Genomic DNA, 72,089 nt, shown 5'->3' on the forward strand with positions numbered 1-72,089 from the left:
CTTTGCCACCTATTCCCCACAGATTTGTCTCCTAGCAGGAGTAAGGTGGCACACATTTCCCTTTTCTCCTCTACGCTTGAACTGCACAGCCACACTACCAAGCTAGTGTCGTACCCTCAGAAGTGATGCGTGTTATCAGTTGAATATAACAAATGCTGTTCTTTCTGAAGAGGTACATTGTGTATCTACCATAACATGGTAGAAGTTATGTTCTGAGTGTCATGGGGTTGATTTTCAGTAACCGGGCAGGATTTGCTGTCATTATCCCAGACATCTGCTTGTCAGTGACAGTCTTAGGGAAACGCTTGTATAGATGAGTGCATCCAAAGGCATGAACATCCAGTAACTCACTGATGCCATGTGCAGCATGAGTTTTAGCATAACATCTTGTGCTTAACCTTCTTCACTCTAAGAAATACATATTAAAAAAAAAATATGTTTTTTACTCCCTATATTATTGGAGTAGCCTTACCCTTGTATTTCCAAGAAAACTGGTTATGCATCCAATAGCTGCACGAAAAGAGCTATACAATCTAGACATGGATCCACAGACCTCAACATAAAACAAACATCTCATGCAAAACATACTTTTGGCTTTCTTCATCACAGGCATCAGCGCAACAAACACCACACAAAAGCCACAACTGAGGCTAAAGTGCTGCTCCTTGTAGGATCTACCCAGTGGCTGTGGTATCTCCATCCGATCGGACTGGGCAGGAAATCCCAGAGTCCTGGAGGGAGGTATCTGCCCCATCTCATCCATGAGTCATCCAGGATGAAGGGGTCAAAATGGCAAAAGTTCATGCTTCCAACATTGTGTTCACGTACAAACATCTCTGAACGAAGGCCCCCACAGCACACAGCTCCCCGGCGCGGGCCAGCAGGCCCCGGCAGGATGCCCCCCAGCCCGTCAGCTCCTCGGCTGCATTTCACTTCCCCCTTCTCTGCTCCCAGCCCCAACCCAACTGGCGGCCTCACAGTTCCACCCTTTTCCGCCAAAACCCACAGCACTGCGGAAATCTGCCCGTGTTTGCTGGCTAAGGGCTGGGGGTTGCAGTGCCGATAACTGAGGTTAGGACAGCTTGCTTGCATGCACCGCTGTGCTGGGGGAGTTGGGGCCAGAGGCATTGCGAAATGGTGGCTGGGGGATGACCGCTCTTGGTGATGCTTTGGAGAAGCCGTGTGTGTATGAGCTGCTCCGAGAAGGGTTGTTCCACACGTGGGAGACGGCAGTGGGCAAAGTGGGCCGGGCAGAGATCCAGCTGCCTACACGTGGCCTAACGTGCTGATGGTTGAAAGTGATGCATCTAAGTCACCCTCTCTAAATATGGGCAAAAAAACAGGCGGCGGAAGGGAGGCAACCAAAGGCAAAGAAGGGAAGTGATGAGAGCAGGGGAGCGCATTGCTGAGTGACTTAATTAGTTTTTTCACTTCTTCTTTTGCAGTTTGCATTGGTGAGATGCGCAATCCAGCAACTGTGGCCTGCCAAAACTCCCTGCTCACAATGATGAAAGCTTGTAATGGTGGTTTTATGTATTACGGCCTGCTGATGTGTGTGGACTTTAATCCCGAAAGGATTAATGTGCGGGGGAGGGAGGGGGCTGGTAGTTTGGATTGTATGGCTCATTTATTTAATAAAAATAATATGTAAATAACACACTACACACACCATCACAGAGTTTTACTGAAAGAGTATCTAAGCTGAAGGAGAAATAGGAAAGCAACAGAAGAAGGAATTGAGGAATTGTGTGTGCTGAGTCCTTCTGGAAACAGCAGAAGAGAGAGACCCTGAGCATCAGCCCCTACGTGTCAGTTTTCTCTCCTGTGCAGTTTGGGTTATTTCTCCTCACTTCTCAGTGGTGTGGAAAGCCCCTGTTTAGCAATAGCAGTGAGGAGTTCAGGCAGCGTGCAGAATTGTTGAGTGCAGAAAAGCAGATTTTACATGGATAAAATCATGTGACATAAGCACACAGGCAGACACATGCATATGTAAATATGTAAATGAATTTTCAGTTCTGGAGATGTAAATTCAGCAGGCGATTGGTATCCTCTGTGCTATGGATATTCCAATAAAACATACCAAGCAGTAGAAGAAATAACCAGTATTACAGGAGAACAATGATAACATGTTCATTGTCTAAATTCTCAGTGAAAGCCACTGAAGCAAAGGCTTGAGGCTTGGAAATGGAATTTTAAAAGATGTTTTATAGACATGCGGCTCCTCTCCTATTGAAAGTTTTATACTCTTCTAAGGAAATCCACCTTACGTTTCAGAGTCCTCTCCTAACAGACATTACAAGTATTCCTCAGTTTCTTCATTGCCCACAGAGCTCTGAAATGGGTCCAGGATCCAGGTTCAGAGGGCTTACCCTCCATCTAAGTCTCTATATTTCCTGTTGCCTGGACATCCCAAGAGGCCTAGGGGCAATCAAATAACAAGAGGAGATACATGAATTTAGATAGAAGTTACACCCTCTGAATCTGGGCCTTGGATCCTGATCCAGGGTGTGGGTTTGGGCCAGGTTGTTGATTACTTGATTGAAGTATTGTTTTAATAGTGAACTGACATCTGTGTGATGCAAACGAGACACACCTCAACAGACCACTACTTGTCAAGGTAAAGTTTTTTATATGGCTCACTACAGAGAAAATCAGTGTTACATTCTTAATCCTGAACTTGCGTGACTCCTGTAATTTCCATAAAGCATGCAGTTTCGAGGATTGGATGTGATCTGCCACGGCAGATAATATGCAGATACCTGCTGCAGGAAACAGATGGATGCCAGCCATCTCTGCCAGCCGCCTCTTTCTACAGGATAATCCCTGTCATTGAGTGGAACACATTAACATGCTTTCACTCCATCCAGCCAAAAAGCTCTCTCTCAACATGTGCTTGCACAGAGGAGAAAGTTCAATTGAGAGAATGTGCCCCAGTTTCACCCACCAGTATCTTCCAAGTATCTGCAGTTACATCATCTTTAGATTTGCAGACTGGATGGCACGAAGCACTTCAGCTTGGTCCAGCAAATGCGTACGCCTATGTTTAGCCTGATCATCAAGGATGAGCAGCCAAAGCAACTCAATTGACTTTAAGATTGCAGTTACATGTTTCTCCACATACAGACCAGAGCTCAACAGAGAGGATGGAAACCTAAGAAAGCAGAACATTACTTTTAGAGACTACAGGTCCATTGTATCCAGGAATCCCTTTAATACACATTTCTCCTCTGGCCTCTATCTTACACTGTAGGGAACAGTCAAAGAAGGTATTTCATTTCTCCAACACCCCCCTGGAAGCCAACCTTCGTAAGGGTGGTAACAACACTGTTGAACACTTTACAAACACTGGAGAGTGCTTATGAGCCAGGAGTCTGTTTGTGTACCAATGATACCGTCTCACCAAGTCAAGCTGCAACATGCATAACTGTTGCACAGAAAGTACCTGGCCTCAATTTGTAAAATAAGTATTTGTAGCAAGTGTCTTCAAAATCCAGTGTTTATTTCTTTTATTTAGCTAAATACATGGAATGAATTAACATCAGCTCTACGAATCTTATGTTTCATTACAGGTGTTGCAGACTTTCTGAGGAGACCTAAACATTTGACTGAGAACTATTAAGCCAGTGGTTTTTTATCCTGAGTGTCTCTATGCCAGGTAAGAAATAAGTTGTGCCATTTTGAAAGTTTATGGCAAAAATTAATCCTAAAAATGTACTGAGTTTTATGACAAATTTATATTGCTAACATGTTGCAATCTTTTAAGATTGTTTTCCAACTCACACTGACTTCAGGAAGGCAAGCCTACTGAAACCAGTGGCTTTATTGTTGTTATTGTGATTATCTGTACAGTTCAGATTTGGTACAACATATCCTCCAATACTGTTTTGCAAATTAGAGCCTAATCCTATTTCCTTTGAAGCTGGCTAGCAGAAGTCTGCTGGTTTCAATGGGAGGATAAATCCTTTTTGTGAATAAGGAAAAGCATTTACATAAAATAATACTGTCAGAAATGAAGAATTCCCCAGTGGTGTCTATAAACTCAGAGAGCTGAAATTCTCACCAAGTGTTTATTTCAGAAAGAATGAAACGCTGCATGTTTTACACTGACATGAACAGCTAGAATGATGCAAATTGCCTACAAAAGTCATTATTTAAGATTTTCTATGCTCATTCTAACATTGTCTCGCCTTTTCTCTGTGATTTTTACTTCTCGGTATTCTTATACCTGTTGTAAAGGACGTTGGTTTACTATTTGCTTTAGTGATTTTTATTCTTGTAGTGACAAGTATAATACTGATTGCAAAGCTGACAATATGCTAAAAATTGAAAGGAAATATCTCTATATGTCAGTAATACACTCAATCATATGTGGACTTCTGTATTTATAATTATTTTCAATTCCCATTGCTATTACATATGAGCACAGAAAGTTTCCTGTGTCCAGTTTTAATTTACATATTTAATTTGCTTAATGCCCTCTGGCTTCACATTTAAGAGTGTGGAAATTTAAAAGGAAAAGTGGTATTTCTAATGCTACATAGTACTTATGCTTATTCCTTAACAAAATTGGCATTTTTCATTTTGGAGCTTCTGCTATTTTATTATGCCTTATATCTCTCCGATCACAATAGGTAGTGATGAATCATGACATATTTCCTTATGGAATGGATGATGTATGCTTCCGAGCAGCTAGAAGAGAATATGTTTGGGAATATTAACAATGCTCATGAGTATAACATAATTAAACTTATTTTCATCACTGGTATTCACGCTTTTCAGCTCTTCAAGAGGTATGAAAGGTATAAAGGACCTGGATATAGGCTATACTGAAGGCAGCTTCTAGACAGACAATCATAGCTGGACACTCTTCCTTGCTGCGTCTGCGGGGACTGAGCCATTTCTGAGCTGCTCATGTAGTGCAGCATGCTGGCACAGGCCAGAACAGGACCCAGGCTGCTCCTGACTTTGGTGGGACTAGGGCTTGCACTGGACAAGCAAAATCACTGGGCAGTTGTCACTGTCATCTTGACAGACTGCTGCACCCGTGGCACTCAGCAAGATCGAGGCTGATTTAATCCATTTAAGTGAAGCTGCACTGAGGTGAACACATGCCAAGACAATTTTTCACTTCTCCTCGCAGTCAAGGGCACCTCTGCTGTTCTTTGTGTTGCCAGGCCCTCTCCTAGCTCCCTCTTGGTGCTGCTGCATCCTCATCCCATTCCCACGCCAGTCCCTACTTGCAGCAGGTCTCCGTTCCATGTGGATGTTTCTTAGGGTATCCCCTAAGTTTGAGAAGATCTACATGAGTGGGTTTGAAACTGGGGGCATGGAAGGCAATCAATGCAGTAGCAGATCTCCCTCTCCTGGACGTTCAGGTAGCCCAGGCACCGCTCTATTCTGTGCCAGCTGGCAGGAATGCAATCATAAAATCCTAGAATCATAGAACATCAGGTTGGAAGGGACCTCAAGGATCATCTGGTCCAACCTTTCTTGGCAAAAGGTCCATCTAGACAAAAGCACCATCTAGACAAGATGGCCCAGCACCCCATCCAGCCGAATCTTAAAAGTGTCCAACGTCGGGGAATCCACCACTTCCCTGGGGAGATTATTCTGATGGCTGATTGGTCTCATTGTGAAAAATTTTTCTCTTGTGTCCAGTCAGAATCTCCCCAATAGTAACTTGCACCCATTACCCCTCGTCTTTTCCATGTGACTCCTTGTAAAAAGAGAGTCTCCATCTTCTTTGTAGCCACCCTTTAACTACTGGAACATGGCGATGAGGTCTCCCCTAAGCCTTCTTTTCTCAAGGTTGAACAAACGCGATTCTCTCAGCCTTCCTCATACGGCAGGCTTCCCAGACCTTTGATCATCCTGGTGGCCCTCCTCTGGACCGTCTCCAGCCTGTCCACATCTTTTTTGCATAGCGGGGACCAAAACTGAACAAAGTATTCCAGGTGTGGCCTGACAGGCGCTGAGTAGAGTAGGATAATGACTTCTTTATCTCTGCTGGTGATGTCCTTGTTGATGCCAACCAGCATCCTGGGCCTGGCTTTCTTGGCCGCTGCAGCACACTGTTCACTCATCTTGATCTTGCTGTCCACCGGGACCCCCAGGTCCCTCTCCTCAGAGCTGCTTTCCAGCCAGGTGGATCCCAGTCTGTGCTGCACTCCTGGATTATGTTTTCCAAGGTGCAAGACCCTACACTTGTCCTTGTTGAACTTCATAAGGTTCTCATTAGCCCACTCTTCCAGCCCATCTAGGTCTTCCTGCAGGGTAGCTCTCCCTTCCAAAGTGTCCACTTCCCATTCAGTTTGGTATCATCCACAAACTTCATCAGGCTGCACTTGATCCCATCATCCAGATAGCTTATGAAGATATTAAACAGCATTGGGCCCAGTATCAACCCCTGGGGGACCCCACTTGTGACAGGTTGCCAGTTTGAAAAAAACCTATTTACCACCACCTGGTAATGTCCTGTCAGCCAGTTCCCACCCATCGCATGGACCACTTGTCTAGACCATAACGCACCATTTTCTCTAGGAGGAGGCTGTGAGGAGCCGTATCGAAAGTGTTGGAGAAATCCAGGTAGACAATGTCCACTGCTCACCGCACATCAGCTGAGCAGGTTACTTTGTTGTACAAGACGATCAGGTTTCTCAAGCATGATTTGCCCTTGGTGAATCCATACTGGCTTTTCTCAATCATGTGCTTCACTTGACTTGTGACAGCCCCCAGGAGGATTCGTTCCATAACCTTCCCAGGGCCTATAATTTCCTGGATCGTCCTTTAAGCCCTTCTTGTAGATGGGGGTAACATTAGCCTTCTTCCAGTCTTCTGGGATGTCCCCTGATCTCCATGACTTCTCAAAGATTACAGAGAGTGGCCTCGCAACGACGTCAGCCAGCTCTCTTAGGACCCTTGGGTGGATACCGTCAGGGCCCATCAATTTGTAAGGGTCAAGCTCCTGTAATAGTTCACATACCAACTCTTCCTTCACTGATGGTGGGCCTGTGTTTGCATCAACCTGGATTTTTGTTCCAAAGGCCTGGGGCATTAGCACCTCAGCGCATTAAAATAAAACAAAAACCCCATGAAAACTACTGATGTAGTCTTATTTCTTACAAAGAGAAGGCCACAGTATTTTCACCCTTTCAACAACTAAAATAAAGGAAGGAGGACACGGCACTTTTTCTTTTTGTATAGTAACAGAGTGAGGCTTCCTTACCCTTTCTGCTTTGGAATAGCCAGTTTGTGGTGCACTCTGTGAAAGAGATGTTAAATTTTATGCTCCAGGGCTTAAGTCGTTATTAGGCTCCCAAAGAGCAAGCACCTAATGTGGGAGGTGTTACCCCTCTCTGGCCACTGTGGTATTCTGTCTTCTTCAACATGTGCAGTGTGGTGCTGGCTCCTGCCAGGAACAGGGTACTGCAATAGACAGACTTGCCTTGAGCCAGTCAGGCACTTCTGCTGATCCTAAAGTGAAGGTGCAGAGATGGTAATTACAGAGATACTTTCTTTTTTTCCCCCCAAGTTTGGCAAGTCAAAGGGGCTAAAGCTGCAACCTCAGAGCAGTGTGTTCACTATCTCAGGAAGAAACCTTGAGGAAGTCCTTACGTACTGTCCTGGAGAGCTAGAAGAACCGACTGAGAGTCCTCACTGAAGCTGGTGCCTGGATATCAGCCCATCACCTTGGCACTCCTGAGTTAGTTGCCTCTGACAAACTTGAGCTTTCACAGGAGGCAGACATTCAAATCAGCTGAGCACATGGACCAGCCCTTGCATTAACACTCCTCCAGCGAGACGGAGGGATGGGGTTACTGACTCCCTAAATTCTGTGCTTTGACATCACTGTGACCGTGAAGCTGAACCTTGAGTTTCAAAGTCTGTGTGCTATCCTTGCAGAGCAGCTGATCCCAGCTGTAACCCACACCTTAAGGACAGTCAGTGGGGAGGATACACTGAGCCAGGACTCTCACATGAAGGCCTTTGCATTGTTTCAGCAAATTGGCCATATTGGACCACGCCAAAGTAATTTCACCCCACACAAATTTCCCATTTCTGCTGCAACAGAGACCATCTGCCTTCTCTGGCCATGGGCTTGGGGATGGCTTCTTTTCTAACAGAAACATCTGATTCATCTCAACCCTGGCAACATTTATTTATATGTCTGCATTGGTTTAAGTTTTCAAGATGTCGTTGTGAAAGAAATAATCACCTTACTTTAAAATGAAGAGCAAAATTGATGCATTCATTTGTATTTTGAAGTTCCCGAAAGCATCTGTCAGCTCTAGACCTTGATGCTGATTTGCATGAATGCCAACCACAGCTGGACTGGGGCCCAGGAAGGTTTCCTACAGGCAAAAACCTCCTGGAGCTGGTGAACAGCGCCTGCCCATGCCAAGGCAGGCAGGGGCTGGGTGTGCCCATTTTTCTGCCAGTTCCAGTCCCATGGAAACCCTACAGGAAACCCTCACCCGCTTGGCATGGGGAAAATTAAGTGTTTTCTGGAAAATCTTTCCAGAGCTAAATTTGGTGCGGGATCACTGGGGGCCCCTGCCCACCATCTGCGCACCCACGCTCACACTGGGGCTCTGCAGGTGCACACGCCTCACGCGTGGGGCTGGGGCCTGCCCTCGGCACCGCCTCACCTCGGCTCCGGGCCGAAGCCCGGACCCCAGAGGCCGGGGCGGGGGCTGAGCCCCGGGGCGAAGCCAGCCTGCGGCCGTGCGGCGGGGGCAGGGGACAGGCTGCCCTCCCCGCCGCGCCGGGGATCAGCCCCGCTGGGGCACCGTGGAGCGCCGTCTCCTCCGCGCACAAAGGAGGGCCCGATCCGGCCCGGCCGCCCGCGAGGCAGCGCTCCCCACCGCCAGCGTCGTCCCCGGCGAGACCGCCCCCGCTCGGCCCGCGGCGGTGGGGGCGGCCCGACCCGGCCGGGTCGAGGCGGAGCGGGGCGGAGGGGCTGTCCCCCAGGCCTGTGCGGCCGCCGGGGCGGGCGGCAGGGAAGGGGAGGAGAGCGCGGGGCGCCACCGCCCCCCGCCCCGCCGCGCCGCGCCCCGCCCCGCCGCGCCCCATGGTGCCGGCGCGGGCACGGGGCCGAGGCAGAGGCTGCGAGGCCGGCAGGGCGCTAACACCCCGCGCCCGCCGCCGCCGGGCATGGAGGGCGCCGAGGCGGCCGCCCGCGGCAGTAGCAGCCCCGCTCAGCCCTGCTGCTCCTCCTGCGGTTCCGGGCCGGCCGGCAGCGGCGAGGCGGCAGCGGCAGCGGCAGCAGCAGCAGCAGCAGCGGCGGCGGCGGCGGCGGCCATGGAGGAGCCGCTCGGGGAGGCTCCGTCCCCGGAGGTAACGGCGGCGAGGAAGCAGCAGGGGGTGAAGCGGCATCACCATAAGCACAACCTGAAGCATCGCTACGAACTGCAGGAGACCTTGGGCAAAGGCACCTATGGCAAAGTCAAGCGGGCCATCGAGAGGTTTTCTGGCAGAGTGGTAAGGCAGGCGGGGTGGCTTCTCTTTGCCTTTTCATTTTATTTTTGTATATATGTATATATAGTTTTTTCTTTCCAACGCCTGCTTCGGAACGGAGCCGGCTGGGTGCGTCCCCTCAGGGACCCGTTAGGAGACCCGTCCGTGTGCGGGGCCGGCGTGTCTCGGTGAGGCAGGAGCTGGGGTCAGCATCCCACCCACCCAGCTGCGCCTGTGTCCAAGGCTTTGTGTGGGGTGCAAATCCTACAGAGAAACTTTTTTTTTTCTGCAGAGGGGCGGTGGCGGTGGTGGTGGTGTAGTAACACATCAGTACGTTTTAAAAGGATGTGTTATTACTGGAAAAATAGGGTGACTTATTGTTTTGTTTTTACACATGGGTATGCGGCGAATGGTTATTCTTTCCCCACTGGAAACTCACGCTTTAGTGAAACCTGTCACATCCCCCACCTGACCAAAGCTGCTCACAAAGTACTGTCAGGAGGGCAAACGTTGGTTCTCTGGTTAAAAATGCAGTGATTCAGTCATACTTTTGTGACCTGAACTTTGCTGACACCTAAAAAAATTGCATGGACTGCAACCCAGCCCCATTGGTTTTTACGATCCGTTTCACCACTCAGTGGTGCCGGCTGGCTCGAGACTTCAAGCAGCCCGGAGGTTGTCCAGCAATAACTCAGCTTCAGCATTTCCTCATTGGTACAGCACTCCAGCAGGGCGCAGAAATGCAATTGAAGAAATGTACACAGTCAGAGTTATTGTCATTTTTCTCTCCCCAAAATATGTAACTATTCACAGAGGGCAAGCGAATGGGAGGCAGGCATTGCATTAAAGACTGCCTGGAGAAATACATGCTTTTCTGAAGAGGTCTTAACGCTGCTTTTCATGTGAAGTAGACTAATTGAGTTTTCACTAGACTTCATCTAAAAGCAAGACATTTCCCTGGTGACGTTACAGGTTTCATCTCATTTATCTTTCCCTTTCGGTTGCCTGGAAGCTCAACGCGCACCCAGAGGCAGAAGCAACTGTAAAACAGAAAATGAAATTGCAGATGCCATAGCTTTAATATAAATATCTTTGTGTCGACAGTGAAAATGAGAGTTTCAGCCAAGTTGTAGAGTCATATCATGTATGCTTTCAGTTTATTAGCTCATTTGGAGGCAGGCTAAAGAGAAACCAGAGATGGACATCTCTGCACATGCTCACTCCCAGTCCATGATTTTTAAAGTTCGCTGTCTTGGCTGTTTTACAATTTCAGGCTAACAAAAGCTCCAGGCTATGTTATATACTAACTATTATTTTGTAAGTAGATTATTTCTGAGTTGCATTACAAAATGTAAGAAATAAGCAAATACATCAAAACCACCTTTTTTAAAAGATGTGATAAATTAAAAAAAAGTGATTGTATTGTAAATGAGATTTGAGTTTGGGAAGGGCCCTCACAGAGGAAAGGATGTAGCATAGATGTGTACCTCCTAAGTTAAAAACAGACCAGGTCTTTCTGTATTTTGCTAACTGTCAAGCACTTCAGCTACACAGCTGAGGATACTTAGATGATACAGTCTGAACTGAATTTATACGGCTAATGCCATCTTGAAATGGAGAGGGTGAAAATCAGAATATCTGTGCAATCTTAAATGCAATAAAAATGTTACACTCGCTCTTTCAGCTGGTATGTAGAAGCTAAACAAATCCTTACCAGGGTGTGAGTTTTATACTGTAGTAATACAAGCCTTGGCGTGTGGCACTTCGTAATTATTAACTAGTCTTCAGACAAGTTCTGGTGTAATGTGTCTGTTTGAACTTTAACATCTGTGAGTGTATGTAAAATATCCACATTTTGTCTGCTTACAGAATAAAAGCTAGTTGTCAGAAATCCAGCCAGACCTAAGTGAACGGAAAATGCTTCTTGTTTTCTGACAGTTCCCTTGTCTGGCTGTTGCAGTGAACACCGATTGCTTTCCGTGGGTGAGACAAGAACACCGACGGGACAACTGATCAGAGAGGAGCAGAGCTTTCCTTCATTTCCTCCCGCACACCCCTTTCTCTTCCCTGTCCTCTGTTGCGATTAGTGGGCAGTGTTTGCAGCGCCCATGAGCAGGGTGGGCTGGATGCTGCTGCGCGTCCAGCAGGGGATGCACAGAGCGAGCGATGCGGCCAGCGATGTCTCTCTCACCGCGTCCAATGCAAATCACCTCACAAACGGCAGCTCGGTAGCCAGAGTCCCAAGGTCGCTCTAATCCAGTCTGTTTGCTTCCTATTCTGCTACTGGTTTAGCTAATTTTTTTTTTCTTTACTCGGCAGTAAGCAGGTATTTGAAGTTGTCTGGTAACAGGTTGCGAAGCTGGACCTTGGCAGCAGCATTGTGTTCCCAGTCACCAGCCTTGTCCAAGCAATTCTCCTATTTGGCCTTTCTGCTTCTCTTGTCTGTTAACCATCTCTTTAGCTGTATGGCACTTCATAAAGATACTCACGCGATTAGCCAGGCTTTTAACGTGAAGCATGAACTTTGGATTTGTTGTCATCTGTATAAATAGAGAGCTCAGGAGTGAAATCGAAATTGGCAGATTTGAGTTAACGAAGTAAAACCAAGGTGAGAGGACAGTTCAATCCAAGGTATGGATGTGCTTTAGTCATGTGCAACGGGAAATCAATAGCAGGATTTCTGTTGACTTGAACAAAAGTAGTATTTGGCACTTATTAACGCGTTGCAGGTTTATTCGAATTGTTATAGTTTCTTTGTCTTTCCTCCTAACTCAATGGAACGTGATCGTAAAGCTTCCTGCTGTAAAGCTCTGGGGTAGATTGTATGATACATAAGTTGTTTCCAATAACAAACTAAATGTGAATTTGTGTATTAGTTACCACAGTGACTACAGACACTATTGCATGCTGCATGAACCAGTTAAAATATTGCCCACTACATGACGTATGAGGTGCCTAATTTTGCCAGCAAGATTTCCTTCATTAGTACTGGTTCTGTATACACTGTGTAACTTATGATATTTTAAATTAAGGCACCTGTTAGTAAGTGTAAGGATGAAGAGATGATATCGCAAGCCTGTGAAGTAACACTCATGTTGACATTTCTGTGGGTGTTTTCTCCACTTGCCATCTTGCACATGTTAAACCAAAGAACTGAGCTTTTGTTCATGTTAAGTATTCAATGTTTGTTAGCCAAGAAATCCACAGTTACACTTATGTCAGCCTTAGATGAGCTGTGTATTGACCACCTCTGGCTGATTCCGTGCCTGAAGATCGTAGATGCTGCTGGGTTCTTCCCTGAGCAAATGATTCCACTGGAGTAAATGCTCCTTATAGTGCAACTTTAAATTACAGATAGGTGTTTTTAGTCTTGTTATCTGCCTTTTCCTGACATTATACAGAAAGCAATGCCTGGATACAAAAATGCTTTAATAATAATTAAATTAATGTTATTAAAGGAGCACGTAGCTCTCTAAAACATGGAAGACACCAGGTAAACCCTGTTAGGCTGCTTGGAGCGCTCCCAGCAGCATTTAACCCAGGGGTTCAATACCCCAGCTGGTTTACAGTTGTCCGTGGGTGCCCTCCTGCAAGGTGCTCTGCTGCGAGTAATTTTCTCTCCCTGCCACTGCTGCTAATGTTGCTGGTTGGTTGTTAATAACCTCTCATGAAGCACCCTGTATTGTCTGTGCTTCCTTTCGGTTACCGTCTGTCTTTGGGAGAGATTTTGCCGTTTGCGAAAGCCAGGACCTTTTCTGCCTTTCTCTCCTTAGGCTGCACTTGGGAGGTGGTGGGGAGTAGCTGCAGGGGCCTCCCCTCTGCCTTCACCTCCCTCTCCCCGCCTGAGAGCCAGGACATCTTTTCTTCATCCTCACCAGCAGGTGGAGGAAGCACTATTCTCCTCCAGCCATCCCTCCAGAACGTTAATTATTTTGGGAACTGATGACAAGCTGCAGCCCAACATGAAAAACAGGCGTGCAGTTCCTATTTGTGCAGGCATGTTATGTGTGGTGGTGCGTGTTATTTATCTCTTCGGCATAGAAGTGCAAGTAGAAGGATGTTCCCAAATGAAATTGGTTTCTGAATTAAAATCTTGTAAAAAAACCCAAAACAAACAAAACCCAACCAACCAAAAAAAACCCCAACCAAACCACCCAACAAAACCAAACCCAAACTTTAGAGCAACAGGAATTTTAGTTGCAACTCCAGTGAAAATCTTCACTTTGAAACAGCTTTGCTTCATGATGCTTTTGGACAGTCATGCAGGGTTTTTGAAACCCTGAAACGGCACTAGATTACGTGAAAGGAGGACCTTTGCTTTACTGATTGTATTTCTCCATATCATAACAAAACCAAAACACGAATACCAACAACAAAAGCTCTGTCATGTCAGTAATTAAGGCCTTGTTGGCCACACAACCGTTTGTTTGTTTGCGGTTTGGTTTTTAAGGGTTCCAAATAACAAGATAAAAGCATGCTTGTGGGTCACTGAGGACAGTGAAAGCCAGGTGGGATGCCTGTCCTAATCTTGTCTGCTTTGCTGTTACAGAAAATGTTGGTATCCCTCTCTTCCCTCTTATGCATGTGAATTCTCTTTATCTTAAATGACATGTTGCATTTCCATTTTTTTCCTGAGAACTTCTGCTTCACTTGGCACCTGGGTCACTATTTAATACTGATTTTTATCTTGATCACTCAGTGTGCATCTTCTGTGGGATAATGTCCAAATGTGATGCAGAACTGTTTTGGTTTTGGGTTTTTTTTGAGATTCTTTGTTGTTCTTACTAAGATATCTTCCTTTATTGCAGACACTGGTGGAAGTAGCTACACAACAGTGCTGTGATGTGAAAGTGCTTGTACAGTACTTTGCACAGCAGGATCCTGGTTCGTGAATGTGGCTTCCACAGCTATGATAATACACTTGAATAATAGTAACAATGGCTTGTATCACTACCCCGTTTTATATGTGAGAAAGAAAAACTTGCCGATTAAAGCCAAAATCATCAGAACTATCAACTAGTTTTGAGTGCGCAACCTAATACCTGATTTTTCAGACATGTAGAGTACATAACATCAGGGTCCTACAGATGCCAGCCTTGTCCTGCAGCGCTTGGTCTCTCCTGCCTCCTGGGCTCTTTCTTTACCCTGGGCTTTTGTCCCTGTGTTCAGCTTTGGTCTCCATTCCCAGCCCTTTTGTACTCCACTTGTGCTGCTGCCTCTCGCTTTGTTCTGTGTGCCAGCGCTGTGACCTGCTTGGAGAGTGCTGCCTTGCTCCCTGCTTCCCAGCTGGTAGCAGCCAGCAGAATCTGTGCAGCCTGCGGTGGGTGCCGTACAGCTCTCCTGCTGTGCAATGCTTGTGTAGGGCCAGAGGTTCCTTATCTGAAAAGGAATTCTTGCAAAATGTATTGCCAAAAGCTAACTTATTTTTTTTAATGTGCAAATTGAGTTCTTTTAGGGACTCAAAATATGACTGAATCTGGACAATGTTTTCATGATGCTGAAGGCACGTTAGTGAAACTCAGGTCATCCTCAGTAAAAATTGTACCAAAGTATGGAAATTCTAGATCTGGAATGAACACAGGTTGGAAAGAGTATACGGGCTTGAAAATAGTTTTGCTGTTAATTTGTTATTTGCTCTGCCCTTAATTATTGGATGTATTCCAAGATTCTGTTTTGAAAAAGAAAAAAACCACAGGATTTAATCTAGTGAAAACTATAGGCTTATTACAATAGGAGTTACACCTGGTTGTATAAAATTACTATAGTCTTCACATAAACACTTGTGTAACTGAAATGCCAAAGAAGACTTCAGCATCAAGGGCTGCAGGCAGAAATAACTGATTACAGCATGCAGGTCATTAGGGGAAAGGCACTAGTACAAAATACTTGTTTTCTGCACTGAGAATTCTTGTTGGAGAAGCAGATTTGTTCAGGGGAGTACGGTTCAGTGGTATGAAAGTCTGAATTAGTGACAAGCCAGTAAGGGGTCATCTGAATAGGTTAGCTTGTCAAATCTTTTACCAAATTAAAGAACAGCATGTTCTTGCTGAACTTCCAATGGACATCAAGTGATAGTCTTTCAGTGATGTTGGACTCTCTTACAGGTGAAGAAATCAAAAGTTTCTCAGAGATTTTTGCTTCTTTTTTTTTCCTTTTCTTTTTTCTTCTTTCCCCCCATTGGACCGAACAATTTTGGGCAGGTTGATTAACTTCCCAGTGTCTCAGGGTATCCCTTTCTGAAGGGATAATACCTAATATATGGAAGTTAGACTAATTAATGGTGCGTATTTTGGCCTGATACGTACCTAGTGTGATCCCTTTAAATTTGAAATCCACAACAGAATTTGAGCCAATATCTATAATGCAGCCTTCGGCTAAAAACACTATAAAATGCCTAAGCGTTATTACAAATGGTTTCACAGCACCATATGCTAGAGAACGCAACAGAATGGAAATTACTTGTACAAAGTCTTTCATTAGATATGGCTAAAATACACTGCATTTTTTGGTGGCATGTGTTCTAAAAATTATTATTATTTTTTAAGAACCACAATGTGGATTTGCCATGTGGAGACAATTATCGTATATATTGTAGTTTGGGGTCATACATGTTGAATAAAACCGTGTGGAATGTGCAGTTCTTGTGAGCAATTGTTTATTCTTTACAGAACTGTAATTGTAGTTAGTCTGTGTTTTGTCTGGTAAATAAATAACTAGAGAGTCTTTGTTGGAGTGAGGAATTGGGAGGAGGCATGTGGTGGCCACGACAGTGCTGAGGAAGAATGCTGAATGTGGGCTGCAAACCAGTTCCAGGTATATCAGCCTTGAACAGTGGCAGGTCAATGTGTGCACAGCCATGGTAATCCAAATGCAGAGCATATGGGACATGTTTCCAAAGCCCACATACCAGGGATTCTGAAATTGGCTGCTGACCTCTGCTTTGATGTGGGCATCTCCCTGGCTCGGGTCTCTGCCTCCCGTACCACGCTTACGTACTACCCTCTATCTGTGTGAACCAGGATGCTGACGCCAAAGCATCTCCTCTTACTGTACAACCATGCTCCTCTCAGTAGGACACTGTTGTTCTTCATTGTAGTCTTGTATGCTCTTCCTTTGTAAAGTGGGACCAAACCATATGTTTTTCTGCCACAGCCTTGGATGATGCTCCGAAGCTGGAAGCACAGGTTTGCCTCTGGGCTTGGGGTGGGATAGGAGCTTGCAGCATGGATGGTGAGAAGTGGCACTGGCGGCTGCCAACTCCTTCTCTGCACAAGAGTGGCCAGAGCCTCAGCAGCTCCTAACCTGGGCAGGGGTGAAGGCTGCTGCCAGTGCCCAGCTCTGGTGTATAGTTTTGATGGTTTGCATGCCACCAGTGATGGGCATGTTGGTGTGGGAATCTCTGATCTACAGAGAATATTGATCTTGTCTCTTGCCTCCTATGTAAGTTAGGATTTGTCCATGAATCGCCCAGGTGTGCACCTGACGTTTTATAGAAAAAACTCTTGTCATTAGCCCTGATGGGTTGATGTACTTGGAATAGTTGGTATGTCAGAGGAAATGTTGCAGATGAAAAGGTCTCTGACTAAATATGCAAATGATATTTGTCAGTGTTTCCCTCAAACATCTTCCAGCAGATGTGGGTACCATGTGTGTCCATTTAATAAACCAAACTCAAAATAATTTCCACTTTGCTAGATATATGGGGAATAACTGGGGGGGGAGAGGGGCAGGGAGCAAACTACAAAGCAAGGTAAAAACTGCATATGTGTGTTGTTATATTTGATGACCAATTCATTAAAGCCATAAGTGTATCCAGGCTTTCAATAGTGTTCTCCTGCTGTTGCTTCCTGTATTCCCTGGCTACAAAATCAGTCTCTATGGCTCTCATTTGTCTTACCCACATGAAAGACTTTGAGCATCTGCAAGTTATGATTTGAGAAGTATCTGCTTTTAAACAGAATATATTTATCACTGTGTCTTCACAGGCAACATGGTACATTGTATAAATTAGGAGATCCTAGACCTTTGAACACTAGGGGGCTGGGTGAGATACTCTGTGAGCGTATGGTGTCTGGCCATACCCATCAAACATCCTGGACCCACACCAAAAATGCCAGATGTGCAATAGATGTGGAGGCCCTCCCGTAACCTTTGCTGCATGTTGCAAAAGGGGGAGGGTGGAGGGAGTGAGGTTGTAGCCGTCCCTTGTTCTTGCGCTGTTTTAGTACTCTCGTTTGAGCTCAGTATTTTTTATATTTTGAACTAAAGACCATGGACAAACCCTCAGTTCAATTTGTTAAACTAACACATGGTGTAAATGCTTAGTGTCCCCTAACTCTCCCAAGACAGGTGGAATTTGCTTCTAGCTCTAGTGGTTTACAAGACATCAGCCATTAAAGCTGCTAGTGGCCCATGATGGGTTGCAAGTCCTGGGTCTTGCTCTAGTGTGAGTTCTGTTCTTACTGATGGAGGAAAATAATAAAATACTTTAATAGGTGATTCCTTTCATTTAAAAAAACCCTGAGCCACACAGCAGCTATGGGTAAAGGTGTTGGCATAGCTGGTGTGTTCAAAACTGTCCTGTGTAGTTGTAGGTGAACGCAAAATCACAAAATAAATGCAGGTGTTGTGGTTTTTCAGTATTTAGATGACAGCTGTGGTTGCTCAGGTTAACGTGTGACCAATGTAACTATTAATTTTTGGGTGCCTCTTCAGCCTTCCTCTCTCCCAGCCAGCATGTCCCACCTCACCTCAGCCACACCTCCGGCATGATGCCTGAGGCCCTTTGCTGTTGGGTCCGCCAGGACGCCGGCCTGGTGAAGCGGAGGGGCTCCTGCGCCTTGCATGGTGCTGGCTGCCTCCGTGATGAAGCACTGGTGCTTGGCAGGCTGCTCTGTCCCTGTTGCCTTGCCTTCCCGGGGGATGTCGGCCTGTGGTAATCCCAGAGCCCCTTGGCTACCCCAGCCCACGTGTGGGACGTCTTAAGCAGAGAGGCTGGAGGAGCCGAGTGTCTTTGTTCTGAGGTCTGGCGGCTTGAGGGACTTGCAATTATCCTAATGTCTCGCTGTGCCGGGGAGCTGAGTCAGCAAATTTGGGCTTGAGCCCTAGCACCTTGGAATAAAGACACTAGTTAAAGGATATTAGGCTTAAAAAAGAGGAAGAAATAAGAAATTCATTGTTCCTGTGGAAAGATGCAATGCCAAGTTTGGAGACTAAATTTAGCAATTCATGGGTAGATCAGAAAGATTCAGGTCCTGCTGTCGATGGAGATCTCAAAGCGTATCATGTTTCCCGTACGCAAAAAGGCATTTAATCTCTGCTACAGTTTCTAAGCTCTGTGAAATGCCTGATGATGAATGATATCTCCCTTTATTTGAGGTACAAGTGTTATTTTAAAAGTGAGCGAGAATATTTTTTTTGATCACAAAAGGTAGCGATGAGGATTGGATAAAAATACCTGTTTGAGCTGTGTGGCAACTAAACAAATGTTCCTTTTTGTTAAAGGGTGTTTTGTTGTGGTTTTTTGTCATTGATGCAAAAACATTGTCTTTTGCACAGAAGTTTGACAGGGGAAGACAGTGAAGTATTTATTAAAAAAACAGCTCCTGAGGCACGTGTTTGGAGCTGTCATTTATTTGCATATTTTTGCCCTCGCGCCCCATACAAATCAAGCCTTGTAGCTTCCCCAGCAGAGTTTGCTGGGGAAGGAGAAGTGAAGGCCAGCCAGTCCCTCAGGTAGCCAGGGACGTCTGGGGACACCCGGCGCAGCCCTGTACTCGGCTGCGGTTCTGGCAGGGCCATGCTGCAGGTCATCATTTTAGCATGGGGCGGGGGGAAAAGTCCTTTGGGAAGGGAAGAGGGGAGGGAGAGTGCAACCTTCACAGCTGCTGCGTGCTCTAACACCATGCGGCCTGGAGCATGAGATATCTGCAAGATGAAAATGCGGGTGAAGTAGCTGCTGGAGGCTTAGCTGACCTGCGCAGGGATACAACTGAGAGGCATCCACATTGCCCTCTCAAAAAGACGTTTTTCACCAGACCTATACATAAGGCATAGTGTCCTTCATGCTCCTTTCCTTGTCATATTTGTTCTCTTTGGGGTGCCGAAACAGGGTGAAATAACAAAAGAGTCATCTGTGTGTTTAAGCTCTGTCTCCTGTAGGACCCTGTTGTCACAGCTGTGCTTTGGGCACCCAGGGGGTAAATTGTTTCCCTGAGGTTGACTCAGAAAGTCTGTGGCGGAGCCGTGGGGAGAGCCGAGGTCGACCACAGCTCCAGCACTGCACTGAGCCGAGCCATTCCCTGTCAGGTGTAACCATCTCAAGAAGGTCGCTTATAAAGCGAAGGTCCTCTTTCGTGGCTGTAGTCACACTGTGAGGGGATGGTGCCAATTTTTCAAAAGCCTACCAGCTGTTGTGTCTTGGAGCCTGGTCACTATGGTGTACTGCCGGTGATCACCAATTGGTACGAGTTAGTCACCGTTGTGTCCTCACAATCTGGAAGGAACAAGGACCTTCAGCTAGACTGTGCAGTGCATTTACATCCAGGCCAGAAACTAGCCATCTTTTTCAACAACAGAGGGTTTTTTTCTGTATACAGTTTGAGAGTTTTCTACCCGCCTCTCTGTTTCGGTAAAACAAATGTATTCTCCCATCCTGTCTGGCATTTCATGATGAAAACGTGGTCTAACGGGACCTGTGAAATGCCTCGTTGTGGGTTGCACATTGCTCACGAGGAATTCATCAGGGAGAAGGATTTCATGCTGTACTTTAACCTCCTTCCAGCCTTTCTTGGATGAAAGGAAAACTCTGCCGCCGTGAATGTAACTGGTTATCATTATTGGATGTCATTACTCACTCACTCCGAGCATAAAACAAAAAACTCGCATCCCCTGTGATGTCTGTGGGTAAAATGCTGCTCTCAGTTACATTAACGCTGCTGTAAACCGACCAGTAGAGTTCGGCCCTTTGTTTCAATTGAAATATTTGTTTAACACAGGCAAGGACTAAACAATACACTTGAAAGCGATTTGTGTTATTGTCTGTAGAGCAGAGCTTGTATTTTATGAACTGGCTGATCATAAAGACAGCATAAATCATGTAAAGCATTCTCATTTACTTTTTCTTTCTTTTTTTCTTTTTGCAGATGGGGCTTGTAGAGTAGAGTTGCAGTCAAATGCCTGCTCCAGGATATTTTAGTTGAACTGTGTGAGTCCATTAAACAAATGTAATGGCTTTTTGGAAAGAAGCGCTGCGTGTTTCAAACCAAATGTTTTACATAGAGAACATCTGGGTAGTTCTGGGTGTTTGTATGTAGAGCACATCAGACAGCAACCGTAGTGAGCTCAGCTGGGAGGTTGCCTGGGATGTAGTTGTAGGATATGACAGTTCAGTTGTTATGGGGAATAATTCCTATGAAGTATTGCCATAAACTGAATGTTTGGCACAAACACCTATGTCTTTGTTTTACTGTACACCCGAGTTATTCTTCTTATCTGCCCAGCAAAACTCTAAACGATGTTTAAACAACCCAGTAAACGTTGGCACCTCTGAGCTGCAGCATGCGCATTAAAGCAAACTTGAGGAAGACGTTACCATTAAGGGTAAACTAAGTTTGCTCTATTTTCAACAAAGCACTATTGATTTCTGCCACGGGCAAAGCAGTGCGAGTGAGCGATGAATGCAATACGTGCAAATAGTTTGTGGGGTTGAGTTGGCAATGATCGGTGTTACAGTGGTGTTGCGTACTGTTGCTTTGAGGAATGTGAAAATGCAAAACCGGTGAAATGCATGTAATTAGCCTGACATTAGAGTTTATTTGGGCTACTGGAAGAACTTTAACCTGGTTAAATTAATAAGCCTGCTTTTACTTCGCAGCATCAGAGGTAATATATTTCCAGGAAATGTAGGAAATGTTGAAAAATGTCTTATTTGGGAGTCAGTTCTTAAATTATTTCTGCAGTTTAACTGAGGAATGCATGGTTCAAATGAGATTAAAGTTGTAATTTCCAGAGTAGCAATGCAGCTTCCCCTTTCAGGATTGTTTAAGTAAAAAGTTAAACAAAGTGGGTTAGGCAGTCTCTTGCTCCAGTCCCTTGTGGACAGCAATTCACGTTGCACAGCACTGCTTTAATAGTCCTGCTCGGTCTGACATGATTTGTGGTATTTGCTGAGATGAATTTCTGGACCGAGCAGCGTGAGAGGGAATTGCTCCTCACTCTGAGGAAGGTGGTATGTCCAAGTCTGCGCGAAGGTCACTGGCAGGGTGAAGCGGGAAGCCTGCGCTGCTGCTGTTGCACTACCTAACAGCTTAGCTTTTGGCAAGGGGATCCCAGAAATCGGAGTGCTAATTCTCCCTTGTTCAACTGACCCCAGCCAAAACATGTGCCAGAAAAGGTGTTTGTGCGTGTTGAAGAAGGGGGCAACGGTCCTGGAGATCACAGGGTCTGGGGGAGTTCTTTGCCAAAAACTTTCCACCTAGAAAAAAAAATTCCTTTGCTGTTTCTCCCCTCCGAAGTTAACCCTCCCCATAACTACTTACAACTACTGCCTGCAGTTGTGAGCTCCTCGTCTAGCAGGGAAGGCTAGAATTATGCATTTAAGGCTGCAAAATTGCTTGATCGCCAGCCACTTAATTGTAGGAAAGCGTAATTCATTCCTCACCCTCTCACATCTATTCCAAGCCCAGCTGGCTGCGGGGAGCAAGAGTGTTCCTGTTCCTCTGTTACTCTCTCCACTGAGCCATTATGGTGGCCCTGGTAATTTACTTTTGATAAATAGAAGGAAACAACAGGAGGTTCCTCTACCTTCAGGGGTATAAATATTTCTCAGAAATCAGAGACGGATGGGGAAGATATGTTAGCAAACTCCTTTCCTCCCTCTGTAGCAATTCCACCATGTTCCACCATAAATTCTAGGATGGTCCCTTCCAAAAAGGGACCATTAAATAAGTAACATCCAGGCAGAACAATGTAATACTGAAGCAATGCTTTTACAAAAACAAATTTAATATTGCAAAGTGATCTGCAAGCCCTGGAGCAAAATAACCTGGGTGAGGCTTTGATACACATGGTTGCCAATCTTTTTGTTTTCCAAGAGTATTTTTCCAGATAGGATGTGGGTTTATGGTTCACTAAATTCCAACCAGGAAGTGGCGTTTATATTTTGATCTACCTTAGATCAATTTAGAAAAATATGCTAGATATAGGTGCTTCTGATAGTTCTGTGGCATTAACCCTTCCAACTGTGCTGTCTACGCACATCTGTGTGCCTTCCGTGATATAATCTCTGTGGCCCACCATCCTTGCGCAATGAATCCCTGCCCATCGATGTTAATCTAAAAGCCTAAACTCTATAAACTCAACTTTAAAATCTCTCGACACTTCAAAATTCCACTGGGTTAATTAGGAATTTGAGGTGGTCCAGCAATATGGTGTTGGGTTTTAATGAGCGTTGTGGTGCCTGAAGGTATGGACATTTCTTCTTCAGAAGAAGGACTCTTCCCAAGTTTTCCTTGTACTATTGTAATTCTCATGATAAAATAGCACTTCCTTTTTTTCTTCGAAGGACTGCAGAACCAGGAGAGCAAAACTAAAGGATCCAGACAGTACCAGGTGACTTCACGCTTGTGGCAGAAGAGGCATTGTGAAGATCTGCAAAGCTCTCAGTGGTTCTGAGGTTTTGCTGAACTCACGGAAACTTTAATGGAAGAGAGAGAATAAGCCGTGTTACAAATATTTGCCCACAACTTCCTCAAGCAGAATGTACCAATGAATGAAAATGTGCTGTCAGGTGGCTTCTTGGAAAAAACTAGTTCTAAGAAAGAGTTTAAACAATGTCCAACCCCCTTCCTTGTTTAATGTGAATTACAGCCTTGCACTGATACAGCACCTTTCACCTAAACATGTGCAAAATCACTTTAGAGACTCTGGTAACTTCTGAGGTTACCGTTATTTAGCAATTATTTAGCAGCACATTGCAATAATTTGCAGCAGTTTCTTAGAGGGTGTGAATAACCCCATTTGCAATTTAAATTATCGGGAGGAATGACAGGAGACTGTGTCATTTTCAAACTGGAACTAGATCCAGGCACCAGGGCTTTATATCCCTCTTCTCAAGAAAGTCATAAAGAGCTTTTTCTAACAAAGTAGCCAGGATCTTGGTTTTGCATTTCATCCTCAAATCAGTGCCTTGAACAGTGTGCAGTCCTGCTTCAGAGGATTACTTCAGTGTGGTTCACTGCTTATTCACAATGAAAAACCAACATTGAATTAAAGTCCCTCTCTGCTGCCCCAGGTTAGCATTTTGCATTACATCAGCAGCTGTGGTAGCTGTGAGATCAAGCCTCAAAATTAATGTGAAATCTATCTTCCAGTTTTTGGAGGGGGAATCTGTAATACCCATGTAACACCAAGAACAGTAAACTTGGGGCTTGTGAATTCTTTCACTCCTCTTTAACCTGACTTGCCAGTAATTTAATTAGTGCTAAAAGCCTGCGCACAGACTTGCAGAAGTTAAAAGACTGACTGACACAGGATTCGCTTCCAGTGACTTTTCCTCTTTTGCACATGTGCTGGACGGAACTGTGCTGTATTTGGAAGTTGATCAATAATGATTGCACAATTCTAACCTTATTTAAACTATGATATAAACAGACACAGTAGAAACGGATGCTACCAGGTTTTTTCCTACTTAAAAGTGAAGTCAGCTTTTTTTTTCACTGCTTTTTTTCACCACTCCTTTTTTGTCTTTTTGGTTCCAACAAAATTGTAACCTGGAAGAAAAGCAGTTAGACTTTGTGAAATCCCAATTCAGTGTAGCATTTGGCTTTAGTAAATGTGGAAGCCAAAAATAAACATCTGCTTTGGCAACTTCACCAAAAGTTAACTGTAAATACAGTTTTCATCTTTTCAGTGAATGTGGCATTCAGTGCTGGTTAACATCTATTAAGGAGGAACGATCCATAGTTGAGATTGTAAAGCATTTTTTTCTTTTAATTACAGTTATGAACCTCCATTGCCTCGGGGAAATCCCCTACCCCAGTTTCTTTCCAGATAGAATTTCTTTTGTGCCAAAACATGAACTTCCCTTGGAAGCTTGAACATAGTTGGATGGATACTTGTGAATCGTTAGACTTTGGAAAAGAGATGGTCTTCCACTGATCTGTGCATGACAGCCCCAAAACTTCAACTTGGCCATTTTATTCTCTTGTCTTTAGTCCTTCAGAATTAGATCATAAGCCTGGGGTTTTTTCAGCCGGAGTTAAGAATGTTTTAAAGCATTAGATACTGCATCTTTGGATATGCACAAGGATATGGCCAACAGTTACAGGTTCCTTTCCACCTAATTTAGAGGTGAATTAGGAAAAAAGTAGATCTCTGCTTTTCAGCAAATCCTTTGCAACCTCCGTCCCTACTGGGGCAAATTTGTTTCACCATGGATGAAGTGGATGCAGATTTGTGGTAGAGTGCTACTGGGACGGTGGGGAGGGGTGAGAAGGGGCAGCTTGAGGCAGCACTATGGGAAATGCTTAGTTATTGCTAGGGATGGTGATTACTTGTAGGATCTTTCTTTTAAAACTGAACAGTCCTATGACTTGGGACTTCAGTAATCCTGTATGAAAAACTTTTATTTTGGGAATGGGGAAGGTTTTTGGTAGATTTCTGAAATATACCAGTGGATTGTCCATTTCTGAATTCTGCAGCCCTCCCTTCTTCTCCCTGTTGTCAGGATTCACTGCCTCACTATAATCAATAACCAGGTTGCTAGCTTGTATTTTTAAATACTATTGGAAGTCAGATCTCTGCTAAACCAGATGAATGGGGTTTTTTAATTTCTAGTGGTAAATCAGTCCTGAAATGATTAATACAGAGCTGTAAGATCTGCCTGGCAGTAAGGATGTCTTGAGGCCAGGATTCTCAGCATTAAATGAAGAAAGGTCTGCCAGGTAAATTTGTCAGACGATGCATGGTGTAAATATGCCAGGCTTCATATACATAGCTGAACATCGCGGTACCAAACAATGAAGGGATGTAAATTTTCCAGAAGGCAGTAGTTAATCAGGAAATGCGCTCACAAATCCTGTTAACAGGCACCTTATGCGGGGGTGAGGAAAGAAGTGGAGGAAGGGTGTTGTACCTGTTCCTCCTGGCACCAACTTTGTATATGTACAGCAGAAATGTGTTCATCTGGTGCCTTCTACTGCTCATTAAAACTTGGTTCCACAGGCATTTTTCTCTGCGAATAAAGGGGGAACTAGAAAGAAGATATAACTACCTTGACCAGTGTTTGTGATTAGTTAATTCCTCTTCACTTGATGAATGATCATTTACAATATGATAACAGCAACTATGTCCAGCAGAACCAGAAAAGGAAAATTAAATCCGAGGTAACTGTACCTTGGTTTTCCAAGAGGCACTGGCACATTGTGCCTCAGCTTATGCAAATAGAATTTTGATTTAACGTTTATCACACTGACTTGGGACTTCTAGTGCCTTGGTGCAAGAGTGAGTTTCTCTGTAGGTAGTGAGTGGTAGCGTGGCAGTAAATCAGCTTTGGTTTTCAGAAATATAATCTTCTTTATGTGATACATTGGGAAGAGGGGAACGAAGCAGAGAGGTGCAGATGTTTGCTATATGCTTTTCCCATACAGAGCAAGGCAGCTGTAAAAAATACACTTGCCTCTTAAAAGCAAATGAACTTGAAAGGTGCATCACAGCATGTGTATCCTCACCCTTTATGTGTGCAGCTGTTGGCTCACAACACCAAAACAAACGGTTTGTCTTTGGTAACATCCATGACACAAAAAAACATGGAATAGAACAAAGTAATGGGCAGAAGCCCTGAGATTTAAATGAGCAGAGTCTCACTGGGTGCAGATGGCACTGCTTACCGCTTTGAGCAACTCCCCTGATTACTGCATAGTTTGCTAACATATCAAACAATAGAGTTGAGCTGTTGATAAATAATTAATAGGGATTTTGTTGCATGCTTGTCTCCCAGGCTGTATCACCATGGAGATGATCTGGCTTTTAGGATCTGAAAAGTAACAATGTCCTAAACAATGGCATTGTGTCGACCTTACTCTTTGAAGGAGAGAGATCTCGGAGGTGTGTTAGCAAAATGCACAACGCCAGGCACTAATTTTGCTTCAACTTTTCAGTGAGTGCATGAAGTGTTTTCTATGACCATGCAGAAGCTTGTTCTTAGAATTGCACGTCCTGCATGATGCTGTATATTACTGCATTTGGCCTGGAATTGGAGTCTCAAGATAGTTTTTTATCCAGCAAATGGACACAGCAAACAAATAATCATGTGGGAAGAAGCTTACAAGAAGTAGTCTGCATGAGACCTTTGCAGAACCCTCTGGAGGCTTGGCTTTCCTGTAGAGATATCCATCCATGGCTCCTTCTTCCCACCTGGAAGTTCCAGAGGCTGGACATACAGTTATTCAGCCCATCCCCTGTCTTTACTTTCTCTCCTTTGCACGACCTCTGGAAGTGCCATTTCAACGCAACTGCATTATCAGCATCCCCCTCCTTATCATTTGATTGCAGCAACCTTAGGGACCACCCAATTTCATAGCTTTGTTTCTCTTCCTCTTGTGTTGGTGAAGTCTGGGCCAAGAGCTGTAGCCAGAGACTCCCCTGGAAAAAACATCATGTGGTGCCAGACTTTATTCTTTCTTGCTCAGCTCCGTGGCGTTGGTGAAAGAACAATATGCCTTTTCTCTCCCCACCCCCAAACATCCTCTGCTTTCCCTTTCTCTTCCCCCCTGGTTGATCCATCTATTCTTTACCTCCCCACCCCTGTTGGCACTTGGCGCGTTGCACTTCCCACCTCGGAGTCTCAAAGAAAGGAAGCAGAGCTGTGAAACCGTCTGGGCTCACCCACTTCCCATTGCTGGGTGGGGATGGCTTCAGCTCATGGCGTTTGGAAAGGAGAGGTTTATGTGTGTTTAACCCTCCCCTCCTTCTTCACCCAAGAAAAATAATTTTTTAAATAAATTTGCTTTAAGCTACATTTCTGACATACCTCCTGGTGGCAGCAGGCTGGTTTATCTTCCTCGGGTGCCTGCACTCTCTGTCCTGATGTCATTTTTCTGACTCTCCACAATAGTATTGCAAGAGCCCATTGGAATTTGCTCGAGCACGGGTGGTATGCACAAGTGCTAGAACCAGCTTAAAAGTCACAGCCCCCATGGTGGAAAAAAGCAGTTTGTTCATATCTCACCACGGTCCTAAAAATAGCCTTCATAGATAATAAAGAGTGGAAGATTGTTTTCAATGGGACTGAATGTACTGCATGCAGAAATTGCTGGGGAGGGCTCAGTGGTTTGTGTCATTCAGGTGGTCAGCCTCAGTTACAGCGCTAGCTGACTTAAAAATCTGCGACTTTTGGCGCTGTGGCTAATTCTACCTTTGTTTATATTAACAAATCTTGGCTGAAAATGAGGCAAAGGTAGGTTCGTTAGGTTAAAACAAGCACATGAACCAGCTTCCTGAAATCAAGAGAAACAGCTTTACACTTTGATGAAAACACAGCTTTGCTCATCCTATAAATGATGATGCCAGCGGTGACTCAGCAGACACAGAGATTTGATATGGAAATGGGCATCTACTGCCTGCTCTGCCCTTTGCCAGATGTTTAAACTTTCAGATATTTTTCTGTACGCAATGGTCTTGATCTGCCTCTGTCAAAAGAAAATTCCATCCATTTTGCTCTGCCCAGCAGCCGAGAAGCTTGTAAAGGAGGAGAGACATTTCTCCTACAGATAGGACTGAATGTACAGAAACCTTTGCAACCGTCATCTTTTTGAAGTATTTATAGTTCAATTCAAGTTATTTGTACCAAACAAAAGCAAAGAAGCATGAAGTGTGTTGGAAAATACTTAATCATCTCTCTACACCAGTTCAGAGAGTGAGTATAAATCCTCTTTCCAGCAAATGGAGACAGGTAATTTATTGCAGCCTTGAAGACAGCAGCTTAGTTCTCCACGCTTCCTGCCCAGCAAACTCTGCAAGCTGACTCATGGAGGGATGGGAAGCCAGAAGCTGTGCTCCCTCTTTCCTATCTGCTTCTGGAAAGCAGAGCAGCGGTGGAGTGGGGGCTGCACTCGTGTAGAGCCATTTGGAAATGCCATATTAGAGGTTCCCAACCTCCTGCTTTCTCTCCCCTGTGCCGTATGTTTTGGAGAGGGTATTCTCTCTACCTGCTTCCGAGCAGAGGCTGGTACCACAACTGGCAGTTTCAGTCCGTGTCTGGTGCTCCTTTCTCCCCCTCTAACCCCATGTGTGGGACTGTGTTGCCATTAGAGCTGCAGAAGAGATACCGAGGATGTTACTGGTGCGTACAGCCAGTATTGATCCCCGGAGGGACTGTCACGTGGCCTAGTTTTGAGCTGTGACCTTGGTGCCTATGCATATATTTAACGTTACATGTGTGAGCTATCCCACGAAAGCCAATGGACTGCTCACGTGTGTGAAGTTAGGCATGTGCTAAAGTGTTTTGCCAGATTGGATACTGTGTCTGTAGGGGTTTTGGGTGAACTTGAACCTGTTTTGTTGGGGTGAGAAGCTTTAGATTTCATTATTAAGAATCTGATATGTTACTGTGTCTGAGTGCAAGGTCTTGGAGTTATCTGAAATTCTCATTAAGACAAGAAGCTAGGGAAAATACAAATTCCTCCACCAGTAAAGTTACTAAAAATACTATAATTAAATTATCTAAGTCCTAAACCCAGTAAAATATATTGAGAAAGTGTGGTGGAGGTACAAGTACAGTGTTCTGAGAGTACCGAAGGGACTAACAGCACTTTCTCTGCAGATCTTGAGCTGGAATATTTGGAGTAGTTAATGTAGCTGATGTAAAAAAGCATGTTGCGTTTGCCCTACTCTTGATTCATAGGCTGTGACCTTTAATAAATTTTGATGTTGCACACAGTGGAGCTGTTGCTTTCAGAGAAAGCAAGGAAAGTAAGCAGGCAGGCAAGAAAGAAAAGGACCTAAAGAATGAACAAACAAGTTCTTTCATAAGATATTTCTCAATTGAGATTATTTCTTATTAGGCTTAAGTTGTTCAGGTTCATCATATATCGTATCTGGCAGCAGTCCTGTAAGTGGGGTTTTGAAAAACGGAGCCAACTCTGTCTGGTGTTAAAATCATAAGAGCACTTTGAAAATGTATTTTCTGGAATATATTTCTGAGTAAAATATATTTTGTAAAAGAAATTCCATTATTGATATTTTAGAATACCTGGAAGAGAGACCTGTTTTACAGCCTGATACCATAACATAGAGCTCAGAATTTTGCTCAGAGAGATGAAAAAAAAAATATACCTAAAATGCAATCATGACTCATAACATTTCCATGAAATACTAAAAAAAATACTGGACTGCTCTCTTGTTTGTGTCGTTTTTTTCACATCAGTAGACTTAAGCCCACATACCCTTGTCAACGTGGTCTGAGCAGACTGACGCAGGTGAAAGACACTTGGCTGGCAGAAATCCCTTACTTAGAGGAGAAGAGCTGGAGCAAACGCTGTCCTGCTACTCTGCTAATCCTCCTTTGGGATGCCGCCTCTGACAGTGACTCTGCTGACAGCAATTGTTCCCCTTCTGGGTCTTTTGGACCAGGTCACTGGCAAGGCTGTGCGCTCTTGATAGCCTCTGAGGTGTGGAGCCTGTCCACTTGGGAATTGTGCAGGCCACCAGGCAGATGGTGCGGGGTAAAAAGTATTTATTGAGATGCATTTGAACCTTTCACTTCCCTGAGGCTCTTTCTGAGATGGAAAAATAGCAATTGGACATGGAGAAAGGTATCAGAAGTCAGCCTTTAGTAATGGGATGGTTTGTCGAGCATGGCACTCCTGTCATGTATTGCACAGTTAAGCAGGCAACAACTTCTCAGATGATACTGTCCTTGTTTCCTTCAGGAGACACGTTGGCTTTCCATTTCGATTTCCTCATCTCCTAGAAGTGGATGAATAGTGCTGTTTCACTACTTGCCTCCCAAGGTTTAATTACTAAATGGCTGCACTGTGCTTTGAGCGTGCTCGTTTGCTATGCAAATAGACAATGATATTATTTCGTTAGTATGCGCAAGTGTCTGAAGCCTTGCTCCAATATGGAGTGCTCGTACTGGTAAGGTGCTGTGCCCTGGCTAAGGGGCATCGCCTGCCCCACCGCGCTCTTGCTTTTTGTCAGGATTGCAGGGTACAGTCTGAGCGTGGGCAGGTGGATGCTTTGCAGAATCCATTGATGCCACTGGAGTTAAGATAGTTCACACCTGCCGAGTGTCTTTCCCTGTTTCTAACTGCTGATCGCTATGATCTGAAGGAGCTGAGGGAAGGAAGAGAAAGTCTCAAATACTAAAAGCAGAGAGTTGTGTTTGGCATGCATTCCTTATCTTGGGATGAGATCTTGCAACCTGGATGTCACTGACAAAATCCCAGGTACTTTGGCTGGGCTGCTGAATTCTACCCTTGCAACTGGTAGGTGATGTTTTCAGGAGAGCTTAAGTACCATCTTCAAAATTTGGTTAAACTTTTAGGAATGGTCTTTATAAATTAAGGCTCCTAGGTGCCTTAACCACTTTTCAGTGTGAGTTGTGAGACTGTAAACTCTCTGGTCCTGTTGAAAAATATGTTCCCAGGCAACACATCTGTTTGCATTTGAAGATTAATCCAAATATATATTTACAGAGTGCCGCCACGCTTTTCAATCACATTTGCATTTTTGTATCTAAAAATATATGTTTTCACATGCGCAATTATTCCATAGAGGCCATTTGCAGTAATTAACGTGTAGCCTTACAAAAGTCCTGTCTGTGAAGCACAGAGTCAATTTAGTAGGAGATTGGCATGCCCTCTGGGGTGCCGTTATTACTTTACCAGCCATGAATGGTGAAGAATTTGCTTCCCGTTGTATATTTGACAATGAAACCCTTCTTAAATTCTTCCTCAGAGCCAAGTACAAGACTGTCTTTTAATAAAAAATGTGTTTTTACCCATGTCTATATTTATTTCTTGCAGGAATGCACATGCTGCTCCAAGAGCCACCCACATCCTTCTTGTATACAGGGTGTATTTGCATTTGCAGCCTGTCTCAGTGCAAACATGGGAAGGGGGAAAAATCCAACCTCATTTTTACTGTTAGTTGCCTTCTCCATCCTTAGAATTACTTGGAGATTATCTTGATCACTCATTCAATTAAAATCTGTGGTATTACCTTTTCTAGAAATAAGTGCCACGTAGGTAAGACTATGATTAGGTTGTTATTTTTAAGATCTCTATACCAATTGTTTGGGTCAAGAGGAAGAAAAGAATTGTTTTGGTTTTGACATGCAAATCAGGTTGTCCCTTGAGTTCTACTTTTTGTTCTGCTGTCCCAAAGTAGGATAGCGCTTAAGCATGAGCTTACTTTTAAGCATGTGCTGAAATCTTTGGGAATTGGAGGGGATGGGGCATGTGCTTAATGCTTCTTTTGAACAATGTTGCTTTTCAGAGTTGAAGGCTTTGTAGGAAACCTGATCCTTTAAACTAGCTCCTGTTTATGTACATTTCAATTTTATAATATTGTAAGTTTTTTCCTTCTTTCTTCAATATCCTTGATGCTACATCATGTAATGAAAACAATACTGGTCATGCCACTTGCAATTACTGGAGTAGGCAGTGAAATTATTTTTTTGTGAAGGAACTAGGGAAATCACATAAATCACAGGTTTGCAAATGTTTTCCCAGGAGAGGTCCGCAGTAGTTGGCTGCACAGAATGACAAAAGTGTTGTTTACCCATGAAAGGGTGGTCATCTCAGCAGGTCAGTGATGTTTTTCAAAGACTTATTGTGGATTTTAAAGTAGCTGGTAATTTATTCCTTGAACTCTGGCTTAGAAAAATAAAGCAAGGTAAATATTGAGTATAATAAAGGCCATGCTGCCACTCAGTATGCACAATGCCTTCACCTGCCCTCTCCCACCAGCTTCTCTCCATTGTTGGCTTCTGCATTTCTTGTAGGCATGAGCTGCCCTCCACGATTACTTACGGCATCGCTCAGATAAGCCCTTTTTTCACAGGCAACACACTCACAAGGGCTGTTATAATTTGCAAGTTCAGCTATCACTTCCTCTGTTCCCACCCTGCCTTTTGGAAAGATACCCAGTCACACGATGTGCTTGAAAAAAGGTTGCTGATTGAGGAAGGATGCAGGAAGGATATGGTTTTGCAGTGATTGCATAAGTGCTGTGTAGGACCCGAAAGCCTTGGGTTTATATGAGGACGACTTTAGATGTGAATTTCAAAGATTTATTTCTTCCGATTTTTAAATAAGTCATAACTCCTGAGCAGTTTGCCTGCTTTAGAGAACCGTGGAGCAAGCTGTGTTAATGTGATCCTCCATGTATTAACATGGACAAATAGGCACCCTGGATTCCCTGCCTCCGTTTCATCAGAGATCTCAATCTTATTTCAGAGAAATTGTCTCCAAAGCTTCTGTTTGAAATTGTCAGATGCAATCGTGTCTAAGCAAATGTACTTCCTATCAAAATCTTTTGGGAGTTTTGCCATTTGTCTTGGATGGAGAGTACTAAGGCTAACACAGAGATCCTTCCAAAAGATGCTGTGTTCCCCTTCAGTGAAGTCCGAAGACCTGAAGACCCTAAAATTTCGTGTCACCCATTATTGTAATGAGAGTGTATTTATTGCTATAAAATGAAGCAGCTGGGGCATGGAAGTTTGTATTTTAAAGCTTTGTTTTGGTCATTCCACATTCTGCCAACATCTAACATCTGTATTTATTTTTTTAACTCTCCTTAATGGATTATATGCATCTGTTCAGTTCCAAGAATAATGCTTGATTTCCTGAATTTATAGGTTGCAATAAAATCCATTCGTAAGGACAAAATTAAGGATGAACAAGATATGGTTCACATCAGACGGGAGATTGAGATCATGTCATCCCTCAGCCACCCTCATATCATCACCATATATGAAGGTTAGTGACTGCAGTTCTCCTCCCTGACTGCTCTGGTATGTTCTTGCAGACCTGATATTCATGTTTCTTGAGATCATGCACCAAACAAACCCCTACTCCTAGTGTAACCTATCCCTTACTAAAGAGACTGTTTTAACCACTACCTTCCTTCTGAACCATTAGTGTTTCACCAATGCATAACCCTTTGCTTGGAGGAACTTCTTCGTGTGTGACTTAAGTGCTGTGTCCATAGCAGGTGGGAAATCGTTTGTGTGTATCACCTCATCTCCTTGCTCCCATTGGACAGTTTGGTTTAATTTCACCCTCACTCACGCCCAATGTCCACTTATGTCCTCGGCCTCTAAACCAGTCCTGGTATGCTTTATTTTCCCTGGACCACACAAGAGCAGTCTCATCTGCTCTAGGCCTTTGGTCCTCCCTTACCTGCTGGTTAGTCTTGCTGGTTCTGTCATTGCTCCTTATTTTCCCCTGAATCCCAGCATCCGCTTCCTATCCACCTCTGCATGCTTTCCTGTCAGTCTGGTTGCTGGCTTAGCGTTCCTGTTTCCTCATCCTGTCTTCCCCCTCTAACTCCTTTCTTCCTGGGACGCAGCCAGGAAATCTGTTAATTCCTGCCTCTGGGAGCTGCTCCCTGGTCCCACAGCCAGGAGCAGGAAGCCAGGGGCATTCCTCCCTGATTTGCCTGTTTGTTTGTTTATATATTTATGGAGTGTCACTCTGTAATAAAATCTCCTCCTCCTTCCTTCCTTCCTCCATCCTTCCCGCAGTAACATCCCAGCTCTAGCGGGGATGTTCAGGCTGGGTACGTGCTAAAAGACACTGCCTGAGAGGTCTGCTGTCCGTGAGGAGGGTGGTGCCATGGTGGACACGGGGATTCCAGAGGTTCGGAGGGACCCAGGTCGGGCAGTCTTGTCCCCACGGATCACCTCTTTCCCTATGTGCAGAACAAGCAGCCTGAGTATAGTCCTATGTATTTACATACCCGTGAAGTAAATGCACAAGGTGATGATATGTATATGGCAGCTCTGCTCTGAGAGTTGATACGACTGATTAAAACAAGGGCTGGCTTGGAGTACTGTTACAGTATCGCATATTGAGTTATTCAAAAGCATGTTCTTGTACTTGAAAAGAGATGAATATCTGTCTTTTTATTGAATAAACTCATAACAGGATCTGGGAACAGAAAAGGGGAGGGATGCTGTGTCAGCATGTGGGTTGCAAATGAAACAAAAGTTATTTCAAATGTGCACGGGAACTCAGAAATTAAAAAGATTAAGCATGCTGTGGTCCTTTGACCAACTGCCCTTCTCATCCTTACTTTAAATAGTTTCACTGAGTTAAAATATTTGTAAAAGTTAAAAAGATTACAGCATTTTTAAGCAGCAGACAATAAAGTCCCATGGGAGCAAAGCTTTCCCCTCTGGCCCCACGGAGGGAGGAGCAGTGCTTCTGCAGCAGGGCCAGTCAAGCTCCGCAACGGAGGGTTCATCCTGTCTGCGGGAGGGTGAGTGCCTACGGCAGGTGATGTTGCGGTCCTCTGGTTGTCTGTCAGCCAGCAGCAATGCTTTGCGGCAACAAACCTGGAGGCAGTTTTTTCTCTCATTTCTAGGAAGTTTTCCATTCTGTAACTGGTTTGTTTCCTTTTCTTTTTCTAGAAAGCAGAGCAGCCTTTCATGGCTTCTTAAGTTTAATTCCTGGGCTGAAGGGATGGGCAGTGGAAGTCAGGTTCTTGGTTGGACTATACTCCATTGGAAGGGAGTTACATAGAGCGGAGCTGTAGCAACTATACAGCTCGTCCAGCCTTTCCAAGCAGAGTCAGTATTTGGCCTTTAGCAGCCAACGCTGTAACTTAGATATTGTAGCACTGGGAAGACGTGTAGTTGGCACAGCTGAATCCAGGAGAGCAGTTACGTATTGCCCTGAGATGTGAGCTTAGGGATCCTTAAACGTGTGCTTCATTTTAAGCTGAAGTGTACTTGTAGTGAAGTTGAGGGACTACATCTAGGACTTAAGTATTTGTATCCTCTTGAAGTTGGATTTTAAACACATGGCTATTCCTCTTGAGCGATACATAAAGAGTGATAATATTGCTATCCTCAGACACGAAATGCTGAAGTTATTCAGTCCTCAGGAATGGTCTTAATCTCACCAAATTTAAGCCATCCAACATTTAGACAGTTGGTGTACACTAGAAGTCTAGTTTCCCTCTCTAGTCAAGAGAGATCAACACCTACATGGGGTGGTTTGCTCCCTCCTGGGAGGTATTTTTTCAGATAGGTGGGATAAATACTGGAGGCTCCTCTTGGCGATAGATGGAGTCTAGCTGACTAACTTCGATCAGATGAATAACTTTTAAACTGAAGCCACACCACAGATATTTTTCTTCTCTCTCACTAATTTTTACTGTAGATTTTCAGACTGCCACTGCACGTCTGACAGCGCTTTCTGTGGGTGCCAGGTTGCACAGATCTACCTAGCATGGACAATGCTGTATCTCCCCGTAATATCTTTGAAAGCTCTTTGTGTTGCATTTACAAATGTGTTTTCCTTAAGTAGGATCCTTTTGACCTGGCTCCTTAAAAGCAATTAACCTCTGAATTTGTCATCTTGATGTAAACACAAGCTTATCTTTTTTTTTTTTTTTTTTTGATACTGAGTAAATTCAGATGTGTGGAAACAAAGCTTTCCAGTTTAGAGATATTTTTTGTAACCTATTCAAAAGGCACGTACCTTGCCCGTTACATACAAGGGCAGACGTACATTTGTGACTCCAAAGAAATTCCATCCTCTCAGCAGGGCTGTAATTGGCAATCTGTCGAGCACGGCTGAGAGGAAAGTGCTCTTTCAAGTGACTTTAAACTCCTTGAAAGGGACTGGATAAATGAAGCTGGCTTTGCTAGCAGTGTTCTGATTTCAGGACATAAATTCTAATTTATAGAATAATGCCTCTGTCCATTCATCTGTCTGTCCCCTCTCCCTCTCCCTGCTCCCTGCCCTTCCTCTGCCCTATTTCTTTTTTGCCTTGAAAACTCCAGGATTTGATAATAAAGCCTTTGAGAGCTAATATATTTTTCCAGGGGTAGCCTGAGTGCAAAATCTATCCCATATGGCAATACTTTAGTTAAACCAGGGGAAGAGCATCGGGCCTGATTCTGCAAATATTTAAACATGTATTGGACCAATCATGAAAGTGAAGTTGCACTTGGTACATTCAGGAATGAGCTTTTGAGTCTTTGTAGTGTGAAATACAGCACCTACGTGAGTGTTTCTGTGCTGGAGGAGTTGTCCTTAGTCAGCATAACCATACAGAAAAGTCGGCCCATTTGCAAAACACACTTAAAAATGAACAGATGATTTGCTAACATCTTTGTAGAAATAGTTTAACAAAGATATTCCCTGAAGAATGAATAAATATTAGGATCACAATTCAGTGACTGTGGAACATGATGGCATTAATGTGAACAAGTAACCAAAGGAAAGCACGTGCCTAAGTGCCTTGCTGGATTGGGGCCAGGATGCTTAAAGCAGTGCTGGACCCTTCACAGCAGCAAGGCACAAAAAATGGATTTCCCATGTAAGAGGGACTTCTTACTTTTATTTTAAGTTGCATTTTTGGTACTATTAAGAAAAAGCACAATGACTCTCTTGCCATGTATCTACCAGTCCACAATGACTTGAGCTAGGTTGCGTGCTTTGGTTAATCAGGAAACTGGTTCAGCTCTTCTGTACTTTCAAATCCCAAGGGCAACAGAAGAAGATCTGACAGTGCGTAACATTGGTGGCATGGTATTTCACGATACTCATCTTACTTGTCAAATACATGTTCAATCTCACACTTTGTGCCAGGCTTCATGCAACAAAAAGCAAATGCATGCTTGGTGTTTCAGACACACATAGGCCTGTCTCCAATGCAGGGCTCCTTGAGTTGTGTCAGTCAAGTCACCACGTCGTCAGCGAAAGCAGCCGCCTTGCCAAAAACCTGGCTGGGTGGCAGCTGGCAAGGTGCGTGGACGCAAGCCATTGCTGACAAACCATGTCCCCCCAGTAGCGCCAGCTCAGGCAAGCGTCTCCCACCGTCGGCTACGGTGTGCATCCCTGGATGGGGCAGGCAGCCGGGGACTGTGGTGGCAGCTCACACCATCGACAGGTTTGTGCATGGGCCGAGCAGAGTTATGTGTCTCAGGCTGACAGCACTGGGGAGGCAGTCCCAGCCTCTGCTATCTCCCGGGTTTCAGATGTCATCAAAACAAACTTTGGTGTCAAATGACTTCATCCCTTCTGTGTGCAAAACACCTAAAAAAGTCAAAAGTCCCTTAAAACACCACATGGATGACTGGGCTTTTAACAAGAATGATGAAAGTTGGAAAGCAGGAATGATTCTTTTTTTTTTTATTTAGCCAAGAGAAAGTGCTTCATCAGTGACACTATTTAACCACATTTCTAATTGATTTCCTCTAATTATGTAGGCTTTTGACCTTTGAGTGCTTTATTCCCATTGTTTTCAGTTGATAACATCCAAGAACATAAAGTAATATTTCAAGAGACTGGCGATAGTAATGAAACAAGTATAAACAAACTTAACTCTTGAGTTACCGTACCCCACCTTTATGAATTTCCTGTCATTCAGGGTATCGCCTAAACAACATTTTGTCGGACATGACATGAACTCAAATGTGTGAAACCACTGACAGGTTCAATTCAGATGTCAAAATGATTGCAAGCAGTGATGAAATTTATTTCTATCTTTCCATTTACACATCCTCCCACTGCAATGTAAATGTTTGCTTGTGTGAAGTTCCTCAGCAGTTCATAATCATAATTAAAAAAAAAGGGGAATTAGCTCTTGTATTCTTTGCTGAAACAAAAGACAATTAGTGTAACATGTTATTGTGGCCAAATTAGCAACTCTTCCTTTTCCTTCCTTTTTAAAGAGTAGACCACTAAAATCTGCATATCCTCAGTCTCATTCTCTGAGAAACAACCTCGGCAAGGATAAAGATTCTCATTCTGATTTAATCTGTTCACTGGGGAGTAAATTCTAGCATGCTGTCTGATTTAAAATTATGATTGCAGGATCTTAACTACATTCCTTTAATTTAAGAAGAGATGCAATTTGGCTTAATAAGGCCATAATTCAGGAAAACAATTTAACACAAGCTTAGCTTTAAAACACATACTTTATATCTCGCTATTTTCAATTATAATTAAGCATATGCATAAATTTATGCATATGTATGCAAGTGGTTTTCTATGTTGGACTTTGGATATTTTCATGTCTGCTGTATGGTCTATTAAAAAAACAGTCATAAAATAATAATAATAAAAAAAAACTAAATAAAAAATACGCCAAGGGGCTGTAAAGCTTTCAAAGCAGTCAAGAACATGGAAGACTCATTGGGCTGAATTTCTAAGGTAAAAACCACTTTTCAGTACTCACATGTCTTTTTGAAGAATAATTCGTGCCTTATTACACGAGTGAGGTAATTGGGTCATACATGACTTTTCTGAATGAAAAGGTTATTCTAGTCTGCATCTCCAAAATTAAAAACAAACTCGTTTGTTCTTTTGATTTGGCTGACCTTTAATAAAAGAGCATTTTGTAGCAGTGGAAAGGTACTTCTGTCTGCGGCTGTTAGGAGAGTAATAAAAATACCGCTGAATGGAAAGACACCAGATGGAAGGAATGTCAACATACTGGAACTAATTTAGGAGATTGCTCTGATAGAGAGCAAAGGCATGAGGAGAATTCAAATGGTTCCAGTGCGAAGAGATTGGCCGCCCCTCTTAAACTAACAAACTAAAATCCTTACCCCAGGGTTACATGTAAACCAAATGGAATCAGCCCACAAGGAGATAGTCCATTAAGGGGGGAAAAAAATCCAACCCCCTTGGCACTCGCTCTGACTTTAGCATCCTGTAAGCTTGGAGGAAGGACAAAAGCATTTGGCTTTGTTTTGCTTTTTAAGTTTTATAGTAGTAAATAAGTCCAAAGCGAACTGTCCTAGTAGAGAGGTGTACAATGTACTATTAAATCTTTCTGACTGATGTTTGCAAAACCATGCCCGTGTGGGCTTTCGATGCTTTTAGGGTGAAGTCCTTCTTAGCATTTAAGAGGGATAGTGAGTGTGTTCATCCAGTGTTGAATTTGTTGCGTGGAGTTTCAGTGGAGGTGACTTCGGTGTAGCTAAGGGGAAGAATTTAACAGTAGGGTTGAAGAGTGCTAATCAGCAAGAGGTCCCTATGCAACCAGTGCTGTTTGGAAAATGGAAGACTGTAGATAGAAGCTGAGTGCATCATTTCATGGCCTCTAAATATAAATAAGTGGAGAGATTATATCCAAGAATTATGGCTATAGTAGAACAGCCTGTGAAAGAGACAGATTGTTGATGTTACAAAATGTACTTTGTCTCAGATATATCTTTGGTAGCAAGAAGAGAAGTTCTTTCCCAGTGTCACATTTATATTCTTCAATGAGCTCTGAAGCCAGCAGATTTGGTTTCAATTATCAGCCTAGAAGTATAGAACTTTCCTTCTGTCATTTAAAAAAAAATAATAAACACGTTAGAGTTAAGGGGGGAGTTTAAAGAAGAGCTGTAAAAAATCTTTCTTTGACCACTGCATCGTAGAGTGCTGCTCTTAGCCTCTGCTAAGGCCCTTGGGGTGAACAGACCAAGCCCAAGCAAGCTTGTAGCCCACTGGAAAATGCTGTTTCTCCACATTGCCACGACCCATGTCTTAGTACGTTAACACAGTGCTCTTGCTCATCTCCTGGGGATGCAATCATGTTGTTCCTCGCACCTTGTGGTACCTCCCATTCCTACTCCCTGGTTGCTGATGTGTTCTCACAGTGCCGTCCCTCCCTCCTTCCCCATGGAGGTGTAGCCATCTCAGAAGATAGTCCTTCGTCCTGCAGGCTCTGTCTGCAAAGGAGTGCTATCATTTTACAGGCACTACCGTGCACCACTTGACCATTATGGCCGAGATAGTGCAGCATCCCTCCCACCACGCTGATGTCTTGCTGCAGCTCTCAGGGTAACTCAGCTTGCAGAGTGGTGGAAATAAATAAAGTGGTTCAGAAATAAATGACATACAGCTTGTAGCAAGCATTTCTCCTGCTGCTGTCTTCTCTAATACATGGAGCTCGTGCCTCGTATCTAAGCAACCCTCATCTCTTGATTTGTCATTGACAGACCATCTCTTCTGCTACCACCCATCTGGGTGTTGATACTGACAGTTCTCCACTTATCTTATTTGCCCAGCTCTGTTTGCAGAGTATCGATGGTTTGAAAGAAGAAAGAGCAGCCCTGCCTTTCTTATACATAACCTCCCTCCTTTCCTTGACCTTGGTCAGGGTTGAGGAGCGGGCTTGTATGACACGGCCATGCCATCAGTAGCAAGCTGTAGGGCGTTCCTGGGGCGCAGCATCCTGCTGAAGCCGTGCTTCTCTGTCGGCAGTAGCTGCAGCCGGGGTTCAGGCACACTTCTAGGCAGGGGTGAGATTTAGAATGAATATGCAGTAGGATGGCAGGTAATAAATCATCTGCAATGAAAACAAAGAGCGAACCAAGCAGTCCCAGAAGCTATATGGAGGCAATCGGTCGGTCATCAGCCCGCGGGTTACGGCGAAGGTGTTAACAGGGCAGTATATTTATTGCCTCATTATTATTTGCAGTAAGTCAATCCAGCCTTTAATTAATGCGCTTTTTCTTCCCTCAGCTGTTGGCCACAATGCTTTCTTGGAGTGTATGTTTATGAAACTACATACTCTGCTCAGAAGGGAAGTTCAGAAATATCTGTATGAAGCCTGCCTGGCATCCTAGTGGCTGCTGTGAAAATTCGTGGTGTACGCGGCTGATAGTCGGACTTGCCAGAATACCGCCTTGTCATGTGCCTGATTGTTTTGACCACTAAATTCCTCTTTAAGATTGTGTGTGTATGTATAGACATCAATCCTACTGCCTTTCTACTCCCTACTCCTTCAGTGGCAGCTCCCATTTAAGACGTTTTTGTCAGCTGTTCAGTTCCCCCTCTGCAGGAAAGTAGCTGCATGCCCTCCCATGAGATTCAGCTGATACGATGGAGGTGCTCTGAACTGAAATGATGCAGTTGTAAAAAAAAAACCTCCCACCTCCCTGAAAAAAAGAAGATTCTCCATTCACCTCTATTCCTTGGGGAAGAGATGAATTGCTGTTCAATTCGGTAATCGTTCAGCTATGATGATGCTGAGGAGGCCTCTGTAATGTCATCCTTGTCCAAGGGTAGCATCCTTCTCATAACACTCCCTCATGGAAAAAAAGAAAGTGCCAATTTGTCCTGAGTGTGCTGGTAAACTGAAAGCTGAATACAAGTTACTGGGATGCTTCTGTTCTCATTGATTCTAGTGCAGTTTTGTGACAAAAATTCAAAATTTGGAACAGTGATTTATGCTTTCCCAAATTCAATTTTAAGGTATTATCTCAGTTTCCTGGAGGGCACAAGAGAAAATTTGAAATGGAAAGTACCTTTACATGCACATTCCTCCAAACCAAGTGCTTTCCGCTTCATTTCTGTAGAAATGCAGGAAAATATGTCTGGATCAGAACTTGTATTAATATGGCAAATTTTAGTCCAGAAAAATTAGATTTTGGAATTTAAAACTTCAGAACATCAAGGATGATTTGAGAAAGTTCTCATAACTGAGTGATGAAGGCAAAACTTTAATAAAAACGCAGGCTGGAAGAATGCTCCATTGTGGCAGGGCTGTTGTCGCTGTTATTGTCATCCTCAGCACTGAACACCTGGTAGGGCATCAGTGGTTGGGGGAGCGGGAAGAGCCGAGGGCCCCTTTGCCCCCATCGGTGCCCCTCTGGTGAGGTAAACGTCCCCCTGAGCTCAGGATGGTCCTTGGCTGGGGCTGCTTGGAGAGGGCACTCCCATGAGAGTCCACTGAGGTCAGTGGTGCCATGTGGCGACTTCACCTATGTGTGCATGACATAATAACTCCTAACTCATTGAATCAGCTGGTTGGGGTATTTTTTGGGGGGGAGAGGGATTGGAGTTGGTTTGTTTTGTTTTGTTTCAATCTAATCTCTTAAATAAGAGCATTTTTAGTGATTTGTCTTAACTGAAACTATTTCTTTTTGCCTTCCTAAACATCTCTGTATCTAACAAGCCTTTCCAAGCTTAGAGAAACGAATGTGTGTGTGTTACTGCTTTATTGGTAACACATCACAGCACTTCCCTATATGACACAGGGCATGTTCAGTTTTTCCCAGACAATATCAGTCTGTCATTCTTGGAGAGGATACTGTAAGTATAATCCATCCAGAGACGGCTGTTCCAGTTTCCGAAGTTTATTGCTAATGAGGATGCACATAGGATGTAATCACTGGCAGGAGCCTCTGCTTCGGGGTACAGTGAGGCCAGCAGACAAGTAAGCGGCCAATTTTATCTGGCTGTTCACTCTCCCTTTTATCAGAGCTGTTTGGCTGGAGTTCAGGGGTGCAAGAGGGAACTGCAGAGGCTTTGGCTTGTAGAGTTGAGTGACAAGGTGTGAGAGGACATGAGACAAAGCCTAAGAGCAGCAAATACCTGTGTGTTGAGAGAGGCAGCTTCGCATTTCACTGCAAAAGCTGAAGTGGTTTTTTGTGCTGTTTTTTTTTTTTTTTTTAAAAAACCACTAAGGACTACTGGCTGAGCTTTGCTAAAGAGATATAGGAAGGCATCATTCCAGTAGGGCTGGTCAAAACTAGCATCCGTTTATAATAACCCCTATAACTTTATTAGTTTGCAGACACTTTGCTGCCAGTGTGACCTGGCCTGAGCAGGCTGCTGCACAGGTAAAAAGAGAAGGAAAATCACCATGTTTTAATACTAGCAGTGGTCACTTATGGCAGGTGCAGGAAATTTCCAGTGGGTTGCAGACGATTTTCAGTGTCAGAAGGGGAAAAACTATGTAGTGGCCAGGATGTGATGGCAATTCGAGACTACTCACAGCCTGCTTTACTAGATTAAGTGTTCAGTTATCTGCAACTCCCAGTGAAGTCCTTGACAGCATGTGGCACAGAGTACCCTGAGCCCCAAAGAACAGTCAAGTTATGACGTGTATTAGATGAATATTCCTTGCACCGCTTACGTGAGAGTTGCGCATTGCTGCCAGCTCTACGCAAGTGAAAAGAATGTATCTACAGCATGCCATGGGACATGTGGCGGAGGCAGGAGATAAGTAAGCTTGAGGATGGGTTGGGTGCATGAGACGGGGTGCAGAGCCGTACTGACAAGAGCTGTACAGCTCCAGAGACATTGCAGCAACTGCTAGCTCAGGTGTCCATGCTTAGAGTTGGGCTGGAAGAGGACGCATACATCAATTGACTTGTTGGATTTGGATGGTAGGTGAAAGCCAACCAATAGTCATTATAAGCCAAATTACAATTCTGTATCAGCTAGTCATTGAAGACAGGGTTTATTGTGCCTTCTTTATTCTTTATTCACCCTTTCCAAATGATGTGATAGCTCCTGTTTCCTTCAGTCCTCTGACCTCAGGAGAACTACTGGTAAGAGGCAGTCCCTGTTGGAGCCAGGGTCAGTATTCAGGTGTCGCTGGCAGAAGTGTCCACCTCACCTCATTAGGACCAAATTGACTTTGCCATCCTGTGACCCCATATTATAGAGGCAAAGACCTTTCATGTAGCCATATGACAGTGAAGATTGCCTCAACTTCCTTCTCTTGGTTTGAAATGTCGTAATCTTCCTCTGGAAAAATTTAGCTTTGGAGCTTGCTTTTTGCAGTGCGGGTTGGTAGTGCATCTCTCCAGGCTGCAGCGATGACACAGGATGTGTTCAGTCATCTTAAATCTTCTTCACCCTTTAAAGTGTCAGTTTTCAAATGTATTGAATCAACTGCGGTGTTTTTTTTCCTTTTATCCTGTGCAGTGTTTGAAAATAAAGATAAGATTGTGATCATCATGGAGTATGCAAGTAAAGGAGAGTTGTATGATTACATCAGTGAGAGGCGGCGATTGAGCGAAAGAGAGACAAGACACTTCTTTCGACAAATAGTCTCTGCTGTACATTACTGCCACAAGGTGAGCAAAGGATTTGATACTAAAAAATGCTATTTGAAGGCTGAGTAGTGACTTATGTATTTCAAAGGATGTCTGAAGCAACAGCATTCATTATTAAGTATGACAGCATGTGATTTTATCAGTACAACAGATCTTCATTAAAAGTGCTACGGTAGCTCACTGCCTGTTTTTAAAGACTAAGGATGTTTTCCTGTGTTACGGCAGATACCAGCCACTCCCTTACATTAGCCCTACATTGCATTTTTGCCTTGGAAATAGTTCTCTTGACATTAAAAAAAATATAATTAACAACATAAACTAGAAAAGGCATCCCATAGAACTGCTACAACATTAATATTAATACATTCAAATGAAGTATAATTTTCAATTTGAATATGCAAGTGAACAACTTTAGAATAGGAGATAAAATATATGAAAGAAAAAAGCCAAGAGAAAGGTATGAGTGTTCGTGTATGAGCTTTAGCATGTACTCATTCTGGATAGGCAAAAGTAACTTTTCTTTTGTATGTAGAAGGAGCACTAGAAAGACACCCTTTGCTAATCACTTTATCCATCATGGTACCCACTAGAATGACAATTTAAGTAATTAAACCCAAGGTAGCTGGCTGTCATTGTGGACCTTTTATCCCTGCGTATGAACCAACTGCATAAAGCCTAAACTTGTATGAGGCTAAAGGCAACGAGCAGCTAACACAATTTTTTATTTGAATTCTTAAACACTTTAATCTCCACTTGAATTCTGATAAACAAGGGCGGTTTTCAAAGTCCTCACTGCGCAGCGCTGAAAAGCTTCAGTGCCCTACCCTGTGCAGTTATTTTTCCCAAATTTCTTAAAAGAAGGCTCTGACCTAAACTCAGCATGTTCGCTTCCATCTCGAACATTTACAGTCCTTTAGGATTATAACTCCCCTGATCCACGTGGCTGCACATTGGAGGAATGAGGGCTTTTGTAAGGACTAACGTCATTGACAGATACTCTTTTCTGGTGCCTGGGAAGAATATATTGCTTTCACGCAGTGGGTGCAGGATCCAGGCAGGAATTAAGTTCCGAAAAGACACCCCCCACCCCCCCTGCTGTTTTAGAGGCTTTGTGGGAGGACAGATTCCAGTCATTCTTCCCCTAACCACACACCAAGTGACTAATACATTGCCTGTCACTAGTCACTGGGCCATGAGTGTTATGACAGTGAAATCAGCCCTGAAATGTAGCTGCAAAGACCACCCTGCCAGCTCACCTTTCATTTTCCCAATATTTTCTCATGTTATCCCCCCTCATGTTTTTTTCCGCCTTGTTTCAGAATGGTGTTGTTCACAGGGACCTGAAATTGGAAAACATCCTTCTTGATGACAATTTTAATATTAAGGTAGGATTATTTTTCTCAGCTTCTCAGAATGGATTTGCATGTTTTGTAAATTTTTTATCCAAGGTATTAGAAGAGCCAGTGTTATGGCAACAGCTACTAAGCAACAGCATCTGGCAAGAGGTTTAGGGCTTTTGGAGTTGGGGAAAGAGCACCACTGGTGATGAGTCATACATGCTAAATGAAGCTTTGCATAATTTGGGGGAGAAGGCCCTGTCCTGCCACCCAAGGGCCATGATTCTAGTAGGAAACAGAAGAGCATTTCGTGCAGTCGGGTAGTCGTGCAGTCGGGTTTATTGTACAAATGATATTATTGCTGGCTGCTGCTGGGGCTAGGAAAAAACTCTCCTGGTCTACAGGGTTCAAGTGCCTCCTACAGAACACTCTGAATGTCCTTTTGATCATGGCTGGAAAATAAGCAAATAGAGTTTCAAAATAAACCTAGTAAAGCACATGTGCTTCATTAGGAAATGGCCTTGGAACTCCAGACATAAACGTATACTTTGGATAGTGATGTCAGTGATGTCATTTCCATGTCATTTTCCCCAGTGAAAGCATGGGAATGACCTCTTTTCCCTTCTTTTTTTTTTTTTCCCCCTCCTAATAGTTGTAGCACAAAGATAAATAATGCAGAGATGAGTGTAGTTTCCAGGTGGCTGAACCTGTTTCACGTGCACCTTTGTTCCTCCTTTGGGTAGCTGGATGTGAGGGTGGCTGGGTGCGCTCATCTATGGGCAAACAAACGGAGGGAGGGACACCAAAGAGTTTCTGCTGACTCCTGGGCATCCTTGCTTAATTAACAAAGTAATTGAGGAGCTCCCTGCATAGCTAAATATCTAACTAGCCTGGATCTCAGTTTTGTCTCCACTGAAAGCCACGGGGCTGCATGCACTGCCTTCTGCACTTCACGCTGGAGAGATTGTCTTCATTTTAAGCTGATGTGCAATGGCAATGGAAAGTAACATATGGTAGCTGCCATCTGTGTAACGCTGATGACAGAAGCTAACTTGGATCAACTAGTGGATTAAAGGCACATAAATATGCGGTTTCTAAAAATAGGCTTTTACAGAAGGCCCATCCAATGCAATACTTGGACGTTTGCAGTTAACATCCAGCGTTAGAGTGAACCTCCCCACTCCTGTTGCTACAGGGACACTGGCTGCAGTAGCCTGAGCTGTTCTCAGCAGCGCTGAAAACACAAAGTAGCCTTTCTAGGACCTTGTATACGAAACAGGCTTCCGCAGGCAGGATGACCTTTCTTTCCGCATTACGCGCCAAACTATCTTCCCAGCTAATCAGAGAATTCTTGAGAGAAAAGAGGAATTTGGGGAATTTGCTAGCTGTGGTGGCCTGGATCTCCGCACTGTGGTCCTCATATGCAAAACCAATTGCTTCCCCAAGCCTCCAGGGAGCTTTGCTTTGTCAGAAGGCTCCGCTCCCTCCCCTCTCTCCCTTACAGGAGTCTAATGGTCCTGCGGGGAGAGCAGGAAGATGGGGCAGGGATGGGTGGATTTGTGTTTGCATCCAGACCATGGAGGTGACCCAGGGGCTTCAGAACCACAGATTCATTTCAGCTGCCATAGTGTGCGGCACTGCTGTGGAAGAAATTCGGGTAGCCACAACTCCCCACATCCCTTCCAATCATTTGGACATCTTTTTCTTGGAGGCTTCCTTTTCCTGAACTGCGTTGTTTTTAAGCTGCTGTGTAGGTTTTTTGTATATTTCCAGCCTTTCCTCAGTTACTTCCCTGCAAACTGTAGGGCATGCCTCTGAGCGGGCAAGGCTGCCTCGGCGTGGGGAGGTGGCTGCAAGCTCCCTTCTTCTCCCCTGGTAACTATTTCCGCAAAGGGTCTTTATTTATGAGCAAGAGGCTATTTATTCCCAAGACCGAGCTTGGGAAGCAGTTGGTATTTCATACATCTTATTATCCGTAGTGTTTGAATTTGGGTCACTTCAAGAGATGACTTTTTGTATTGTTTTCCTTTTTTCCCCGCTTTCTTTTTTTTTTACACCTCATGACTAAGATCAGCTTTGAATACTTGATGTTAAGCATGCTGCCACTATTTCTCCGATACTGAGGCTTTGAATATGTTACTGTGGTTTCTATGCTACTTGCACAGAATTTTACTTCCTACTTTTTCTTTGTTTTGCTAAACAGTAACCGTTGGCAAGGAAACACATATGGAGCTGTAAATTATTTATTAGGAGTAAATGTATCAGGTCCTCATTCTGAGAGTACTTATATATGGTTTATTCAGGCAGAAAAAAAGAAATATGCAGTTTGGGGTTTGGTATTGACTGATGGCTTCAAATACTCAGTGGAAGGCATTTTCTAGCAATGGAGTGATAGTCTTATCTGTACTTTCCCAGTATTTATATTTCATTCAGTGGATTACAAAGCACTTCTTACAAAATTGGCAGTTTGATTTTAAGGATGAGAAAATGAAAGGAATCTCTTTGTTCTTGGGTGCAATGTGCAATTAAATACATGTTTCTGAAGAAGCCAGCGATCTATACATTATGATACACACAAACGTGTCATAGTAATGTGAAGAAAAAAATAAGATGTTGTAAAAATAGATCCATATATAGAAACTTAAGCAATACTTTTAGAACAGGAAATAAAGAGGACAAGTAATCCATTAGAAATTATTATCTGACCTAAAAGTGCCCCAAGCCATTTTACAGCATACTACACTAACTTGAAAACCATTCTTAAATTGTAGCTAATTAAATGAAGGTCATGAAGCAGTGTATGGAGACATAATCAGCTTTTTTTTTTAAGAGCTGTGATAGTGAGTAAAAGTCTCTGGAAACGGAGTCATGTGTTGGAGTACAGCAACTAGGAAACACCAGTGTCTGAAGGCTGACAAAAAGTTACACGTTTTGAAGAGTTTTTCAGGTCCACAGGCCAGAGGTGGAGGGTGATGAGGGGAAGAAAGTGATCTGATCTGATCTATAGTACATAATTATGTTTTTCAGGAACTTGGTGTATTTGGTAGTATTTCCTGCAAACTATTGCTTAAAACCCCTACATGCAGCAAACACAAGTGAATAAAATTACTTTTAAACACTTGTGAGACTGAACATGCACACGGATCTATGGGGTACAAGGAGTTCATCCAATCAATTAATCAAACAGTGCCTTGCCTTGCTCTCCAGATACACACCCAACTATCTAGCAGAAACCCCAGTGGGAATGTTTCTCCTGGGACCTTGCCTGTCTGTGGAGGTCAGCTGTGCGGCACAATCCTAGAGCTAAACCTCACCAAGGCACTGCAGCCTCCCAGGGCAGAAGAATGTTATTTGCTTTCTTACCTTGTTGATGGTGCCATATTCTTTCAAGAAACAACGCAGTGATGGAATTAGGGTTTCTGCACATGTACACACCTCTCCTTGCTCACATTCATGTGTGAACTGCTAACAGCATGGTTCACCTTAAAATTTACTGCGTTCTCCTTTCAGCTGCCCACAATTGCTGCCTCCCACCCTCCAGCTCTGGGTAACTCAGAGCTGCCCACTCTGCTTGCCCCAGGTTCCTGGGGGTGGGTACAGCTGCTCCCCCCCACGCAGTGGCAGAGCAGCCTCTCGCTGGCATTTTCATCCCACCGAGAGGATTTCATTGTTCATAATCCTAACAGAGCTGGAGGTGGGCAGGGTCAGGCAGGCAGCAGAGCTAAGACAGCCCCAAAGCACCAGAAGAGTTGGTGAGTTGGAAAGGGAAGAGATTGGCACCAGCTTTAGTGTGACCTTTGATGGTCTTCAAAAAAAGTCTTCTGGTGGTGTCATCTTTTCTTCATTAGTTTTAAAAGGACTGAGGATGCTAATTTTTTGTTCATTGTAAGAAATAGCAGCAGGCGAGGGTGTAGCTGCCTACGTTCGCCCATAGCTCCTGCAGTTTGGCCTGATGAGGACCACATGTCTTCAAGCACTGCAGCTCTCCTCAGTGCCTAAATCCCTAAAACTGCATGCAGGGAGTTGGAGAGAAACTGCTGCCCAGTGCGGCAGCCAGGGAATTAGTGCCTCTTGCTGGTCTGTCCAAATATTGTGTCCCTGTCCCGTGCCACTGCCTACCCCCAGGGACACCTCTGTCACACAGCCTGGCACGATGGAGGGGGGCTCCTTGTTCAGAGCGGGGCCGTGGTGGCTCCTGGGCTGGGAATTGCACCTGAAAGAGATGTCTAGGAGAAGTTGACGTAAACTGTATGATCAACCCCAAAGTGATAGAAGGAGAGAAAAATGCAAGTATAATAGTAACATAATCCTACTCACTGCACTTTCTCTTGGGCTGGTAAGGGAACACCAGTGAGACTAACCACTAAAAACCCATGAGGGTTTCATATATACGGAGTAAAGTATATGTAATTGGGATTTACCTTGCTGGAAGTCTGACCCACTGCACGTACGTTTAATTTGCTTTAAGAGACCTAATTATTTCTCTATCTACAGTACAAAGAGACAGATTTTTAAGTGGGTAAAACCGACAATTTCCCTGAGTGCGAACTTCATGGATTTTATAGTCCACACTTAATAAATTACATCTGGTTTATCATAGCTAACAGTAAATATGAAACATACACCTCCTGAAGCAAGGCGAATAAAAGTCCACTTCCCTGCTCCTCCCAATTTAGGAAGTTTTTTTGACTTGATGCCTTATTTCCATTTAAGTGCCAAAAACATGAAGTAATGTTGGCTTCTATTAATCTTGTTTTGGGGGGCATGACAGTTTTAATGGGAAAAGCTGATAAACATCAGTCTGTGAGTATGGGAGTGGACTGTAACATAAATACTCTTTTCCTGAATGGTCAAAATTAAAACATGAATGCCCAAGTCTGAGAGTTTCTTAGTGTGAACAATGGTATGTGTCCCTATATATATATTCATGCACATCCGCATGCATTTTATACATTCCATGGTGTTAAGGGAATGTATTTTCTTAAGGAATCATACTGTGCAGTGTTTGCCCTTGTCTTAGCTGCATCCTGAACTAGAATAAAACTCAATGACCAGCACAAAGTTTTAACACTGAAATGATCCCATTCTTCCCCTGATTGACAGGGCACACTTCATAAGGCTTAAAACCAACTTCCTGCGAGCCAGGCAGGGTGACTTGATAAGAAAGTGGAATTTAGGGCAATTAAGTGCAATCTGAGCCATGAGAATATGTTTGCAGACTGCAATTGTACACCAGCTGTTTTCAATGACATTCCAGCCATACAATGAAGATTTTACAAACCACATTTATGTAAGGCTTGAATTTTCTGCTGTGGGTTGATAATATGCTGTTTGGGGGACTGAGTGAATTCAAACGATGAATGGACATGGTGAGATGAATTAACATTAATGAACAGGAATCCGCTGCTCTTTGAGCAGGATATTATGAGTCCAAATTGTCAGTGGAACACCTGCACAAGCAGAACATCAAAATAGGAGAGAGTGAAGCATGAAATCTCATATTTGCGCTGTGATTTTAAAATTTTTGTGAAAATGATATTTTAAGAAATAAGTTTATATTTTTAACATAAAAGTATCTATATCTAGTCTATGTCTATTTATAGATTAAGTGTGTGTATATAGATTTCTATTTTGGGGTAAAGAAAGAAAATCGGGAACTTCTGTCCATACTTCACCAACTTTGTTCATTTTGGTCTCAACTGTGACATTTTTAGGAGTTTGGATAGCAGAGACAAAGACTTTATGTCTCCCAAGTGTTCACTAGACATTGCAATTAAACAGCTATTAGCAGCACTGCTGATACACGTTTTAGAAAGCGAGGAGTGAATGATGCTGCTGGTAAATCCTTTTCTTTTCCATTCATTGTGTGTTTTCTTGAATTTTCTCTTGTGAAAATTCCTGGGATTCAATTTCTTTCTGGTAGAAAAGACCTGAATAAGGTGAAGAAAACCCAGAGAAAACGCCTGTCTCTTATAGCTATGAATTGATAATACCTTTTTTATGCCTGTGCTTAATGTCTTTCGTGTACGCCTTATGTCGATAGTGGGCAGTAATAAAAGCATCTCTGGGAAACAGAAACACTTGGGTTTTAAACAAGATAAAAAATGAGATGTGTTGCCTTGTGCTAGAGAAACAAAGGAAATGCAAAGGTTGTGGGAGTATTTAGTGTTGCTATCCTCAGCCTTTGTTTTGTAAGAACAAGAACAGAGAATTGAAGTAAACAAAATATTTGGACCTGATCCTGCAATTCCTACATGGGCAAAATTCCCAACAGTCTCAAGGGAAGTTTTGTTTGTGTTGGGAAAGCCGGATTTGGGCCCATTGTTTCCAGTTAGGAACCAGACTTGTGTTTATTATCTCATGATAGACATCTTATGTACTTAACAGCTCGGATTCCTCAGCTGGAGTCCCTGAATCTGGAAGAGTTAGCAAGTGCCTCACTTTCCCCCTCCTTCAAGCGTATTTAAGTTCCAGATGATTTAAAAAATCACTTTCTTCTGTAATGCTTAGTTTCCTGTGACACTCCTGCCTCACTCCTCCTGTTGGATTTAAAGGTCTTGGCTTTCGTCTTGCATGTGCATGATAAGAACGGTAGTACTTTCTGCTTGCTTTCCTTTGGTATTAAAGATTATACAAGATGAAGAGCAATCAGTGGACAGCAGGCCCGGTGCCTCCCAGTATGAGATTGTCTTTGCAAGTATATGTAGTTCATCCAGGATAAAATTGCTGACTGACGGTTGTGCAGTCAGTGACCTCTCTGTGAATGGAACTTAATGGAAAGCATCCTAATCTGGAGGATTTAACCTGGGGAGCATTCTCCTTTTCTGGAGGGTCTTTACAGAGAAAAGTAAAAAAAAATCATAGAATAATGGGTTGGCAAGGTGTGTAATGGTTTTGGCTGGGATAGAGTTAATTTTCTTACTAGCAGCTGGTATAGTGCTGTGTTTTGGATTTAGGATGAGAACAATGTTGATAACACACTGATATTTTTAGTTGTTGCCAAGCAGTCAAGGACTTTGCAGCTTCTCATACTGCCCTGCCAACGAGAAGGCGGGGGGTGCCCAAGAAGCTGGGAGGGGACACAGCTAGGACAGATGACCCAAACCGGCCAAAGGGATATTCCATACCATATGATGTCATGCTCATATACTTTGAGGGTTGGCCGGGAGGCAGTGCAGCTCAGGAACTAGCTGAGCGCTGGTTCTGGGTGGTGAGCAATTGTGCTATGCATCACTTGTTTTGTATATTCTTCTTCTTCTTCGTTGTCTTCTTCTTCCTCCTTCTCCTCCTCCTCCTCTTCTTCTTCTTCTTCTTCTTCTTCGTCGTCGTCTTCTTCTTCTTCTTCTTCTTCTTCTTCTTCCGCTGTCATCATCATCATCATCTCCCTTTTCTGTCCTATTAAACTGTCTTTATCTCAACCTTTTATCTTTTTGATCCTCTCCCTCATCCCACTGTGGGGGGCAGTGAGCAAATGACTGTGTGGTTGTTTTAGCTGCCTGCCAGGTTAAACTGCGACACAAGGGAACTTGAGAGATTATCCACGTCAAGATCCCTGCCCTACAGCAAGATCAGATATAGCTAAATCTTCCCTGATTAAGGATTTTCTGTTGCATTAAGATATTGTTAATACTACAGATGCCTTGTGCAATTCTATTTGCAGATTGCTGATTTTGGACTCTCCAACCTTTATCACAAAGACAAGTTTCTGCAGACCTTTTGTGGAAGCCCACTGTATGCTTCCCCTGAAATAGTTAATGGACGACCTTACAGAGGCCCAGAGGTAAGAAGGGTCAGCTTTTCAGTGGCGGTATGGGGATGTCTTTGATGATAATGTTCTTGAGGGTTGGTCTTAATGCTAGTGTTATTGAACATGTGGGTTTGCTTGGGTCTCTCCCATATTGAAAGTTCTCAAGCTGCCTTCATTTGCTTTTGTTTGCTTTGCCTGTGGTTACTTAGATGTTAGATACTGGTTTTCCCATCAGTAGGCACAGCTGGATGTGATGCAGCTCTTGCAGTGCTAATGGCAGGGAGAATGGTGTGGATCAGCTTTCCTGGGCTTCTCATGCATTGTCTTTGTATTTCAGGTTGACAGCTGGGCCCTTGGTGTATTGCTTTATACTCTGGTTTATGGAACGATGCCCTTTGATGGCTTCGATCACAAAAATCTCATCAGGCAGATCAGCAGTGGAGAATATCGTGAGCCAACACAGACCTCAGGTATAAAAAAGGAGTGAGGGCAATGTATTGAGCTGACAGGAGTTCAGAATGGAGGGTTTGCCCGGCTCCTTACAACACGTTTTGGTGTCATATTAGAATGATGAAGAAAAAGAAAATATCTCATTCCCCTACTGACTTCATCTGCTCTCAGTTCCCAGCTGGGTACAGCATTTACCAAAAGCTCTTTTGAAATGAAAGTTTTATAGCAGATAGATTTTATTGCCTTGGGGAAGCTGTAACAGGCTCTTTTAACTACATCTATGACAGTGGAAGGTCTGTTAGCTATTGCAAGTGGAATTGTTCAGACAAGCTGTAAACTAATACAACATAGTGGTACAGATAAGTCCTCTAACTACACTGTGGTGTATCACGAGCAGAGAGATGAATGGTCAGAGCAACGCAGTTTCTTATTCAAGAAGGCAGGCCAAAATCTGAATTAATGCCACTATGTTCTCATTTACTTCTACTTAGAGGAGAACATGTTAAGCAGCCACCTGACAGAAAAGCATCAACTAAGTCCAAGTTGTTGATTATAATGACTCCTTCCAGCCTTAAACATCAATGTATATATTATATTTAAATGAATATTTATCTTGTATCATTTGTTTTCCATCTCTTTCAATTTTCTGCCTTCTTGCTCTCTTTATGAAAATATACCTTTAAAATATACAGAAGGCTACACTGTTAATGGAAAAAGTAAATACAAAACAATAATGTGTAGATCATTTAAAACATCCCAATTCCCCTTTGTTTTCCTCTAAATTTTGTAATTATTGGAGTTGATAGGTTGGTGACTTCCTTTAGTAACATGGAACTATTTACTGACTAATATGGTACAAATATTAATTTATTTGATAACCCAGTGTACATTTCCCAGGGTGAATCATATTCTTCTGATAAGAAGTAGTTCTGAAATGTATTTTCCAACATTGACTGATGGCCAAAGCATTGCCCCCTTTCACTTCTTCTGTACTAAGAAGCATTATTTTTGCTCATCTGATTAACTTCACACTTCCATTTTTAAACTAGGAAAACCAAGAGTGCCCATATTCTAAATACTTCATATTCCATTCTTTGTCTATAGATGCTCGTGGTCTTATCAGATGGATGCTGATGGTGAACCCTGAACGCCGAGCAACCATTGAAGACATTGCCAACCACTGGTGGGTTAACTGGGGCTACAAGAGTAGTGTTTGTGACTGTGACGCCATGAGGGACTCCGAGTCCCCATTGCTGGCAAGGTTCATTGATTGGCATCACCGATCTACTGGCCTCCAACCAGAGACTGATACCAAAATGAAGTGCCTTTCTAAGCCCAAAGGTCCTGAAGTCACACTAGAGAGACAAAGGTCTCTGAAAAAATCAAAAAAGGAAAATGACATTGCACAGTCCATCCAGGAAGGAGGAGCTGAAAATGCATCCAAACCCACCTCCAAGAGACCCAAAGGCATCCTGAAGAAAAGGAGCAACAGTGAACATCGATCTCACAGTGCAGGTTTCATTGAAGGAGTGGTCAGCCCAGTGTTACCCTCTGCTTTTAAGCTAGAGCAAGAGCTGTGTAGGACTGGCGTAGCCATTAAAAGTGTTGTGGAGGGAGAGGTAGCAGGCAAATATGGCACTAAGCAGTCTTCACTAATGCCAAAAAAAGGAATCCTAAAGAAGACTCAGCAGAGGGAGTCTGGCTATTACTCATCTCCAGAACGAAGTGAATCTTCTGAACTCTTGGACAATAATGATGAGACAGTAAACAGTGACACTTCTCCAGGGGTCACAGAGCCATCCAGAAATGGGTCTTACAGCCATTCCTGCAGGCGTAAGGGCATCTTGAAACATAACAGCAAGTATTCTACCAGCAGTACTGAATCTGCTTTGATTAGCCCTGACACACCAACGCTGGAGGCCATGGAAGAAGTGGTCCTGCCAGGGGATGCATTACCTCGAAGTTACAGTCGCCCTTCCAGCGTGATTAGTGATGACAGTATTTTGTCCAGTGACTCCTTTGATTTACTGGATTTGCAAGAGAACAGGCCAAACAGACAGACAATTCGGAGCTGTGTCTCTGCTGAAAATTTCCTCCAGATCCAAGACTTCGAAGGACTTCAGAACCGCCCACGGCCACAATATCTAAAACGTTATCGCAACCGTCTGGGGGACAGCAGTTTTTCCCTTCTCACAGACATGGATGATGTGACTCAGGTCTACAAGAAAGCCCTAGAGATCTGCAACAAGCTCAACTAGCAGAGGGAAGATGGAAAGGGAGGGAAGGGAGTTGTTCTGTGTACCTTTATGATGGAGTAAGCCAGGTCACTGATTTGCTGACAATGGTAGGTTTTGCTTCAAAGGACCAGATTATACCTACGTAGCTGAACTCCTAGTAAAGTAGCCCCAAAGCCATCTCACACTTCTCTAATTTTGTGTCCTCAAAATATTACCTACCTGACCAGAGAAAAACCTTTGGTCTTTGTATTCGTGATGAAAGCACATCAAGATCTAGCAGACAAAAGCATCAAGATTTAATGGCTGAGAGTCAAAGCTAGACAGAATTAAAACTGGAAGTGAGTGACACACATTTGAGAGGTTTGTAATTCATATTAGATTGGCTTTATCAAGAGATGAGCTGAATTCTTCAAGTCAATTTTGGATGTCTTTTAGAAAAAGAACCTTTATTTTTCCCTGAATTATTCATCTGGATACAGGCATTGCACACTGGGAATCTTTGGGTTGTATTGTACAGGAGGCCAGGCTAGGTGGTCACCATGGTCTCTTCCACTGAGGTCACCTGAGAGGTTCTGAACGCGTTCTGGGACAGATAATTTGAGGGACTCACCCCAGAATAACCTCACGTGGTGTTTGGGGACAAGTGGGTGGAGCAGGCATTCAGATCTGGTCCCTCTCACAGCCATTGCTCTTCAGTGAGCAGGAGGCCCTAAAATTGTTTCCAGCTACTGCTCATACCAGCAAAAACTGAGTCACAGAAACGATAAAGGGAACTGGAAGCAATGGATGTTAGCAGCAGCTGACCTTGTAAGGCCGTTTCAACCCGTGTGTTCAATTTGTGACTCTTTCAAAATGGCCAGCCAGATGAATGCCCAGACAAAGATGGATCTAAAAAAGGGTCTCAAGGGTTAACTGACCCTCCCATCTAGGGTTCTGTCGCTGTCAGCAAATGGTGCCACCTTGCTGTTAGCTTGTAGTATTTGAGGGTGACAGGTAGTTTGTGACCAGAATGTTAGGTAAGGAAAAGGTTGTAGCATGTAGGAAATGGGTAGAGGTCAGAAAGTTAGTGGGAAGATGCCTTTCTCCAAATGAAAATGTTTCTAGGTAGGTAGTAATGGAGCAGAAAGAATTGAGCGATGAAATGATAACAGTAGTTTTGATAACAGAGTTAGCATAAAATTGCAGGCCTCTCTCTATATAGTGTAGCTGGTACTGCGTGTGCAACTGATAACCAGTTTGAAAAAAAAAAAAACCGAGAAGGATGTGTGTTTGTGTTATCAGACATACCTAACTATCCAGACTGAAGGCTTTAACTCCCATAAAGGTACCACATGGGTCTACTGGATTACCTGAATGTAAGCCTATGTCAGAAAGGCACTGTGTGTTTGACAGGCCTGGGCAAACTGGAATCTTAAGGCCCATTTCAGTCTCATTTCCATGAGCACATAGCCCCTGGCTTTCTTGAGGTGCACTGGTGTGAATAAGCGGCAGGTTTCAGCCTATGATGTCAAATGATCCACAGCTGCAAAACTTGACTTCTACATGCATACCCAGAGCAGAAGAGCATGGGGCAAGCTCTGTTCTCACTCCTACCCTGAAACTGGAACTGAAAGCAGAATTTGGCCCACTGTGTCCCAAATCCTAGAGGTCATGTGGAAACGGATCCCTGGGAATCGGGGATAACCCCATAAATCATTGGCGTCTGGGGCAGGGAGCTATTTCACTTGCAGATTCCTTATTTGGTCTATCATGGTACTTAAGTCTGCTGGTTCCTCCTAAAAATCAACTGGGCTGCCTAGCATAAAGATGGATGAGCTTGAATTTCCTAAATCAGTTAATCTGCCTCTATGGAGAACCTTTACTTATTGTGAAACACTGGACCAAATTTGGCCCTGGAGTAAACGGCATCCGTACCATGAAATCAATGAGAGACGTGCTCTCAGGCAGTCAAGTGAAATTTGGCTCACTGGCCATTTGCTCAGGAAGGGCAACTGCACGTCATTCCTTTACAGACGTGTACCTCTCTGTATGATATTCAGACGTCCCATCTTCTCACAGGCCCTGCCAAATCAACACCCCATTTTGCAATGTGTTAACAAGTTTGCTGTGGTGCATTTTAGAACAACTCGACGTAGGCTCCATGGCCCTTCTGAAACAAGGATGAGCTTTGCAGCCACAGCTTTTAACTTGTGCCCCGTGGCCTAAGAGCCAGATCCTCAGCTGGTGTAAACCAGCGCTGCCCCGTTGGCATGATGGAGCATCACTTTGGTGGGGTTACGCTGATTGACACCTTCCCTGCAGATCTGGCACTGAACCTTGAGTGGATTTATAGAGGTTTCAGGACAAAGGGAGGGGAACTCAGCCGGCCGCGGCAGGGAAGTGAGGAGCACCCCGAAGGCTCATATCTCCCAAGGCTTTTGCCCAGGCCTGCTTCTTTGTGTACAAATGTGAATGAGTGAGTGACTGCTTGCTGCCAAACTGGAAATACTATGTAGGGATTTACTGGCATGTTACTGGCATGTTACATGTTTACCGGCATGTTATCATTCCTAGAAGAGAAGAAAAAAAAAAAAAACTTGACTGCACATTGTTATTACTAGTGTTGTGATTTTTATTTAATTTTTTTGTAATACAAAGTTGACTTTTTTATTTGAATTTGTCTTTTTTTTTTATTTATTGGTCTGAAAGCCATTTCAAAGGTATAATAATATATTTGGTGTAATTTAATTGGTGCAACATTATTTTACAGCTCCGGCCAAAATTGTTTGGTGTTATTTTTTGTTTTTTCTCCCAATCCTTGGTTGGTTTGAGCTCTACAAGGCACACAGGGGAAAACGCTGGATAATCACCCAAAGTGTTTGTATTTTTAATCTGATACTGTTTTTTATTAAATAAAATGGAATTAATGTAACTGTGAAGAGTCTCTCTCCCATTTCTTTTTCACTGTACATCAGCATTAGCCGAAGCCAAATGGTAATGAACTTGTCATGCAGAAATACAGCAGCATCTCAGCACATCGTACCAAGTTGTTTATGCAAAGCTTCTTGGCTCGTTTGTGCATTTGAATATAATGTGGGTGGCCACAGAGACTCCCGTGCTACGAAGCATTTGGCACTGCAAAACACCCAGAGCTTTCAGCTATAGAAATGTTTGGTGGAGAAGAACAGCTGACTGGGGTTTCTCTGCTGGAGGTGAGTGAGGTTTGTGGGCCAGGTGTGCTGCAGGTGAGACGGAGCAGGCTGGCTGACCAGACACAGCACAACTCATCTGTAGCCCAGAGAGAGACCGTCACAGTCCTTACCCCTCTCTGATGGGGAGAAGGACAGTTTATTAACAATTCTGATGTTCCTGTTGGTACAATTTAGGGGTTGTTTGGCCAAAAAAGACTGGTGGCCATCCGCTGCTGTTGAACGTGGGATGGTTTCAGTCAGATGGCTCTGAGCAGTCAGCGTAATCAGCTGGTGTGAGGGAAAAAGGGAGCCACTTTTCATTTATTGGAATCCATTTGATAACCAGAAGATTTTAGATTGTTTTTCTTGGAAAGCGGGTGCACATCATAAGGGAAACTGGGTGTTAGGTGTGCTGTGTGTGCTGGGCACTTGTTAAAATAAAGGAAATGGTTGGCAATGTCCTAACATTGGCACTGAGCAAGACACCATTAAACTTCCCTGTTGATGCAGCCAGCCAAGATACCTGTGGTGTATATTCTGCTTTTTAAATTACAGGCGGTTTGGATCAGGATCCAAGGTTTGGATATCATGCAAAAAAGGCTTTCATTTTTCTAATTCATTTTCTCTCTCTTGAGCTTTTTAAAGCAAGAAGCCATGGCTGTAGGTGCTAGATTTATTCATCATTACCACTTAACAACCGGTGGGAATAAAGGGAAGAAGCCAACGATGCAGAAAGGCAAACAGCCATTAATACATTACAAAGGGAACGATTAGCTGCTGTATGCTAATTGAGTCAGAAATTGTAAGGTATATATTCAAAGTCAGTACACATGTTCTTGTACCTGAGGTGAATAAGGTCTAACTGTGTGGGTGCTGAGTGGTGGAAAATGTAATGCAAGTCTCTTCTGCAATAGCAATTATGAAACTTCTTTTTTTTTTTTAAACACACTAGGAAAAAAGTGAAATTGAGGGCAAACTTTTGTTTTAAAAATAATGGCTTCTAGAAAGAAAGTTCTGGATGGCTGGGTATGGTGCACGTATGTGGCAAGCACTGAGAAGTAATTACGTACATGTTTGTACAGCTCTGAAAGCACGCACTCCTGGGGTGGGGAGGTGGGTGTCTAATTTTCCTATTTATTAAAGAAGATACATGTACAGTGAGATGCCTTAGCTGAACTTACATAGTAAGTCTGTAGCCAGACCTGGTCTTCTTTTATGCTTGCTCCACAGGGATACCAGTGTTTCTCAGGAATTGTTGAATTTTAATGGATCGGGAAAGACAGGAGTAAGGAAGCAAGACAGGAGCCTTGGGAGCTACGCAGTTGAGTGACAAATAGTCTTGTCCATTATAACCCTTTCTTTCACAGATTCACAGATTGGTAGGGGTTGGAAAGGACCTCTGGAGATCATCTAGTCCAACCCCCCTGCTAAGGCAGGATCACCTAGAGCAGGTTGCACAGGATCGCGTCCAGGTGGGTTTTGAATATCTCCAGAGAAGGAGACTCCACAACCTCTCTGGGCAGCCTCTTCCAGTGCTTGGTCACCCTCACAGTGAAGAAGTTTTTCCACATGTTCAGATGGAACTTCCTGTGTTCCAGTTTGTGCCCATTGCCCCTTGTCCTGTCGCTGGGCACCACTGAAAAAACTCTGGCCCTTTCCTCTTGACACCTGCCCTTTAAATATTTATAAGTGTTGATGAGATCCCCTCTCAGTCTTCTCTTCTCCAGGCTAAAGAGACCCAGCTCTCTCAGCCTTTCCTCATAAAAGTTCATACCTTTACCTCTAAAAGTTGATAATCTCAGTTCCTGATCCTGCAAAGCCTGTGCACGTGCATAATGTGATCGTGTTGGGGATCCCACTCACTTCTGTGGTAGGCTTGCCGAAGTCCAGAGGGCCAGCTCACGTGAGCAGCACTGCCTGATAATGAGCGACACTTCCATGCCTCAGCAGAGCACCTGGAGGCCAGCACAAAAACTTGTAGGAGACCCTGACTCTGCTCCTCAAAGTTCACCAGCCCTGAGTCACTGATGCAGAGGGAGAGGACTTGTGCTGACACAGCAGGAGGCAGCTCTCTTCAGTGCTGTCACAACCTCCAAGGTGGTGCCCACAGCCAGCCCACACTGCTGGCAAGACAAGCAAAATTCAGAGCAAAGTGACACAGCACAATTTCTGGCCATAGGAGTTTGCATTTGATTTGTAGTTGTGTCTCTCCCGCAGCTCTGCCTGGTCTCCATTTAGAGACTTCACTTACTGTGAAAGTAAGGTACTAAATTGAGGTGAAGAAGTGGCATTTTTAGTTATTGCAGACAAATGTATTTACAGATAAATTTGCTAATGACTCCAGAAGCATGTGTAATAATACACTTTGCAACACCAGAGCCTCAGTTGTAGCTACAGGGTAAGTCATAACCAGTCCAATGAAGGGAGAAGTACAATACTCATGTAAATTCGGTGTATATGAGAAGCTTATCAGTTTAGTTAAACATTTATCTCGGTGATTCACATCTCATTTAATGAGATGCTTCTGGAGACAAATCTGCAGGAATGCTTTTGTTGGGCCAATAGAAACTCCAGTGTTTGCTAGCATCAGGCCAGGCTCTCCGGTACCTGTCCCAGGGTTACTGGTTTCAGGGTTTTAACTGAAAGTTTTACCATGGAAGAGAACATGTTGTGTTTTCCCTGGATTAATGGTATTTAGTATTCAACTGGTTTTTTTTTTTATTTTATTATTATTGTCTGGTGGAACTGTCTTTTCCTCCTTGCCAAACCAAGGCATCTTTCTCATAAAAGACTGAGTAATTTGGCTGGAGAAGCAACTTTTTTGGATAGACGATCTGAGCATTTTGTTTCTGGCTACCTCTCTCTAGCCCTTACCCCCCCCCGCCCCCCACCCTGTATTTCCTGGAATTTCATCAGTGCAGAAAACCATTTGATTTGCGTATCATCTGGTCATACAGAACCCTGTACTTTGAGGACATTCTATGTATTTGCACTGATGCTTAATTGTTCCTTGGAAAAGCATTTTGCAAGACAATATTTTATGCATCGCCAGAAGGCTCCTCGTCCCAACTCATGTACTGGGCTTAGAGCTCACGCTGAGAAGTGCACCAGACCCAGGGCCACAAAGGGATTAGATAGGTGACTGCCATCAAAATAAAGAAATTGGCTGTGGGTGTTGGCCATAGGTGCACTTGCAAGTCAGGACAACATCCTATTTCTTCATTCAGCAAAGCATCTCTATGGCTGTCGCAAACGCAGGGGGTTTTGACACCGAGCTTTCTCACAATGCTCACCCAGCACTGAAGCCTCTCCTGTCAGGGACTGTCTGGAAATATTGGCGTCAACCAGCCTTGACGTTTTCTTTTTGCCCTTTCCCCTTTCACTTTATCCTATTTATTTAACACAAATAATGTCCCTCACTCTCTCACGTAGTCCAAATCTTGTTTGCTGCCCTGTTTAGTTTTGCTCTGTAGACTGCGTAATACCTTGGCAGGATGGTGGGTTGGACTTTGCTCACGAGGTGTTTTTGCAGTGCTGACCCTGGCTGTGGCATCGCCTCTGCTTTGGAAGATGTTTGGATCGCCGGTCTTGTTCTGCAGCAGCGTCTCCAGCTCTGGTGCCTTGCAGCAGGTAACTTTTCTTCCTGGATGCAGACACTGTGGACAGGACCTTGAGCTAATAGCAGGGCGTGCTCTGGAAGAGACACCATGCTGAAGAACAATTAAAAAACTGGGCTGCGAGGACAAATGGGTTAGACGAACCAAATATAAATCCCTGAAGTTGGTGGTGAGACTATACCCTACCCAGCAGGAATCCACTTAGAAAACTGTGCTCCTTTCATAGGCTGGGGAGATACTATTGCACATACTTAGAAATACAAGCAAGGAACAGCTGTAGAGGAACTGGCTGAGAAGCCAGGGAGGAGGGAGAGTTTGTCTTGTGGCTCTGCAGTGATTGAGTTTATTAACAGACCCCTCCAAATTTCAGCCTCAGAGATAATAGGACAAGACATACTTTAAATAGAACCAAAGGGAAAACAAATTCAAAGCAGATGTTAGGAAATATGTAAATATATGTTTATATTTACATATAAAATCCTAGCTGCCTGCCAGGCGAGTTTGCTAGGACCAGAGTGTGTGTCATCATCCTGGTTGCACTGGGAATTATCAAAAATATTTCTTTAAATGTTCCTTCAAACTCTGTTGTTCTCTTTAGCTGCACGTCCCAGAGCTTGACAGTTTAATCGGAAGATTTCTTGGGACGAGGGATCTGCTGCTTGAGAAGAGAGGTTTGCTAAATTCCCATACAACTCAGTGCCATGAGGAATGTTCAGTCAGCTCTGGCCCTCAGAAACCCCAAGGTAATTAATCCCCTTGTGCTCCCAGGAAAAATTTGTGTCAGAGTGGAAAAAGGCAATGGGTAATGGTCGAGTACTAGATCCCCAGATAGTGCAAACTGATGTTGACCCAACTCGGATGAGCATCCAGCCTTAAAAAAGAAATTTATGCCATTGTGAAATTCTGGTTGGATTCAGTGGGGATGGCTTCAGGTCGCACACACTCACCATTCAGTTCCCTCGTACGAAGAGTTCTGAATTTTCAAAAGTGGTTTTAGAAATATCTGTTTCTGAGAAGCCAGTTTGAGCTGCCTACACTTGAATTTTTGAAACCGATGGCCACCTTCTGCTCCCTGTGGCCTCAGCCTGAGCCATGGTTACTTGGTGCTTACAAGGATAAGGCTTACTGGGCCTTCATTTCAAAATGGAAATACTCGAAGCGAGTAACTGAAATTTTTAGCCTTGCCTTAGCTGGCAGGGGTCTTTCAAATCATTGACACACTGAGACGTTGTATAAGTAAATCCCTGCTTCCAAGATTTTGGGGAAATTGCACAATTCTTCAGCTGAAATGGGATTTATCGTTTCTGGCCTTTTTTAGGAAATCAAAATGTTTTTCATTTCTTGGGATTGGATGACTTGGACTACTGCATAGAGGACAGGGAGTCTCAGCCCCTTGCAAACAAAACACTTGCAAAGCTCCCAACAGCCCAGAGCTTGTGTTATAGTTCAATAAATCTGCCATTTCCTAATGGAAGTGGTGCCATTGGTCAAGTTTCTAAGGTGGGCTTAACCCAGGGTGTCACACCAGATCTGTGGCAGTAGCATGCAGATCAATCCATGTCTGGATGGGCATGGAAATTGCCCTCTTTTGACATTAGTGGAGAAGGCATAAACAGTTCAGATATAGATAGTACATGAATGAAATCACTTGGTCTATGAAGAAATAACTGCAGTGTCCAGATCTGCCATCATAGTTCTTTTTTACCAGAGCTAAATGCTATTTTCTGAAAAGTTCCAAATTAAGGCCCTGATCTGGCAATGACCTAGTTAGGTACCTCTGGAAGAAACATAGCTATTGACAATGACAGAAAATGAGGCAGAGGAAGGGCTACATTTCAGCTTGATGAAAGAGCAGAGAGACAGTCTTTTCTTGCACTGGAGATAAGTGAATCAATGTCCCTCCCGCTGGTGTTCCATTCTAAAATTGGGGTGGATGTGCTGGAGCCTCCCTCATTACTTTCACATGGCAAGTACAAGCTTAGGTTTGCTCACAAGAGTTGCAAGTTTGTGCATTGTCACCATTTGCAGCAGAACTGCAATATTGCATGGAGGATAGGATCCTGCTTGGCAACAGGCAGAGGGAGAGCTCTTAGAGCCCCTCTGGGGAGCCCTGGTACAAAGACAACTGTTGCATGAGAGAGGGATCAGATCCCATAATGTGCTTGAATGGGGCTCTCAGGGACAGCTTTTGTTAAAGTTCTGCCATGCAAAGAAAGGAAGATTTGCATATTTTCCCCTCTGACATATGCATGTCCCCCTAACACCTGCAAGATCATCCTTGCCACAGAGGCCACCTCTAAAAATACTTCTAAAAATGCATGTGTTGTGAGAGAACCTGATTGCTTCAAACAGCAGAAAAGCCATTTTTGTCAGCACACTCACTAAATCTTAATTAAAACTGTACCCATTCCACCATAAAGTTATCTGGCTTTTCTTTTGCAAAGCTGATACTGCTGAGACAGGAATTCCCACATCTAGTTCCTATGTCTTGCCCCCCTAAACCATTTCTTCCGGTCAAAAGCTGAAGCAAGGTCCTCCAGTTATAGAAATTATACTCAAGTTATTTTGAGAAATGAAACAAAAATTGCATGATTTTTGACCAGTCACATCTTGTCCACACAGCCTGCATTGACCACTGCGTATCTAGTGGCAATTTCCCAGAAATACTGTGAGGCCTTAGCGACTAACTGCTCACTGGTAGGAAATGTGTTGGAAGCATCAGAAGACTCTAGATTAATTTAGTCCTCTGCTGTGGTATATATACTCTTCGCTCCCGGTAAACACTCCAAACAAACATTTAGTTGGCTGCTTTCTGAAAGGACCGTGAAAGCCTCAGAGATGCTACAATTAACCTATCCACTGCAAAGTTCAAAAGAGAGATTTGATCTTTCACCACAAAAATATCCACACTCTCTGTCACATACATGTGAATAGAAAGCCTTTGTTCAGATCAAGCCAAGAAGAAATAAACTATTGTTGGGAGGTCATTTCAGCTTGCTTCAAGGGGTGGGGAAGAATTAAAAAAAATAACCAAATGTGGTCTTCTTACCAGTGATTACAGATATTGTCTTTCAGCGGAACAGGCAAGGTTTTGTTAGATACCTATTCTTCTGTTGGACTAATTCATCGTAGGTTCAGGCCAGGGTTTTATAAAATGTCTAGTGGTTTTAGGTACTGCGGTTCCTGAGTGTCCCACTTGAGACACCCTAGCAAGGTTTGCTTTTTAGAGAATGAGTGGTTCCTATGAGGAAACAACAAACGTAGGCACTCGATCTCCCTTGCAGATCTTGGTGGTTGCTTCTTTGACTGGTACTTGTCAGCATTCAGGAAATTATGACTCCAACTTGCTATTTAGAATAGGAAAGACTTCCAGTAATCTGTTCTGTATTGATATTTGCAGGCTTTGCTTGGATTTCATAGTCCACCTTAACATAAGTCTACCACCAGGTTAGCAGCAAACACATTAAGTCCATCTTCCAGCAAACCACCACCACTTTTATAAAGAAGATTTTTGCTACAACTAATAAATTCATTTTAAAGAGAAGGTGGGGAGGGGGGCATATGTGACATTTCAAATATAACCCTGCCAGGATTTCCTGTAGTTTAGTCTTTTTATGAAACCTTCCCCCTTATCTCTCACATATGAGGTCTGATTCAGTAAATGACTCCTATAAATAACTTTCACATGTTTAAAGGTAGGCCTGCCCGTTCCTTGCTGACTCAGGGGTATGACTTTCTATCTGACAGTGAAACACTATCCAGGAAAATCCCCAAAGGTCAGTTTTCAGTATTATTTTTTGACATGAACTCAAAGAAGCTGGCAAAAACTCTTCAGTAGTGGTTTTCAAGAAAAAAACTAAGGAATATTATATATCTGTCTTTCAGCAAATCTGAAGCTTTGGTACAAACCACAGCTTGCCTGGCTATGTCCTGTTTTCTTCTATTTTGAGTATTTATTTCTGCAGATAAATGGCTTGCAGTAGTCCATCATACAAATGGTCATTAACAAATCAAAGCTGAGATTTTCAAAAACATTCAGCATAAGCCTAGCTCTGTTCTTGTTCAAGTTACTGGCAAAACCCCAGTGATTTTTTTTTTCTTTCTTTTTCTTCAGATAGCCCCTCAAAAGCCTATCCTATGCCTTTGCCCCAGAAGAAAATTTTCCCATTTCTGGTAGGATCATTATAGGAGTTACTGCATAAGAAATGAACACTGGCAAGATTATAAAAGCAGCCCTGATCTTCTTTTATATAATTATGAATTCAGAAGGAATTCAATCAGCAAGTTTAGTGACGGAGAGAAAAGCTGAAGAGGTTGTTTCAGTCCACCCAGGGTCCTTGTCATTTTTTAATTTTGTAGCCCATAAAATCTTCCCTGCTGTAGTGGACAGGTCATCCTCACCTACAGCTAAAATGACTGGTTTTATATGCAGATTTTTCTTTCCCAAATGGCATAGGTAATCTCCTTAGGCTATGGTTTAAACATCTTAAAAAAACCCCCCAAAATAATAAAGCTGACCTTTAACCTGCTTGATCTCTTTTTAAGTGCCAAAGTAAAGTAAACAGTCTCTGAATGAAAGAAAAGAGGCAAAGCCAGAGCTCAAAGCAAATGGATGTTGCAGGGAGCCTCTCCTCAGCAGTTTTCCATCTCAACTTTCCTTGTCACCCCATGGGCCACGTAGCACGTCCCAGCACAGGCACACACCGGGCATGTCAGCAGCAGCCCCCACCACAAGCCCAGACCTTCTTGCTCCGGAAGTGCCATCACGCCCAGGAAATCTCCTGGAGCCCCGCTGCGTTGCCATCCCTCTTGAATATCCTCTGCTCCACGTGCACCTTGAGCTGAATGACTTTGGGGATCCCCTTGGGTTTTTTTGGTACCCCACTTCCACCACTGTTTGGGATTTTTTTCTTGGAGCTTGGCCTGCTGCTGCTCATTGCTAATCGAGGGCCAGGTCACCAGGATCACATGTTTTCTTCCAGTTTTTCCAACCTAATTTGATTTGTGGGTTTGCACAGGGAACAATAGAGTCTGAATCTTAGCTGGACATCACGTCCCATAGTTCGTTTTCACTGGCTCCCCTAAGGGCTAATTTACACCTTCTGCTGGGGCAGGCAATTTACTTTAAAAGTAGATCAGCAAGTACAGGAAGGAAGGAGGTGCTGGGGAGGACAGAGCAGTTGGTTTCTGTGCTGGGAATCCCCGTTAGGCTGAATGAAGGCTATCTTGTTCGCTGAGCTGCAGAGCTAGAACGGAGAGTCACGCCGGGACGCCTCAGACCTGCAATAACCTGCCGAGCTAGCAGCCTCTGCTCTGCTGGCTAAAGCAGGTGGCGAGGCCAGCTTGCCTGCACCCAGATGCATTTCTTTCAGTTGAGCGTCTGATCCCGGCCGCTCATGCAGCTTTCTTCCGGTTCGTAAAAACGAGTAATGTTATAATATTATTTTTATTAAAAAAAGATGAACTAAGAAATAAAATTGTAGGCTGCATCTTCTGTACACCCTCCTATATTTTTTGATCATTGCTGTCTGTGTGGAGCACATCGCAGGTTGTGAACTTCTTGTGGGGGTGCAATAACGTGTACAGCTATGCAGTGTTTATGTACATCTATACCACTGTCATTAGCTGAGCACAACTCCAACTGATGTCATGATCACTGACGCCAGATGTCTCATGGTGGTGTTCAGGCTTTAGTTCCACCTTCATAATGACAACGGGGAGTGGTGTTGGGCAGATTTCGCAGAAGAAGTACCATTGTCAGGGAAAGAAATGAAAATCAGCTAGGATTTTGCTTCCATCAGTGAGTGAAATCTGCTGTTCAGGGCATTTTAAGCTGTTGTAATAACAAAAGTAGCTCCCTCTCTCTTCACTTTCGTCTGCTTGGACTTTGATCTTTCTCTCAGCTTTTCCACACTTGTATTCCTTATGAACTTACTGTGAGCTAAACCAAAGAAACTGGAGATCTGCATAGCACAATTGCTGTCTAAGTGATTTTGGGTGCAGACACATTCTCATAGGAAGAGCTGTGAAAACAATATAAAATGCTGGAAAAAATGTCTCATTTTTTCAGCCTTCCTTAAAATTGTAATTAAAGCATTTTGTCTAAATCCCCAAATTTCAAAAACTTCAAGCAGCCACACTGATCAGTCATTCTGCAGCTGTATTTAGAGGAGACTTGGGAATTTGTAAATAAGAGGCCTGAAGAACAAAGACTTCTGCCCTCAGGAAGGATATTAAAATTGAAGGAGGCCTATACTTGAGCATGCTTCTACCCCTGCTTCAGGGGATTTTCTTGCAGCAGGGATTTTCCTGCTTTATTTGCTACTTTCCCTGAAGGCATTTTGACTAGTCGGATTCCTCTTTACACTTTTTGCCATAGCTATGGTATTTGAGGGAGACAAAGTGAAAATCTATGAATCTGTACGCATACAACGAAGGCAGGAGCTGTTAGTATATGCTTAAGGGCAAACAAAGGATTAGCTTCTAATCTGCCCCTTTTGCTAAACAGAAGTTATAGAGATTTACCAGACATGACTTGCATCTGTTTAAATTATAGCTTATCATTCAGAAAATAACCAACCTTGGTACAAGCATTCCAGTGGATGAAGAATCAATTGCATTCCTTAGGAAATTGTTTCAGTCATTTATTACTAATACACGAAACTGAGATTTTCAGAGTCACCTTGAGAACTGAGCAGCCCAAGTCCTGAAGGCAGTTCATCTTTAAAATCTCCATATGGATAAATTTCTTTAGCATTTCAATAGTGTCCCTCTGGAACATGTCTGAAATGGAAAGTGTTATTAAGTCCCTGAAGTCTTTTGATCTCAAGGAGAAATTTAAAAATGGTTGGAGAATATGAATACTCAATGCATGTCCACCGCGTGCACTTAACCCCCTGCCCCTTTCTCCCGAAAGATCTGGCTATATAGTAAATAATGACTGAATGTGTAAATAGATATTGCCTGTGGCCAGAATCAATAGGTGTGCAAAACATTGCTCCGGTTAAGCTTCCATCTACTCCTGTGGGAGGCATATGCTGGGAAATGCTTCCCTCTCATTTATATAGACCTGAAAAATGGAGTTTTGGCATCATGTAGCCAATGCTCAGAGAGCGAGTGCTGCAACATAGGAGCTTCACTCATGCCAAACAAAAAACCCCAAAAAAACCCAACCAGTCCTGGGTAACATTTTCTGAATTGCTTTTGAAATAAATGTCATTTTCCCCCATCAGTTAACAAATTTTCATGACAGGTAACTTAATCTTCCTGTAGTGTTCTGCTGTTGCACAGTCTACCCATAAAATGTGCACAAAATTCCTAATTAATCGCTTACAGCAATTGACTTTGAAAATACTGCACAGGGTTTGAATGCTGCAAATATTGATTGATAGACATATTCAAAGGAAACCCTAAATTATTTGACAGTGAAGCTGAGTTTATATTACAAAGAGCAAAAAATTAACCTAGAATAGAAACCATCCCTAATCTACTGTCTGATTTTCTGATACATCTTCCTACTGGTATCAGTGATGGCGTGTGAAAAACAACCACAAAATATGTAGTTTCATCATACCAAAAAGACACGTAAGTAGGAGAAGGGGACTGGTTTTCAAGAAAGCAAGCTGGATTTATGGAGGAAGATTAAAAAAGCTAATTATGTTTAACTTGGCTGACAGACTGCTAAAAAGGGGATATGATAACTGCCTACAAATATTTGAAAGATGCAAAATACACCAAGGAAAAAGGGAAACAGTTTGAGACGAAGTCTGGTAAAGCAAAATTTAGGCTGGGTAGAATGCTAACAATGAGACCTGTCAGACTGCAGAAAAGTTTCCCGAGGGAATTAGTCAACACCTCATTAAAAATACCTTGGACAACACGCACTGGGGGGAAGGGGTGGTGGGGAATAATCCTTCAGTGAGAAAGTCAAGGACCAGGGAGCTTCAGAGGCCACATTCTGCTCTAGTATCAGTGCTGTTGTCAATAGGATTTGACGTTAAAGGTTTTCCCAACAATGTCTTTTGAGGCAGGACGTATTTATTTTCACCTTGACAAACAGTAGGTGGAGGGAAGCTCTTTTTGAGAGAAATTACTCTTTTAATGGGAAAATCTGAAACATCAAGGGAAAGTCACTGTATTTGGAACTGGAGCTGTGCAACACACCAAAATGGTGTCACGCTGACCTTGCCTTTCCCCAGGAAAGTTTCGGTGCGGGTGACAGGCTTGCTCTGGCTGAAGTGCCAGGAAATTGAAGACAATCTGGGTTTTGGATCACGTATGTAGCTCCTGTTCAACATGAGCTCCGTGGTAGACTTGCATTTGAGCAGCTATCCTGTCTCAAAAGCCAACCTGCCTTGCGTCTGTGGGTTTTTTAACCTATATCAGCTAATTTGATTTTGTCAACCCAGGTACAGAGCACATTATTTTTTTGCAGTCTAGACCTACCTTCACTATTAGGGGGTGCAATTTCTATGCCAGAAATACCAGCCTATATTTTTTCCTGGGACTGGCTCCCTTGCATGATCTACCACAACTGACACTTAACATAGCTGGAGTAGAGTGACTGTGAATCTACTTAGTGTCAGTCTTATGAAAGTCAGTGGAAACAACTGATTCCTTGAAATGAGAAGGGAACTAGTGTTTCACTGCACATTTATGCCGATGTAACTCCTCTGCCTCATGCTAGGATAAACTGAAGCTAGGCAGCAGTGAATCAGACCTAATATGTTTAGTACTTGTATGCTAAATTTATGAGGCACCCAGTGACATTTGCCTTATGTATAATGGTAGCACTCCCAGCAGGATGAGCTAATCATTCATGAGGAATTACGGTACAATGTTGGAGTTTATTTAATGCTTAATGTTCACAACAACCTCCAGCATTGATTTTAATCTGGTTACTACACACATTGTGAAACAGATCTCTGTGGAGCAGCAGCAGCAGAAGAGATCAACCACATCCCGTGCAGCGTGGCATATATCAGCAGTACAAGGTTGCTCTGTTTTTCTGACAAGCAGAGGAAGCAGAGTTGATTCACACACCAGAACG

At 43.5% G+C, this 72,089-nt stretch overlaps 1 protein-coding gene across 1 annotated transcript; it reads left to right on the plus strand.

Moving 5' to 3' along the window:
- Window positions 1–8,988: 8,988 nt before the first annotated feature.
- On the plus strand, window positions 8,989–59,163 carry NUAK1 (NUAK family kinase 1). Its single transcript, XM_054832559.1, has 7 exons — window positions 8,989–9,480; window positions 33,320–33,440; window positions 44,352–44,503; window positions 45,802–45,867; window positions 53,480–53,599; window positions 53,904–54,036; window positions 55,121–59,163. Exons 1-7 carry the CDS (start codon window positions 9,154–9,156, stop codon window positions 56,272–56,274), a joined length of 2,073 nt encoding a protein of 690 aa, XP_054688534.1. The 5' UTR covers window positions 8,989–9,153; the 3' UTR covers window positions 56,275–59,163.
- Window positions 59,164–72,089: the final 12,926 nt, after the last annotated feature.

The sequence above is a fragment of the Grus americana genome, chromosome 1, assembly GCF_028858705.1.
Source record: "Grus americana isolate bGruAme1 chromosome 1, bGruAme1.mat, whole genome shotgun sequence".
NCBI lineage: Eukaryota > Metazoa > Chordata > Aves > Gruiformes > Gruidae > Grus > Grus americana.

Coding starts and splice junctions, on each gene's coding strand:
- NUAK1 (XM_054832559.1), top strand. CDS start 9,154: ATGGAGGGCGCCGAGGCGGCCGCCCGCGGCAGTAGCAGCCCCGCTCAG. Junction 9,481..33,319: donor AGAGGTTTTCTGGCAGAGTG/GTAAGGCAGGCG, acceptor CTGAATTTATAG/GTTGCAATAAAATCCATTCG. Junction 33,441..44,351: donor TATCATCACCATATATGAAG/GTTAGTGACTGC, acceptor TATCCTGTGCAG/TGTTTGAAAATAAAGATAAG.